This window comes from Sminthopsis crassicaudata, chromosome 2, assembly GCF_048593235.1.
Source record: "Sminthopsis crassicaudata isolate SCR6 chromosome 2, ASM4859323v1, whole genome shotgun sequence".
NCBI lineage: Eukaryota > Metazoa > Chordata > Mammalia > Dasyuromorphia > Dasyuridae > Sminthopsis > Sminthopsis crassicaudata.
This window is the reverse complement of record NC_133618.1, coordinates 390079565-390151653: the sequence shown is the minus strand read 5'-3', so window position 1 is coordinate 390151653 and position 72089 is coordinate 390079565. Positions and strand designations below refer to the sequence as shown.

Here is a 72089-nt window from a genome sequence, read left to right as displayed (position 1 = left end):
AATTCAATTAATCATCTATTGTTGATGATGCTGAATGGATATTATTAATCCCATATGATGTAGATGTATTATGAAAGTACTAAAGACACAAAAACAGGTATCTGTCAAGAGGTGATGATGTTTAAGACAGAATTTTCATGATATAAATTGACATGAAAAAAGGGACAAAAATATCTCCCCAAAATATTGCAACAAACCATAAAACCATGAAGGTTTGTTACTAACCAATCTCTTCACACCAAGAAGGTGCCAATGTGGATAAAAGTCCTTCCACATTTACCCCACAATCAGTCCCATTGGTATATAATTAGTTCTAAGGAAATTATAGAGTCATAGGATATTATTATTAGGAGTAAGGAAAGGGAGTAAAAAGAGGAGAGGTTGGAATGCTGAAAACTTCTCCAATGCCACTACATTTTTTGATTCTAAGACTAAGTATATATACACATACATACACACACACACACATAAACTCATTGGTACACTGAGTAGAGCAGCAACTCTGGAATCAGAGGTCTTGGTTCTAATCCAACCTCTGACATTTCCTACTTGTGTGAACTGAGAAAGTTCCTGGATCCTATTTTCCTTGTCTATAAAATGAGGGGTTTACTGAAATGGTTTCAAAGGTCCTTCACATACCTCCTAGATCTTATGATTATTGATTGATAATAAAAAAAAACAAAATCATGAAGCTTTCAGACAGCAACAATATTTATTGATACCTATTCTTATCACTTACAGGGAGGCTCTGAAAAGAAGTAAAGATACAATCTGTTTTCTCCTTGAAAGAGCATATAATACATACCTCTAAGATTGGTTAAAATGACAGGAAAAGATAATGATGAATGTTGGAGAGGATGTGGATAACCTGGGACACTGATACATTGTTGGTGGAACTGTGAAAGGATCCAACCATTCTGAAGAGCAATTTGGAACTATGCTCAAAAAGTTATCAAACTGTGCATACCCTTTGACCCAGCAGTGTTTCTACTGGGCTTATATCCCAAAGAGATCTTAAAGGAGGGAAAGGGACCCATATGTGCAAGAATGTTTGTGGCAGCCCTCTTTGTAGTGGCCAGAAACTGGAAACTGAGCACATCAATTGAATAAATTATGGTATATGAATGTTATGGAATACTATTGTTCTGTAAGAAATGACTACTAGGATGATTTCAGAGAGGCCTGGAGAGACTTACATGAACTGCTCTGAGTGAAATGAGCAGGACCAGGAGATCATTATACCCTGCAAGATTGTGCAACGATCAATTCTGATGGACGTGGCTCTCTTCAACAATAAGATGATGCAAATGAGTTCCAATTGTTCAGTGATGAAGAAAGCCAGCTATACCCAGAGAGAGGACTGTGGGAGCTGAGTGTGGATCACAACATAGCATTTTCACTCTTTCTGGTGTTGTTTACTTGCATTTTATTTTCTTTCTCAGTTTTTTCCCTTTCTTGATCCAATTTTTCTTGTGCAGCAAGATAACTATGTAACTATGTATACATATATTGGATTTAACATATATAAACATATTTAACATGTATTGGACTATTTGCCATCTAGGGAAAGGAGTGGGGAAAGAGGGGAAAATTTGGAACAGAAAGTTTTGCAAGGGTCAATGTTGAAAAATTACCCATGCATATGTTTTATAAATAAAAAAGCTTTAATTAAAAAAAAAAAAGAAAGAAGGTATAATCTCAGCCACAGAAGGATATACAAGGTTCAAGACCAATGTCCCAGATTTCTCTTTCTCTCCAGTCTTGTGCCCATCTATTTTTGCCTCTTTCCTTGAGAGCTGATGATACAAGAAAAGTATAGGGTACAGTCTTCAATGAGGAACCAATTCAGACATGAAACAGTTAAATAACAACATGACACAGCTGTGAATGGGGGTCAGGATGATCAATGCAGACAGTAAGTGCTGTAAAGGAGGGAGACTGCATCAATGGAAACAATGGGAGAATGTTTCAGAGAGGAGGTTGGTACTTCAGTTGGGCCTTGAAGGATGAGAAGGACATGGCTGGCTGGAGAATCGGGGAGATCCATTACAGAAACACACTCAGGCTGGTTCAATTCCTTTGCTTGACAGGGGCTAGAGAAAGGCCAATTCTAAACCTTACATTTGTAGAAGTAAATGTCATGATGCATCTGTCATCATTATCATGAAGAATCTCAGATCAGGAAAGAAGTTGTCTGAAGGGTCTGGTTTTCCTTGAGAAGAAAATTGGTTGTCTTCCAGAGTAACACTAATTCTTCATCAATCCACAGACCAGTGGACAAGTTGGTTTTAAAAAACATCAAGTACTGGCAGCTCCTTATGCTTAATTAAAGTTAGCATAACCCTAAAACCAGCTTTGGGAGTAGTAGGTGGCACAGTGCATGGACACCAGCCCTGGAATCAGGAGGACTTTAGTTCAAATTTGGCCTCAGAGACTTGACATTAGCTGTTGACCCTGGGTAAGTCACTTAACCCAATTAACTGGAAAACAAACATATGAAAACTCCAACCAACCCTGGTGGGTGTGATTGAGGGCCAGTGAAAAAGGCTCAAACATAGGTAGAAGAGAAGGAATAAAAAGGACAGAGGGAAAAAGGAAAGAAGAAAAGAATTTCCTTTGTCAACCAATTGTTGACATCAATAGATGTCCCAGAGGCTTCTCAGTGAAAGTTGCTAATATTGGGGTTAATTAGCTCTGATGGAGACAGCAAGCCCTCCATTTTGACTGGTAGGTACAAGGAAATCCTCAGTATCCCTTTTTTGGCTTGAAACCAACATGGGAAAATGACTTGTGTTTTTCTGTGGGATGTCTTGAATTGTTTCTTGAATTGAGTCTACATGGCAGTAAAGTTATCAGTCAATCTGGTGAAAGAAATCAAGAAAGCTGGAATTGTCTTATATTTTTTGTATTACGAATTTTACAACTGCTTTGGATAATACAATTTAGGACCAGAAGGGACCTGAGAGATCATATTTGCCAACCATCTCATTTTATAGGTGAGTCAACTGAGATCTCAAAAGATCATATGATTTGGCCAAACCACACAACTAGCAAATATCTGAGCTGGGATTTAAATCGGGGTCCTCTATAGATTGTAAACTTAAGAGCAATCAGAACCTGTGTCTTGTTTCCTGCTATCTACCATCATGAAGATACAGCAAAGATTTTGGTTGATATAAAGTGGGGTATTAAATCACTGAAGAAGGTGTAATGACTTTATCATCCCTAGAGGTTTAATAATGGTAGCTCATGATTACCTATCAATTAATTACTCAATCAACTGGAGAAGGAAATGACAAATTACTCCAAGTGTTTTTTCCAAGAAAACACCATGAACAGTATTGGTGTTTTTTGGTCCATGAGGTCATAAGGAACTAGACACAACTCAACAACAGCAGCAACACTCAATCAATAGTTATTAAGTACCTTCCCAATATCTGGCATTTTTCTAGGTCCTGGGGATACAAAGATAAAAATAATACTAACTACCCTCAAGGAGCTTAAGAGTTCATAAAATTATCTTATTTACAACACTCCTAAGTAGATAATATAAGTAGTATTAATCCCACTTAACAGGTAAAGACAGACTTGACCATAGTCACAGAGTTAGCAAGTTTCAAAGAAAGGACTCCAATGCAAATCTGCTAAGAACAGTGTAGGTTCCATTACTTCCCTTATACAGAGAAAGAATAAAGACCTATTAACCTGAAGGACTTAGACATTCATCTGTATGCACCAAGGGCTGGACAGGGATGTCTCTTGAGATTCCCTGTAGCTCTGGGAGCCTCTGATCTATATTGTAGCAACAGAAAGTCAGCAGAGTGACTGTATATTGCAGGTGAATAAATGTACAAATCTTTCCCTACTTCCCTTGTTTTCCCCAATGTTAAATTAGCTTTGTGTCAATATCAGCAGTAGGGTTGGGATGAATTATTGAAGTGGAAGTGCTGCAGTAATCCTCAGTTCCTCGTGCCATATGGAGTAGAGTGTGTGTGTGTGAGAGAGAGAGAGAGATTGTGTGTGTATGTGTGTGATTTGTTAGGCCAGTAGCAGCCAGTCAATTTTCAGTTTACCATTTATATGAAATCTATCTATTAGAATTGAACATACATAAGGTGTTACCCTGTTCTGAAGATAGTCATAGCCCTTGGTTTCTATAAAGGAAGTAAACCGAATATGCTTACCAAGGCTTTTAAAATGTGGTGCTCAGGGTAGTGGTAACTCATTAAGATCATCCATATGTTATCAGGGAATGCCTTTTTTCTTTTTCTTTAATGTTAAATAATATTTTATTTTTCTAGCTATATACAAAGATAGTTTTCAATATTTATTCTTGCACAACCTTCTGTTCCAAATTTTTCTTCCTCTCTCCTCCCGTCTCCTCTCCCTTAGACAGCAATCCGATTGAAAGTTCAACATGTACAGAGAACTTTTCTACAAAAAAAGATCATAATGGCTTTTAGTTGTAGCATCTTAAACTTCATTTGGTACCTTCCTAATGAATATACACAAATAATCCATGTTTGTTGTATTTATACACATATTTTCACACATAGCCACAAATATACACAGGAATGATTTTCATCAGAACTTGTGTCCTCATTCATTCACTCATTTACTCAACAATCATTTATCAAATATTTACTATAATTTTCACCTTTATTGTTGTTTGCTTGCTTTTTTCCACATTTTTTCCTTTTTGATCTGATTTTTCTTGTACAGCATGATAATTGTGGAAATATGTTTAGAAGAATTGTACATATTTAACCTATATTGGATGACTTGCTGTGGAGGGGAGGGGAGAGAGGAAAGGTAAGGAGAAAAATTTAGAACACAAGGTTTAGCAAGAGTGAATGATGAAGACTATCTTTGCATGTATTTTGAAAATAAAAAAGTTATCAAAATATTTGCTATATACATATAGGGCATGCTAGTACTGAAAAGGATAAAAAGGTGAATAAAATGTGTTTCCTGCCCTCTGACAGCTTTTGATCTATTAGTTTACATATAACTAATGCAAAATAAAAGGGCCTTCTTAATCACCCTACCATCCAAACAAAATGACTTGGTATTCCCCAAAATGGACATCCTAGTCCTATCACAATATATTTGCAAAGTGTCTGCAATTAACTCTTTCCTCACTTCTGACTCTTAGAATTCTTAACTTCTCTCAAGGAAGTTTTGTTCACCTCTTGTTGCTGTTATTCAGTTGTTGTTTTTTTTTTTTAATTTTTAAAAAAATCTTTTTTATTAAAGTTTTTTATTTTCAAAAATAGTTTTTCAACATTAACCCCTTGCAAAACTTTGTGTTCCAATTTTCCTTCCTCTTCTCCCATACCTCCCTTAGATGACAAATAATCCAATATATGTTAAACGTGATAGAAAAATATGCTAAATCCAGTACATGTATATATGTTTATATATATGCATATATCTTCCTACACAAGAAAAATTAAATCAAACAGGAAAAAATGAGAAAGAAAATAAAATGCAAGCAAACAACAACAAAATAATTAAAATGCTAAGTTGTGAACCACACTCAGTTCCTACACTTCTCTCTGGATGCAGATGCCTCTCTTCATCACAAGATCATTGGGACTGGTCTGAATCATCTCATTGCTGAAGAGAGCCGTGTCCATCAGAATTGATCATCATATAATCTTTTTTTTTTTTTTTTTTATGTGTGTAGAACCGAATTTTTTGTTGCACAGGAAGAATTGGATTCAGAAGGTAAAAATAACAGTTTACACTCATTTCCCAGTGTTCCTTTTCTGGATGTAGTTGATTCTGTCCATCATTAATCAATTGGAATTGGATTAGCTCTTCTCTATGTTGAAGATATCCACTTCCATCAGCATACATCCCCTCATACAGTATCATTGTTGAAGTGTATAATGATCTTCTGGTTCTGCTCATTTCTCTCAGCATCAGCTGATATAAGTCTCTCCAAGCCTCTCTGTATTCCTCCTGCTGGTCATTTCTTACAGAACAATAATATTCCATAACATTCATATACCATAGTTTACCCAACCATTCTCCAATTGATGGACATCCATTCATCTTCCAGCTTCTAGCCACTATGAAAAGGGCTGCCACAAACATTTTGGCACATACAGGTCCCTTTCCCTTCTTTAGTATTTCCTTGGGCTATAAGCCCAGTAGTAGCACTGCTGGATCAAAGGGTATGCACATTTTGATAATTTTTTGGGCATAATTCCAGATTACTCTCCAGAATGATTGGATTCTTTCACAACTCCACCAACAATGCATCAGTGTCCCAGTTTTCCCACAGCCCCTCCAACATTCATCGTTATTTGTTCCTGTCATCTTAGCCAATCTGACAGGTGTGTAATGATACCTCAGAGTTGTCTTAATTTGCATTTCTCTGATCAATAGTGATTTGGAATATTCAGTTGTTTTGATATTTTCTTGGCAAAGATATTGAAGTGGTTTACCACTTCCTTCTCTAACTCATTTTGCAGATGAGGAAACTGAGTCAAACAAGGTTAAATGACATTACTAGGGGTTATGCCACAGTTCCCTTTTATTGTCCTGCCTCAGTTTCCCTGAATTGTTCTGCCTGAAGTTCCCCTGCAACCTCCATTTTCTGATCATTAGAACTGAGATAATTAGGGTTGTGGAGATCTGACATTCCAGAAGATAATACTCCAGATGTCCTATCTTAGATACCTAATTGGCATTGTTTATACCTCTAAGTACAGACTTCCTGGCTCTAAGCTGGACACCTCCTTAACTCCCAGTCTGTAAAAAAACGGTCCTACCCCCAACCTGTCAGAACCGGATTGATGGTCCCTGCCTGGAAATTCCCACTCACCAGAGTATGGACTCCACCTCCTGCCTTGGTTTAGCTGCCTGAGCTAAGAGCTACAAATAGGTCATTGAGAACTCACATTTGCTGATGGATGCTTTGGACATCAGCCCTGGGGGCATCATGTCCCCAGCACATTCTCTCCCTCTCAGAAATCCAAATGAAAAATATTAAAAACTCTCTAATCTCTATCTTGCCTCAGTTTCTTTGGCAATATATGGGTCACATAGCTAGTAAGTGTCTGAGATCACAGTTGAACTGTGGTCTTCCTGATTCCAGCCCTATGCTTTATCCACTGGGCCACCTAGCTACTCAATTTACTTCTCATAAGGCCAATTCCAATCTGCTTAGTTGCTCATGCACCTTCCTGACCCTTCACATTACTTTCTGTTTAGAATCATAGAATTAGAGCTAGAAGTACCTTGTAGGTCACCCAGTCTGACAATTTCAATTTACAAATGAGGAAACTGAGGTTCAGATGAGTGTAATGTAAATATCACAAATAGTAAATAGGAGAAATAGCATTCAAACCCAGGTCCTTTGATTTCAAATCTAGTTTTCTTCCCATTGCACAAGATTATCTGCTCCATAGTTGTATTGCATTTTGTATCCAATACTTCAGGACTCCATTTATGGTTTTCTTGGAAGGAAGTAATGGAATGGGGTGTCATTTTTTCCTCCAGTTCAATATATAGATAAGGAACTGAGACAAATAGGGTTAAATGATTTGGCCAGGATCACACAGCTAATAAGTATCTGAAGCCAGATTAGATCTCAGAAAAATGAGTCTTCCTGATTTCAGACGCAGCATTCTCTCTACTGTACCACCTAGCTTCTCTTTGAGAAAACTGAGGCCCAGGTGGTGGAATGATTTGTTGAAGGTTTCATAAATAGTAAACAGGAGAAACAGCATTCAAACTCAGATCCTTTGATTGAAATCCTGTTTTCTTTCCATTTTGCACAATAATATTTGGATGCTTAAATACATTATTCCTCTCCCAGAATATAAACTCTTTGATGAGGATTTTTTTTTTGTAGTATTTCCAGTGCCTAGCACAATGCTTGTGAAATATCAGATGCTCATTGGATGCTTTAGGAGTGAATTTCAAATCAATAAATGTCACCATGCAAGATATAAATGAGACAGAAGGAAAGGACTGAGTATGAGGAAAAGTTAAAGACAGAAAATACAGAAGAAAGTAAGAAAAAAGGATAGGTTGGGAATGGGGAAGAAAGATTTCTAACAATCTAAAAAAGAATAGAAGATTAAGAGAGAGTCGAGGGTATGAGGGGGTTGGTTGGCTGAGGGGAGAAAGGGAGAAAATAAATTTAAAGTTCAAGAATATGGAGAGGCAAGGAAGATAACTACCATTCTTGGGCTATTCCAGGTGAAGCTTGGTGGCATCAATAAGTATGTAAGAGAGGACTTTATATATTCCTTTGGGAGAATTTCCCCCTTCCCTCCCCTCACACAAACTACTTGGAGAAATCCCTAGGGAAATAGCCTAAGATCCTTCCTCAGGATAACCATTCAGAAAGAAAAGGAGTTAGACAAGGATGAGTAGAGTATAGGGCAGGGAACTGAGACTAGGCCAGGGCCCCTGCAAAGGGAGGGACCATATTAAAGTCTCGTTTCCAACAACACAAAGAAAAACAATTTGAAACTTAATCATCTCCCAGAATTATGATCCCTCTTCACAGCAGGACGCACATTAGCGGAGCTGAGAAATGATAATTCAGCAGCCCCCAACCCAGCAGGGAGGGATAGAGGGAGGGAAAGGGAAATGAGTGGGGAAAGAGACATGCAGAGCTCTGGGAGAAACATATATGTGTATGTATGTGGAAGGGGAACTGAGGAGGGCGAGCAGCAAGACTGTCATAGAGAATCCCGTCCTCCATCAAACCTTCAGGGTCTGGAGTATACGAGGATAGTGGCCCTGGAGCTCCAGATCTAGTAAACTATAAATCAGGAACAGGAAGCAGCCGGCAGGGAAATAGCTCTGAGAAGAGAAAAGAACCCGAGAGGTGTCCATCACCGGTCTGATCTAAACACCAAGAAATCCAGACCAACAAATCTAGTGTCTGCTGGGGGAGAGGGAAGGAGAGGGGAGATTCCCAGTGTCGAAACCCCGACTACCAAAGGGAAGAGGACTCCTGGGCAGTGCTGTCGTAGAGAGGGTGCGGTGACGTCATGGAACCCAGGGAATCTAGCAGCTTTAGTTGAAGAACCCCAATCCATCTCTCCCGTGATGTTGGGGAGAGCAAACTCCGAAGTCCCTGCCTTCCTTTTCCTAAAGTTGGTCACTTTTTCTTTCCACTTTCCTCAGTATTCTGTGTTTCCTCCGCAGCTCTGCAACCTGTCTGAGAGCTGAGCTGCTGGACAGCTCCTCTTTCAGGGTCTCATTTCCACGCATATAATTTTGTTGACCAAGCCAGCTTCCGTGTCTGGCCCTCGGTGGCTAGTTCACTCACTGGACAATGAAATCTCGTTTATAAGGAGAAGGTCAAAGAGGGTAGAATGGTAGATGAGGTTAAAATTCCTTTAAAAAAGAGAGAAAAGTGACTGGAGGAAGGCGGGTGGATGCTGGAGCTGGGATGTGGTCGAGGAACTCTAGAAGAACCTGGCTGAGATTCCGAGCCTGGAGCCCCGAGGGCATCAGAGCCAGACACATTCCTTCCCTTTGACATCGTCTTGGACTACCCCCCCCCCCAAGCCGGGCACAATGGCGCCTTCAGCCCCCAGAGATCAATGGGCTATTGAATACAGCACGCCACGGGGTCACAGCAGGCTCTCTTTCCCTAGGGCTCCTTGTCCTCCTCCCCTCCCCGAGTCCCCTCTGCAGCCCTGTGGAAGCAAGGTTAGGGCGGTCACTGGGAGTTCCAAGGAGCTGGAATCTTCCTTTCATTTCCCCTTCTCTTTTCTTTCAGCTCTAGCTTCTTCCAGAAAAATCGATCCCATCCTCTTGCTTCAAAATCACAATGTTGGAGCATCCTTGGGGGAGATTCAGGGGGATTTAAAGAAAGAGATGGTGGGATCATTGTAAGGGAATATGCTTGATAAGTTCCCCTCCATGTTCCCTACTAGAACTATTAAATAGGTGGGTATGAGTGAGACCACCAAATCTCTGAGATAAGGAGATGGGTGGGGGGAGAGGTCAGAGTTACATTTCCCCCAGATTTCCCTTCCTCTGTCAGATGGCCAGCAAAGAGGGAGTATGAGGCCAGAACAGGTCTGAAGCAATTCTCAATAAAGCCACACTCTCAATTTTGTGTTTTCTCCATCAAAAAAAAAAAAATCAAGGCCGAAATTTCTGTCTGGATGGGGAAAGGGTACCAAGTCAACCTTCTTCCCCCATTGCCCAAAGCTCCAATGCTCTCAGGCTGCCCCCATGGCTAGATTTCTGCTTCCCCTTCTTGTCCTAGCTCCCCCTTCCCCTACTTCGCAGCCTACCCAGTTTCCATGGAAACGGGGCTGGGAAGACTCTGCCAGGAGGCAGGCCTCCACACTTGCAGGGAGGGGACAAGAGAGAAGGGGGGGTGTGCAGGAGGTGAATTTTCTACCATTCTTAGGGGGAAGGGAATGGATGTAGAAGATATATAATGAGGTTTTTACAGATCACTGGTGGGGAGAGTGGAGGTGAAAGAATGAGAGGGGCTGCAGAGATGTAGCTGAAGGAGAGCTGGCAGAAGAGAAGGGATACTTAGTGATTTTCCAACTCACTGGAATTGAAGCTAATTAGATATAGGGAGGGGATTTATGGCATCAATAAGGGAGAAAAAATATATATGAAATCCAAGAACCTTTTCTTGCCCCATCAAACTCCTTATATTATTAGCTCCCTTCAACTTGTGCATATTTGAGATGTGAGATGTAGAACCTCCAGGAATGTGGGGATCTTAGATTTGGGGAATTGTTGAGAAGGAACTTATGGTGCAAGGAGTCTAATTGTATTGCTCAGTAGATTCACCAAAGAAGCCCCCTTCAGCCGAGTTAGGAAGTAGTCTCCTGGAAAGAGGGCAGAGGTCCTCAGGAGTCAACTATACTTGGTATTGGTTCACCTTTTCCCAATTCACTTGTTGAGGAATTTGGGGGATCAAGAGATAGGAGAAAGGAGTGTGCCATAAGGGATGAAAACTGGGTATTCCATTCTTTATCTTTCAATCAGGAGCCTCTCTGTGGGTGGAACTGGGGGAGGAGAGTTGAGAGGTCAACTTGGGACCAAGGTAATGGGGTGATATAGACTGGTAAGAGAAATACATGAAGTAAGGGAGGGGGAAGCCAACTTGAGTGAGTCTGGAAAGCTCATTCCCATTCTCCTAAGAAGGAAAAACTGAGCCCTTTATAGGGATGGCAGGGACAAGGGCAACAAAGCCTTTTAATAGAGGAAATTGGGCAAAAGACTCAGTTTCTTGGGAATTTAGCCTAGGATTAGGGGAATGGGGGTTGAGACTCCTAGGAAAAGAGGGTGCTGACACTGGGAGAGGGACAGCAGGCTATCTCTAGAGGAAGAATAGAGAAAGCAAAGGAGGTTCCTAAGGATCACAGAATCTTCCTGGGCTACACTCTCCCTCCCTTTCACTCTGCATCTCTACACAACCCCTAACACAGCCATGGCGTTTGCTTATTTTGGTTATTTTTTGATCAGATATTTTGGCACTGTGCACACTGCCTCCTGTTGCCATGGCAGCCGTGACAGGGGCTGAGGCACCGTGAGAAAAATACCAAAATTAATGAGTGAGTGAAAGTGCAGCCGAGAGAAAAACAAGGTTAAAAAAAGAGTTAAAACAGTAATGAAAACAGGCTTCCCAGCTCCACAGCAAAGCAGCTGCTACGGCCTCCCTGGAGCAGCAGCCCTCACCCTGGGCTCCCTGGCATCTCTGGGCCCTGCATCATAGTACATACTTCTTACAGAATCCCAGCTATAAGCCCAGGTAACAGCAGCCTCTTAACTAAAATCTCAGATACAAGAGTAGCAGAACTACAATTCCTGGTAACAGCATGTGTGCCAAGTACCAAGATCCCAAGCATCAGCTTTTCAACTCCTAGGCAACAGCATCTCAGCTACAATCACAGAAAACTGTATCCCACCTACAATTCCAAGAAACAATATTCTCACTATCCAAACCCAACATTTCCAGCTACAATACCAGATGGCAGTATTTCAGTCATAAATCAAGGAGTAATTGTAGCTGAAGCTACAAAACACAGGTGTTAGCCACAGTCTTAGGCACAGGAGCATCCCAATTACAATCCAAACCCTCATCTATTTCTCCCCACTTCCCCTCTCCCAGCCATCCTTGTATAACCCTAAGCAATATATATATATATATATATATAAATGTATGTATGTATGTATATAGCTACAGACCCAGATACTATCAATTCCAGGACTTAGGGTAACAGTCTGCCTTGCTAAAGCAATCCTTTCCCAGCTGCTCAACTCGTTAGCCAGTGTCCCCTCCCAGTTTGGTGTAGAGCCAGGATCTGGTCTTCTGTCTCCTCAGATGCCACTTCCCTCCTCCTTCAAAATGCTGGCCCCCTTCCTCAGTTTATATATTTTCCACCTGCCCATTCCCCTAAGGCAATTCAGATCTCACCCATCCCCCTTGGGTATTCTTTGCTTCTGGGTTTTGCTTTTCCTTCCCTGAGTTTTCAGAAAAAGATTCTTTGAAGCTAGGGGTTGGGGACAGGGAGATGGAATGGGTAAGAATTAGGGCTAGTCTGGCCCGGTTCTGCTTCTTCCACTCAGTGGAAGATTTGGGTTTAATTGTGGAGGAGCAGGGACTGGAGGAGAACATCTGTGTGATTAGCATTTCCTGCCCAGCTCTGCGGCTGCTTCTCCTGTGGAGTCCTGAGTGAGCAGAAGAGAACAGAGGAGCCTTTGAATGGCTCACAGCAGACGGGAGCCGGGTTTGCTGCGTGTGGCTGGGGGGGCGGGGGTTGGGAGGTTGGGGGATTTGGAGGGCAGCTCTGCTTGCTAAAGATTATTTCCCAACTTCATTCTATTCTTCCCTAATATTGCTTTCTCTAGTCCAAATCTCACTAGAAGGGGAGAGGAGAGAAAGTGAAATCTGGATGTAGCCAAGATGATGGCAAGATGATTGGTCCTGACCCTCCATGCTACTTAAAGCAAAGAGGTAAATTAACTATTTTCCCTCAAGAATCAATTCTGGCTTCTTAGAGAACAAGGAGGTAATTTAGGGGTTGAGAGAGAAAACCTGGTCTAGAAGGGCTACCAAGAAAGGATTTCTTTGGGCAACTTCCATCTTCTCAAACACCTATCATTCATCCCAACAACAATTCAACTGTGAAGAAAACCCAGCTTCAAGGTAGAGAAAGGACATAATGAAAAAGAGAGCAATATAGGACATAATAATAGTGCTAGTGAGGTAGTGGAAGATAGGGATGAAGAGACAGAAGAATGGGAATTGGCGGAACAGAGAGACTAGATAAAAAGATGAAGGGACAGAGAAATGGGCAAGGAAACAGAGAAAGGGTTAAAGAAACAAGTGGACAACCAGAAACAGCAGTGAAGTAGTGGAATGAGGGGCACAGAGCAAGAGTGGAATACATGATGATGGTGTGGTAGGCCCCCAATCTGGAGTCAAAGGACCTGAAATAAAGGGATAAGAGTAGTCATTTAGGGACAGACAAGGACAGAGAGAAGGGGATAGGGGATTTGGGACAGAAATGAAGGGACAAGGAGAGAAAGCCGAATGGTCAGGAATGAAAGGACAAGGACAATGGTAATAATAGCACATTTTTGAAGATGTGATTAAGCAGAGTGACCAATTCTATTACTGACTCCCCTAGCCCTCTTTTTTATGCTTGTCTCAGGATCTATCTTTCCTCAGCACTCTAACCTGGGCGGGAGCAGACCCCTGAAATAGAGGCCCCATCTTTGTATCTGGTGTCATTCCATGGTCTGACTGTGCAACAAGATTTTCCCAGGCTCCTTTGCGCTAGCTACCCTCCCCCCGCCCTATGGGATGTAAAGTAATGCAAAGTAAGGGAAAGAATAAAGTGATGGGGGGACCTTCTTCTACCCCTTCAATGACTCTCTGCTCTCTCCCTATTCCAGTGTGTGTCCCCATCTCTCTAGATACCTCTCGAGGTGTGTGTCGCGTGTTTGTGCGGCTTAGAAGCCTTTAGATGGAGCCAGAGAGCCAAAGTCGGGAGAGTAGGAGCGTGAGAACCCCTGCGTGTATGAGACACTGCGTGTGACACGGTGTGTGTGTGACACCAGGCGTGTGTGGCTCTGTGTGCGTGAGGCGCTGCGCGTGTGACACTGGGATGTGTCCCCCTGCTGTGGGAGATTGTCCGAATCTCTGTGTCTGTCCCTGAAGCTCGGGTGTAACTGTGCGCGGCCCCAGCTCTGCTGCCCCTAGGGGCAGGTACTGGGGGACACGGGAATGCCCCTGGGGAAGTCAGAGTGAGGGTGAGGGGGTGGAAACGACCCGACTGGTATTACCTCAGCCTGCCCCCTGAAGCCCGATCCTCCACTTACAACCTTCGGAGGAGCCTCTGGCACAATTCCCTCCTCGATTTACCCCTCAGCTAGTGCCCCACCCCCACAGCCCAGTGCGGCCACTAGGTCTGACCACTGCGTCTTCTGGGGAGTGAGTGGCGCTTGTGGGTGGCCGGAGGTTTGTCGAGGACAGTCCTATGTCATCAGAAACCTGGTGGCACCCATAGGAGGGAGCTCTGGGGTCTGGGGCAGAAATTATTGGTTAGAAACCCAAGCAGGGTCCCGAGGGAAATGGCGCTGTACGTTGGTAGCACACTTCCTCCTCCATCTTCATTTCTACATCCCGCGGGGTGACAGGTGCTGGACCCCGGTAAGGGTCACGGGGCGGGAGCGGGGTTGGGGGAAGAAATTGGTCAATGCTTAGAATTCAGGGGGCGATGGATCTGGGATCCAGTTCATCCGGAGCCCAAGAATCTAATTCTCGGGGAATCAAGAATCTCGGAGTGGAGATGGAAATTGACTGGGGCGTTTTGGGGTGCTAGTGTAGAGATCTGAGGGGTGTTTGGGGGTCCCTTCTGGGCTCAGAGTGATCCCGGAGCTCCACCCCCCCCCCCCGTGCGGGGGGGTGGTGGGGGTGGGGTGGGGGGAGGAGTGAGGCGGGCTGGCCGGGAGGGAGGGAGGGAACGCGAGAAGGAGGGAGGGAGAGAAGGAGGGAGGGAGGGAGGGGGCGGGCCGGGCTACGAGCTCCGCTCGGTTCGTTCGGCTACCGCCGTTGCCGCCTCACACACTCCAGGAGCCGAAGCTCGGCGCGGACACGGAGCAGCCCGGGGCTGGTGCGCCTGGAGCCCGAGCCCAGTCCGCCTGAGCCGGAGCCGGAACCCGAGCCCCGCCTGGAGCCGGCTCATGGACAGCGGAGCCGGGAGCCGGCGCTGCCTCAAGGCGGGTAAGGAGCGACATACTAGAGCCTGGCGGCGTAGGCTGCGGGAACCGAGCGGAGATCGGACCCGAGCGGCCGGAGCGACTATGGCCGGCTTTGCTCGGTGGGGGAGGGGAGTGGGTGAAGGATGGAACTGGGAGAGGGATGGGTGGGGGTAAAGATTGAGTCTGATCGGGGGAAAATCGTGTTCCTGTTTCTGTTGGTGTCCCTGTCCAACCGAGACGCTTGGGTCCCCTGAGGCGGGTGACCCCCTCCCCCAGGGACCGGGAGCGAGATTTGGTGGCGGGGGCGCTCCCACCCGGTTAAGGCCCGCAGGAAGGGAGGTGCCCGGAGCGGGGGGCAGTAGGGGGCGGGAGAGGGGGCTCCCTGGGAGTACCCTTGCTACTGGCCCTCCTCTGATCCCTTAGTATTTCACAGTCTTGGGGTGTGTGTTATGCATGTGTATGTATGGTGACGGTGGTGGTGGTGTGTATGGATATGTATGTATGTTTGTGAGTGTGTTAGAGGGGGTGGGTGGGGGCGAATCCGCTTTGCATCCTTCCCTCTGGCCCGGCTGCCTGGACCGGTTCCCGCCTGGAGTCCCGGCTCTGGGAGTGGACAGGGGAATGGATGCAGAGCCTAGGAGCTGCGTCAAGGGGAAGGGTGGTGAGAGAGCCTGGGGGCCGGGGATGGAAAAGAGAAGCTCGGGGGTTGGGATGCGGTAAACGCATGATTTTTTTTGCGGGGTACGCGCACTGCCGGCGTTTGGGCGGTGGGAGGGAGGTGGCTCTCTGAGGAGAGATCTACCGAGCGAAGCTCCCCCTCCGCACACATCACCTCTTTAGCCCTCCCCCCTCAATAACACTTGTTGTGCCTCGTGTTCCCTGGAGCGCTTCTTGGTCCCCCCAGATTTTGAGATAAGGAGACAGGCCCCCCCACACACATCACACAGCCTGATGCAGAGGCACCAGCATGAAAACATCTTGAGAAACACACGAAGACACATCAGGGTGAGCACACACCCCAGCACTCCATCTCACATACACCCTAACATCCACTGCTTCTCTCTCACACACCCTACAGGCACACACACTACCATAGTGTTCACTTACACCTACCTATCAGCACACACCCCAAGACACTGTCTCTGTCTTTCACACACAGCCTCCTTTTTTCCCCAGGTGACTAAATTCAGATGGGGGAGGGCTACTTTGGCCAGCTCCTCAGGGACCCCGTTTCCCAGATTTACCCCGTAGTCTCTTCTATTTGAATCCCGACATTGTTATAAATGTCAGGCATGCCAGAGTCCTAGCTGCTGCTACTTCTCAGCTCTGCTCAAGATTCAGACCGTTGTTTCTCCCCTACACCGAGAGCTCTTCTCCATACTCCCGGTTCTTTTCTCTCCTTTTAATAGTCAGAATCTTGAATCAGTTTAGGTCATCAGTCAGTAATTCTGATTATAGTTCAGAGAGAGATAGAATAAATGAATAAACTACTTACTATATCATAAGGACTATGCCCCAAGCTGGGTTTCAAATACAAAATTGTCCTGGAGGGGCTTACATTCATTTAATGGGAGAAAAGCACGCATGAGGGAGAATGGCATAGAAAAGGTATTTGGTTTGAAAGTTACTTGGAAAGTAAGTAGAGTCATGGAGGAGTAGATTGATAATACTAGTTTAAGGAGACATAGCTGTCAAGGGAACATTTGCCCTTTCTGCCAATTGCTCAGCTAAGTCAGAGACCCACCCCAAGCTTAGGGAGCTGTGAATGGGCCTAAAGCCTTAAGAGTAGCTTTCTGTGGGGGTGAGGGTCTTAGGTATCTGGCAACTTGTTCTGCAGTGTCCCCAAGTGGTTGTGTTACCCCATCCTTGCTAGGGAATACGTCAAGTGTTGGCTCCCTCACACAGTTGTCACTACATTAGCCCAAGCGCACCTGTATCACTAGGGGACACCTAAATTTATGACCTGGGGTTTAAAAAGTCAGTGGTAACATGTAAAAGTCACTTCGGCCAAGAGAAAAGACTCCAGAGCTCAGAGAATCAGTAATGAATACATTTACATATGACCATGGCTTTCTTGGATACACATTTGAGCTCAACCGATAGACATGCAAAGTCACACCGTATAATACATGGAACACACATTCCCCTCCTGGCCCAGTTCTTTCCTGTTTTCCCAGACTCTCCTTTGCTTGACCTCCATTTTCACCCTATTCCCCATTGGAATAAGAGAAAGGGAAGACTTTCCCCCTTGCATATTGTGGAAGGTTTTACCCTTCCCCCAGTGAGAAGGTGAAGGTTGGGGATTTCTAACAGCCTTAAAATGGGGCTGGGCTAGGCCTAGAGTGGGAGGGGAATTGAGGCCCAGGAACAAATTCATCCCCTCCCCCACTTCCGGCTAGTGTCTTCTCCTTTCCTCCCCCTACCCTTTATTCCCTAGAAGAAATTGCCATTGAATGATTTCCCCCATCCCCCCTTGTCTCTTGAGCTAATACTTTTGTGATTCCTGACCCTTCCCTCCCCATCCAAGCACATCTTCCTTACATTAATTTCTTCTTAGTTTTTGATCTTTCTCTAGCATTGCTTAAATGAAATACTGAGTTAAAAACTGCACTTCTAGTGTGAGGGGGACAATTTCAGGGAGCTCTTAGGAAGATAGTGTTCACATTGGAGGATTGCATTTGAATCCTCATCATAAACTAGTCAGAAAATTCCAGTAGCTTGGCTGCCCCTAAGCCATAATCCCCTCTTATTGTTTACAGTCTTCTCTTAAGGCTCTCAGAGGAGACATCTCCTCAATCACTTAGGTTCCAGAGAGAGAGCCCCTGCTGCATTAGAAGCTCTACCCTTGTCCCCGGTTTTCCCATTCCTTTCCTTTCTCCTCCCATGCCTCCCTCCCCCACATACCCCTTCTTTAGAACCCTTCTCCCTTGAGTTCGAAATTGCTTTGTTGCACAAGAGGAAGGCAGAAGCATCTTTGATGGGTGGGACATATAACAGTTGTACAGATTCTTCTCTCACTGACTCTGGGGGAATGCCAGATGTATGTTGTGGAAAGGCCCAGTTTTTCCATTCAGCATAAAGGAAAATTACAAATACTAAGATACCTGGCCAATACAAAGAGACATGTTGTGAAAAGGGACAGTTTCAGTGGGTCCAGGAATAGACCTTCCAGAAAAAAAGGAGGCTGGTAGTATAGGCTTAAAGAAGGAACAGAGCCTAGAGTGCTAGGAGGTGATTAATAGTTGGTTGTGGTTGTTTTGTGGGCTCTATGACAGAAGTCCAATATTGTACATTGAGAACCACAGGGGATGTCTGAAGTTCCTACGTCCCTGGGACTAAGATTGGGATTTGAATTTGTGTCCAGGGGAGGGAAGAGCAGACTTATAGAAAATGCAAGTTAGATTGAGGTTATAATCGAGCCTGAAATAAAGGATATCGAAAAATAAAAGATCACCCTGGGGGATGGGGCAGTATTAAAGAGACCAGTATGAGTCTGGTTTGTGGAGAATGGCTTCTGTCTCCTGGGACCCTTGGAACATGAGGGCAGATCTAGTTCCTGTGGCAAGGAGTCATCAGTTGTCCTTTTGAAACAAGAGTTAAAGCTAAGGGACAGGGGCAGACTTTCTTCCTCCTAGAAACCTTCACATAAAAGTACCTAGTGATTCGAGTCATCCATACTTTGATTATTTTATTTATTTTTTTTTTGTCTCTTGCCTTTATGTTTTCAAATTGTATTTTATCATTTTGTACTTGTTGATACGTTGTTCCGTAATTTGTCTTAAATTGCTTTGGGTACATTTTTGCCATTTTCAAATAGACTATAACCTTCTTAAAGGAAAATAATTCTCTTCTCTCTCTCTCTCCCCTTATTTTTTTAACTACCTTTATCCCTCTGACTTGATGGGTGTAAGGTAAACTGGAGATCTGAAGGCAGCTCCTATTCCTCAAAGGAATTCCCTCTCCTTTTCCCCCAGTCTCATAAGGGAGCAGCTTTTTTTTTCTTCTGGAACACCTATTATCATTCTTCCCCATTCAAGGTTCCAGAATGATTAAAAAGCTGGTCCCCAACTCTTCCTATTTCCTCACTATCCTAGTATGTCCAGACATCTGTCTCCTAGGTTGATGAGAAGTCTCTCAGATGGATGGGAGGGGCAGAGCTCTTACTTTGAATCTGGGTGGAGAATGCGGGAGGAGAGAAGAAAATTTCCTAACTGCTTAAAAAGCTTCTGATTGGAATAGATAACTTCCAATATCTCCCTAGGACAAAGTCCAAGGTTGGGGGAGGGGGCAGGGAAGTAGCTAGCCACTTGTTTTATAGCTCCACCCATGCTAATGAAACCAGTCTCTATGCCTGTGGGCCTATCTGTATTAGAATGATTCCACTCCAGTCCAGCCAGAGTTGAGTTAGGGTTTTCATAACTTTTTCCTCCTCCCTCCCAACCCTCACCGAGTAAATCAGAATCATTCTCTTTTCTGGGATTATGTCCTTCCAGGTATCTGGGAAGCAGAGGTATATGGGCCTGAGGCTCACAGTTTCTAAGTTCTCCACTATGTTCTGATTATTCTAACCCATGTCCTCACTACTTTTCAAGAAGTAGTCTTTCTTTGTCACCAGGTTCTCTCTTCATGTTTACACCCCTTTATTTTTCAATCTAACCTTTACCTCCTGTGGCCTTGCTGGTCTTGATCCCCCTTCCTAGAATCCCTCTTTGTCTCGCTCTCATTTTGCACCCATTCCCCATACAGATCCAGCTTGCTCTGATTCTCTCATGAAATACTAGGCCATTCAATGCTTCTCCTCCAAGGATTCTAAGGTTGTAGACTTATCTCCTGTCTTGGTGTGGGAACCTAACTGATCGAAGCAGGCCCACTGGGCTAAGGAGATTTCTGATCCTAAAACCAGGGAGTTGTTTGGGATGAGAGAGGTAAGGGTAAGGTGGGCTGGAGATCACTATTTCTGGTTAGCATGAAATTTTTTCTCCCATTTCTTAGGGACCTGGCCTGTATTTCTTAGGCTGTTTCCTCAATTCAAGAGTATAACACTAAATGATTGAGATAGATAGAAATAATCTCACTCGAATCCATGCCCTATTCTATACCCTAGTTGTGCAGTAAGAGTTGAGTAGGGCCCTCTAATCAAAGTAACAAAAAATGGGGACAGATAGCCTTAAAGTAGGTGTTTGCTGATTCCCTTTCCTTTGCGTAATCCTAAGAGTTGGGAGTCTTGGGCGACGGTTCTAGGATAAGTGGATGTGGTTGTGGGTGCGGCTAATGAAGGTATGTCTCTTTGTTCTCAAATTAGTTAAGAACAAAGTTTTATTTATATAGAATACTAGAGAAATAGAGGGTACAGTCCCTGGAATTTACTGTCTGGGTAGGGAAATAACACAAGCTTTAAAGGCTAAGTAATAATAACCCAAATAATAATGGGAGAGCTCTTAGTTGATTCATTGCTTAATAGGTGGTACAAATAAGTGTTATGAGTTCAGAGGAAGAGGAGATTAGTGTGGGCTGAAGAAATGGGAGAGGTTTTTTGGAGGAGGGATTTCTTAACATGGGTCTTAAAAAAGTGCTTAATTTTTCCATGTGAAGAGGAGCAAGGAGATAGTTCACCTGTATAAGGTATTGAGCAAAAGCTGGAAGATATGAGTGTAGGGGACATGGTTAATATATTTATGACTTAAAAGAGGGTTATTCTAAGATAGGAGTTCTTAACATGTGAAATTATTTTGAAAATACATTTATAGCTTCCAATATAATCAGTTTCCTTACTATTCCTATGTATTTTGTTTATTTTATGCATTTAAAAAACATTATTCTGAAGAGTCCATAGACCTTTCCAGATTGCCAAAGTGGTCCATGATATACACAAAACAATTAAACCCTATCCTAGGAGAATAAAAATAGATAAAATTGGAAATCTGGGGATCGTAGAATTTATAACTAGAAGAAACTTTAGAAATTATGTAGCCATGTCCCTTCATTTTATATAGGAAGACATTGAGGCCCAAAGAGTTGAATGAAGTGCTTTGAGGTCCACACTTTTTCTTTAAGTTGGGAGTGGATCCTAATTGTCAGGTCTTGGAGTTTAAAGTAGGTGAAATCTAGCTCCTCTTTTTTTTGCCAAACTGGGGGGAGGGAATAGGGGAGCAGACATCAAACACATTGGTTACTGTCATGAATCCTATTGCACATTCAAGAGATAGAAGAAGAGAGATTGGGAGAAGTGTGGATTTCTTGGATCTCCAACTCTCTTTACTTTCTCTTTTCCTTCCTTCCTCCCCTTTCTTTCTTTTTTAAATAGGGTAGGGTGGACATAAAAGGAGAGTAATCACATTGTGTGGAACAGAAGCTAAGGAGTGTGTGTAAAAGTCCAAGTCAGTCGAAGGGGACTCAGGTGTTGATTAGAGGGGGTGGGTATTGAAGTGGATAGAGAGGGACCTGTTGTCTTCCAGAAGAGAGCTGGGAATGACTGGGTGTACCTGAAATAGTGATGAGGGCAGAGAGGCGAGGAGGGGTGTGTGTATGTGTGTGTTTGTGGCTGTTCGAAAAGGGCTGGCAGCTTCTCTCCTAGTCCAACCTGCTTGAGTCATTGGTCAGGACTCTTGCTAGGGAACCAAGGACAGGCTAGGGCAAGCTCCCCATTGTTTCATCCTCACTCCTAGCCCTGACCCCAATTTTGGCCTCTGCCCTTTCCAGACCATGTGAGCCCTATCTTAATCAGTCACATCCTTGGTATGTAGTCTCCACTTCCCGTCACTAAGTTGCTGTTCCCCTTTAGCCTAGAAGTCACCTGCACCTTTGGTAAATTCATATTCATTTCCTGGGCCACAAGCCAGTGTGGATGATGGTATAGTAAAGATGGTTTGTGTGTGTGTGTGTGTGTGTGTGTGTGTGTGTGTGTGTGTGTGACAGAGCCCTTTAGTAATCTGTGAAGTTTATGGATCCTTCTTAGAATAATACATTTAAAGACAGAAAATAAAAAACATAGGATTATAAAGGAAAACCAGTTTTGTTGAAATATGATCACCAAAATATTAATTTTAAAAAACAAAAAAATTACAGACCCTGGGATAAAAACCTCTACATAATAGAAGAATATTATGTGTTTAACATATAGTTGCCCTTTAGGGAAGGGGGAGGGGAAGGGGAAATTTGGAATACAAGGTTTTTTGCAAGGGTGAATGTTGAAAATTATCCATGCATATATTTTTAAAATAAAAAGCTTTAATAAAAAAATATTTTTAAAGAAGCTCTACATAGTGGGGGGATAAAACCCCTCCTCTCAAGTCTTTAACCTTTAAGGGCTACCCAACAAAATGACATGAAGATACATGTCCCTCAGAGTCCTAGTATCAGAAGCAGTGTGTGGGGGGTCTAGGGATATATTTGGCAGTACCAGACACACCAGAACGGGGGACCTTTTGGACAGAGGCTCCAGGCATTGTCTTCTTTCTCTATCTTAGTATCAGGGTAATTACAATGAGTAACTAAGTGGAGGTGCCAGTGAGAGGGAGGTGCAAAATCAGAGAGGGAAGAAAGGAAGCTGAACTGGGGAGCTCTTGTCAGTTGGCTCAGGGCGTTTCTCCCGTGGGAGCTGCTTTGCAGCTCTGTTCTAGGGCCTCTTACCTGGATTTCCAGCTGCCTTCTTCTGTTCCCAAGCCACCTGCAAGCTGAAGTCTGGATTTTAAGCTGGGGCTTCTTGCTAAGACTTAGCCAGGCTCAGGATGGGGGGCCTGGTTCTCCAAAAAAAGGGATTGCTTGTAGCTGACATTCTGCCTTTGTATCTCTGCTCTATCCTAGCCCTCCCGACCCCGCTGCCTGCCAGGATGGGGCCCCCAAGGTCTAGCCTTGGCTCCTGGTGGAGGCTGTTGCTACCCCCCATGCTGCTGGCCCTACTGCTTGCACCCTCCCCAGGAGCTGCCACCAGGGTGGTGTACAAGGTGCAGGAGGAGCAGCCACCTAATACGCTCATTGGCAGCTTGGCTGCCGACTACGGCTTCCCGGATGTGGGACACCTGTATAAGTTGGAAGTGGGTGCTCCATACCTTCGAGTGGACGGCAAAACAGGTGACATCTTCACCACAGAGACCTCCATTGACCGTGAAGGACTGCGTGAGTGCCAGAACCAGCTGCCGGGGGAGCCCTGCATCCTGGAGTTTGAGGTGTCAATCACGGATTTGGTTCAAAATGGCAGTCCCCGACTCCTGGAGGGCCAGATTGAAGTGCAAGACATCAACGACAACACGCCTAACTTTGCCTCCCCGGTCATCACACTGATGATTCCAGAAAACACCAACGTGGGCACCCTCTTTCCCATCCCTTTGGCTTCTGACCGCGATGCCGGCCCCAATGGTGTGGCCTCTTACGAGCTACAGGCTGGACCTGAGGCCCAAGAGCTCTTTGGGCTTCAAGTGGCTGAGGACCAGGAGGAGAAGCAGCCGCAGCTCATCGTCATGGGCCACCTGGACCGGGAGCGCTGGGACTCTTACGATCTGACTATCAAGGTCCAAGATGGGGGAAGTCCACCGAGGGCCAGCAGTGCCCTGCTCCGGGTCACTGTTCTGGATACCAATGATAACGCGCCCAAGTTTGAGCAGCCTTCTTATGAGGCAGAGCTGTCTGAGAACAGTCCTGTGGGCCACTCTGTCATCCAGGTGAGACCTCAAGCCAGGTGAGATTCTCACACACATTCTGATGGCTTCCTTCCCATGAGGCTGCTCAGTGCAGAGGAAGCCTTTGCTTCCCAACCCCCAGTCTGTTCTGTCCTTTTGGACGGTTTCCCCCACTAGCTTTCCCAGGTTGGGACCCATGAGGTGGAAGGCTGGATACCTGAAGGAGGAAGGGATATGCTGGTACATTGACTAAAGGCTCCCCATTAGCAAAATCATGGGAACAGCCCCAGGGGCCAATTGGGCTTTTGGGGCCATTGTCTGGGACCAGAGGAGCCATCTTCCCAGACAAGTAGGTGTATCTCCTGCTGTCATCTTGGACTCTGGCCTCATGCCAGCCTTCGCTCCTCTCTAATTCCCCATGAGCTGTACCTTTGAAGTTAGGGTGCAGGAGAAGAAGTCAGCCCTGTGGTCATTCTTCACCGTTATCTGCCCTAAGATATATATATGCCTTCTCTTGAGATCCAAAGTGCAAGGAGATGACCCCAGTAGAGTCTTAGCATCAGCATCATAGGGTGGTCTACAACCTTACAGAGAGACTTGGAAAGAGGAATAGGGATTAAAGAGAAAAAGGATGGGAGTCAGAAATGGGAAAAAAATAACACTGGAAAAGGCAGGAATACAGATAGAAACTGAAGAGAGACTGAGATGGGGCTTGAGGGATAGGGAAGAGACAGAAGGGATGGGAGACGGAAATGGGAAAGAAACAGGAAGAGAGGCAGCTATGGTGGAGACACCGAGATGAGAAAAAGACAAAAATAGAGGAGACCAAGAAGGAGAAGTACAACAGAGAGAAAGGGAAACCTATACACAGAAACCAGGAAAGATACACAGATGGAGACAGGGTAAGGCAGTGACTGTGAGAAAACCAGATAGAAACTCAGATTGCTAGAGATAAAGGCAGTGAAAAGCAGAGTTAGACAAAGACATTCAGCCAGATAATAGGAAGGAGAAGGAGAACTTTTTAGTATTTTTGGAATTAGGGGAGTGAGACTTAGGCAACAAAAAGTCTGGATCACGTCCTTGAATCTGGAAAAAGAATGGACAAGGGAAATGTCTGATGTGGTCAGCAACTTGGGAAGGGGTCGGAGCTGGTCTCAGAATAGTCTCCAGATCTATGACTCTGCCAGGCCTGAAGTTCATCCACCCCATCTCAAACCCTCGCCTCATCTTTAATCATAGGTGTGAGGTTGGGAAATGACAGACAAGGATAGAGGGGAAAATGTGGGAGAAGGATACAGATATGAAAGACAAACAGATAAGAAAGAGGTCAAGAAAGGGAGCTGAAAGGAAGAAACAAGGATGGATAGATACAGAGAAACAGAAATGGGAGAATTATAGACAGAAATGAGGAGAGATCGACAGATGGAGATGGGTAAAGGCAAAGATTGAGAAAACCAGATAAGAAACTCAGAGACAGATGCCAGAGACAGATAGTGAAAAACAGAGTTAGTTTTGGGATGTACAGTCAGGAGAGGAATCAACTAACAGAGGGAGAGGAAAGAAAGGATGAATTAGAGAGAAGAATGAGGGCCTTCTAGGTTAGTGTTCTTCTGGGGCTGGGGAAACAGCAGGGGTTCCTGGCTAAGCCCACACACACCTGCGCTGGGAAAGGTACCCAAGAAAGAAGTATTTAACGCTCCCTGGGAAAGCCAGTTTGGGCCCCAAGAATACTACCCAGGCCTGAACCCCCGCCATAGTGCTTCCATCTTCCCGGTGCCTCAGACCTTCCTCTGCCTCCGCCTCTGGCTGGGTGGTGCCGGGCCCTGTGGCCGTCGTGCCCGCCTAGTGCCCTGATGGCACCCATGTTTGGGTTGAGTGGGGCTCAGTTCGCGTTGGTGTTGGCGTGGGAGGGCGTGCCCACCGTACAGGGACAGACAACCCATTGTTTGGTGTTGGGAGCCTAGCCTGTCAGGCAGGAGCTGCCAGCCGGCTTCATGGCCCTCTGCCAGCCCCTCCTCCCTCCTGATAGAGGGAGCCCCCAGTGGCAGCGCAGGCCAAGGCCCGGTTTCCTCACGTTGCTGTGCTCCTTGGCAGCTGCCACAACCGGTTCCCCCAGTTTGACAGAGTGGTATTGGCTGGGCCTCCGGAGCTGACTGCTTCCCTCTGACCCACATCCCCACCTGATTGCTTTAGAAGGAGACCCCATGCTCGGGACCTGTACAAGCACAAACACACACCTTCCCCGCCACTGACAGATTTTTTTGCTTTTCAGGCCTTTTTCTCTGTCCAGACTGGATGTGATAAAAATCAGGGGATCCCTCAATGATAGGGCCTCCTTACCTTTGTATTCTACTTTTTGGTTTTTAAAATACTTTCACATATAACTTCATATTTAACCCTTTCAAAAGCCCTGTAAATTTGGCAGGTAGATGTAGCAATGATTCTGTTTCACATGGGAGAAAATGAGGCTCCCAAAGGTTGAATGGTTTGCCTTGTTCTGGACAGTGCTGAGACTAGGCTTCAGCTTTCTTCTCACGGGCATTGCTCCTGAAGCCCCCATATGTCTCCCCTCCTCCCTCAGTTCCTGGCCCCCCCCGGGGGGGGGGGAGAACAGAATGGCATGCTGCCAGGTCTCACATGTCCTCATCGATGTTTCCTCGCTCACAGGTGAAGGCCAATGACTCCGACCAGGGCGTGAATGCAGAGATAGACTACACGTTCCACCAGGCTCCCGAAGTGGTGCGCCGGCTGCTCCGGCTGGACCGAGCCACGGGGCTGATCACTGTGCAGGGCCCGATAGACCGAGAGGACGTGAGCGTCCTTCGCTTCTTCGTGTTGGCCAAGGACCGGGGGATTAACCCCAAGAGCGCGCGCGCCCAGGTGGTGGTGACGGTGAAGGACATGAACGACAACGCGCCCTCCATCGAGATCCGGGGCATCGGGCTGGTGACGCACCAGGACGGCATGGCCAACATCTCGGAGGACGTGGCGGAGGAGACGGCCGTGGCCCTGGTGCAGGTGTCCGACCGGGACGAGGGGGAGAACGCTGTGGTCATGTGCGTGGTGGCGGGGGACGTCCCATTCCAGCTGCGCCAGGCCAGCGAGACCGGCAGCGACAGCAAGAAGAAGTACTTCCTGCAGACCACCACGCCGCTCGACTACGAGAAGGTCAAAGACTACACCATCCAGATTGTGGCTGTGGACTCGGGCAACCCGCCGCTTTCCAGCACCAACTCTCTCAAGGTGCAGGTGATGGACGTGAACGACAACGCGCCCGTCTTCACCCAGAGCCTCACGGAGGTCGCCTTCCCCGAGAACAACGAGCCCGGCGCCCTCGTCACGGAGGTCAGCGCCAGCGACGCCGACTCCGGCGCCAACGCCCAGCTGGTCTACTCCCTGGAGCCCGAGCCGGCTGCCAAGGGCCTCTTCACCATCTCGCCCGAGACCGGCGAGATCTGGGTGAAGACGTCGCTCGACCGGGAGCAGAGGGACAGCTACGAGCTGAAGGTGGTGGCGGCCGACCAGGGCAACCCCAGCCTTCAGGGCACGGCCACGGTGCTCGTTAACGTGCTGGACTGCAACGACAACGACCCCAAGTTCATGCTGAGCGGCTACAACTTCTCGGTGATGGAGAACATGCCGGCCCTGAGCCCCGTGGGCATGGTGACTGTCATCGACGCCGACAAGGGGGAGAACGCCCGCGTGCAGCTCACGGTAGAGCAGGACAATGGCGACTTCGTCATCCAGAACGGCACCGGCACCATCCTCTCCAGCCTGAGCTTCGACAGGGAGCAGCAGAGCACCTACACCTTCCAGCTGAAGGCCGTGGACGGCGGCGTGCCGCCCCGCTCCGCCTACGTCGGGGTCACCATCAACGTGCTGGACGAGAACGACAACGCGCCCTTCGTCACGGCCCCCTCCAACACCTCGCACCGGCTGCTGACGCCCCAGACGCGGCCCGGGGAGACGGTGAGCCAGGTCATGGCCGAGGACATCGACTCGGGCATCAACGCAGAGCTGGCCTACGTCATCGCGGGCGGCAACCCCTATGGGCTCTTCCAGATCGGCCAGCAGTCCGGGGCCATCACCCTGGAGAAGGAGATCGAGCGGCGGCACCACGGCCTGCACCGGCTGGTGGTCAGGGTCAGCGACCGCGGGAAGCCCTCCCGCCACGGCACGGCCCTGGTCCACCTCTACGTCAACGACACACTGGCCAACCGCACCTTCCTGGAGAACCTGGTGGGCCACAGCCTGGACACGCCCCTGGACATCGACATCGCCGGCGACCCCGAGTACGAGCGCTCCAAGCAGCGCGGCAACATCCTCTTCGGGGTGGTGGCAGGGGTGGTGGCCGTGGCCCTGCTCATCGCCCTGGCCGTGCTGGTGCGCTACTGCCGCCAGCGGGAGGCCAAGAGCGGCTACCAGGCCGGCAAGAAGGAGACCAAGGACCTGTACGCTCCCAAGCCGGGCGGCAAGGGTCCCAAGGGCCCCAAGGGCAAGGGCAGAAAGAGCAAGTCCCCCAAGCCCGCGAAGCCCGTGGAGGACGAGGATGACACCGGATTGCAGAAGTCCCTCAAGTTCAACCTGATGAGCGACGCCCCCGGCGACAGCCCCCGCATCCATCTGCCCCTCAACTACCCCCCGGGCAGCCCGGACTTGGGGCGGCACTACCGCTCCAACTCGCCGCTGCCCTCCATCCAGCTGCAGCCGCAGTCGCCGTCGGCTTCCAAGAAGCACCAGGTGGTGCAGGACCTGCCTCCTGCCAACACGTTCGTGGGCACCGGGGACACCACGTCCACGGGCTCGGAGCAGTATTCGGACTACAGCTACCGCACCAACCCCCCCAAATACCCCAGCAAGCAGGTAGGCCAGTCGCTGAGGCTCAGCACCCCTCAGCCCCCTCCGCACCCCTACCGAGGGGCCATCTGGACTGAGGTGTGGGAGTAGGGCGGACTCCTGCGCCTAGGTGCCGCAGTTACCTCTCAGCACTCACACCCTCACCCCCACCCATGCACTGATGTTGTAGGGCCCCTAGTCCTGGTTTGGGGAGGGCATCCGTGGAAGGGAGGGAAGGGGGTGGCTGGAGTCTGGTTTTGGGGGGACAGCCTTAAGGCTTCCCTGCTTGACATGGGGGTGGGCGCTTCACAGGTGCACAAGCCATCATAACCAAGCAAGGCCGGTGGTTTCCTGGGGAAGGGGGTGGGGGACAGCAAAAAAACAGTTTGCTCTTGGCCTGCGGGTCTGCTTCCAGCCCCACCCCAGGGAGGAGGCTCTGCCTGGCCTGACCTGTTCCTGTCCGAGGCGGATGTATGAAGAGGTCAGGGGGGAACGCGGGTGAGGGGGGCTCAAGGGTTTCCCCAAATTTAGGATCTCTAACTGAGGGTAGGGTCACGGGAAGGCGAGTGACAAGACCTGACAGTGAGATTCGGGGGGGGGTCTTTGTTAGGGTGGATTTTCTTACACCCTACCAACTCCATTTGTGTCTTTTATGTGTGCTGTATGTTAACCTATTCCTCTTCCCAGGGCCATGTCCAACCAGCCTGGGGCTTCTCAGGGGCTGGGCCCCAGCATTCTTATATCCGTCACTGAAAATAAAGTTTTCTATTTTTGGAGTTTTTGTTTCTTATTTGCACCTGGAAATGAGAGAAGGAGTGAGAGAGACTGGAAGCAGCCCCCTTGTTCCCTTCCTTCCTTCCCATCCCATATCCCATCACCCATCATTTCCCACTCTCCCATTCCCACACCACATGCTCCCCTGGCCTTTTTGTCTTCCTTACCTAGGCCCTCCCCTACTTGATTGTACCCTACTTCCTCCCAGGCCCCAAATCTTACAAAGTTGGAGACTAAATCCCCCCCTCAATGATACCCATTTTACCCCACCTCCCAATAGAACTCCCTGTCCTCTAACTTGTCTGAGTTCATCCAATCCTTTTGTGGAATAGGGCTTTCTCTAACCTTCTTCACCCAGAAAGGAGGACCAGTCCCCTAAGATTCCAACTTCCAGGCCTACCCCCTCCCCTCCAGAGAACTAATCAAGGCCTTGGATAGTTTGATCCCTAAACTTCCTGGTCTGATCCTCCCCCCACACCCGCATCCCACCTCAATCTGAGAAGATCCAAGTCCCAGATGAAGTACCCAGGCCAGCTGCCCCAGGTGAGGGCTTTGAGGTTGGTTGGTTTAAAGCTTGGGAGCCTCCTGGACTCCAAGGTGGGCAGAATATCCTTGGAGAAATGCCCTGCTAGCTTGGCTGCTTTTCCTTATGTTCCCTGAGGATCTTGCTCCTTCCTTTCCCTTATTACCCTCCCCAGAAAGTATTCATTTGACCTTTTATTTTCCACTATCACTGAGGCTGCAAGGAGGCTGAATATGAAGGAAATACTGGAGGAGATGGGATGGGGATGGTCACAAAAAGAAGACAGGAATTACTCCCAGAGGCTCCAGCCTTGTGCACCAGAGTGTGGTGGGGAAGGCTCTGCCTCTGGGTGGGGGTTAAGGGGTTCTCTAGCTCCTCCCTGCAGCCTTTTTCCTTATTCTTTCCAGCTTTTTTTTTCTCTAGCCTCCCAGCACTGCTCACGCTCACTCTCTCTCCATCTCTCACTTCTTGCCCCCTTGGGTATGCCTTCACTTGCTCAAGATGTGTGCAGAGAGCAGGGGGGAGGGGGATGCTTTACCCAAGGCCTGGGTGAGGGACCCCAGGTCCTAAGGGAGACTACAAGGTGAGAGAAGGCCATATCTCCATGGTGACAGGGAGGCTAGAGTAACTCCCAGGAGCCATAGACCAGCAGCTCCAGCCTCTGAATTCTGTCCACAAACTATCCTGATTCTTCTATGTCCTCAAATTGTTCAATCCCATTCTCCAGGTTGGGATGGGTGAGGCAGAAGGGATCTTAATTCCATTTTACTTAGTGTAAAAACTGGCAGGAATTCCACAGCTGCTCTTGCCAGCCCTTTTCTCCCGCTTGTTCTTTCCTCTCTTCTCCCTTTTCTGACTCCATTTTTTCCCTTTTTTCCCATTCTCTTCTCTCTTTCCCTTTTTCCTTTTCTTGAGATTTTTTCAGATCTAATTCACTGTATTATCTTGTTTCTCCATTCCCTACCCTAAAGATCTAAATTCATCTTTATTAATTACTCTTTGAAATATCCAAACTCATCTCAACACCTAGTACCCATCATTGTCATCAAAACACATTTATTATATAGCTACTGTATGCAAAAAAAAAAAAAAAAAAAAAAAAAAAGACCCTTACCTAGATTTCAGAGATAGGGGAGGCAGGGGAAGTATAAGATGAGCTTATGCAATTTGTAGTCTAGTTGGGGAGACAAGTCTCAGAAGACATGTCTGGGTAAGTGCCACATGAGTAGTGCAGCTAATGATTGCTACTGGAATTGAAAGGAATTACTAAGGGCTGAGGAGATCATGAAAGACTTCCCTGAGGAGTTGAGGCTTGAGCTGGTCCTTTAAAGAAGGATAGAATTTCAATATGTGGGAGGGCCTGGGAAGGCCACTCTCAGCAAGGAGAAAGGGATGAATAGAAGGGATGGGGTGGGGAGTTGGGGATGTGTATGATATGTGAGGAGGAGGCTAAATATGTCAGTTAGCTGCAGGAGAGGGTTGGCACAGAGGAATGGGGGGAGAAGAGCTTCAGAGGTAGGCTGGGGCCATGCCAGAGGACCTTGAATGATGGAATACAATGATTAGAATTGGAGCTGGATGCAGGACATGAAGAGGCATGAGTGGTTTTTTAAAAAGGGAAGTGACATCAGAACTATGCTTTAGGAAGATTAATCTTCTTGCCTTATGTTAAATGAGTTAGAAACAGGAAGAGTCAATTATAATGATCTAGGACCAAGGTGGTAAAGACTTGGACTTGGGGTAATGGTTTTTGAGGAAGGATAGAATGAAATCAAGGGAACCTACAAGGAAAATGGACAGGACTCCTTGACTGGAGACAAAGAGTGAGGGAAGAGAGAGAAATCAGCCTGAGGTTCTGAACCTATGTAACTGAGAATATTGGTCATTGATGAGCAGGTTCTGAAGAAGGGAAAGCTGGCTTGAGAAGCAGAAATGATGTTTTGTTATAATCAAGTATGAAATTATGGTTGTTTGTTTACATTATGACATTGTAGAATTTAAATTTTGCAGATGAAAGAACTTAGGTCCAGAGGAGAAGTAATTTATACCAGATTGCACACATTGTAAATAGTAGAGGACTAGATTTGAAGCCAACTCCTTTGATTTGATATCCAATGCCTTATTAACAACATCATGATGATATTTGATACCTGGTTGGAGATATGAGATTGAAGCTCACCAGTATTGATGCTAATTTGGGAGTCATCTAAATAGAAGTGATAGTTAAAATTATAAGAATGAATGAAATTCTCAAGGAGGGATAATGCAGAAAACAGAACGAGCAGAGGGGCTATTGGTGAATCTTGGAAAATACCCACATTTAGATCCTTAACGCTGCCACCATTCTGATTCCAGTTCACTCTCATCACCCAGATCTACAGTAGGCCCAGAATCCATGACTCATTCCTTCCCTTGATATCAAGACCCATATACCTAGGGAACTTTGGGTGGGTATTGCATTCCCAAAAATGGAGTAATCTTGGGTTGGACTTCTTGCCTGTCTCATATTTCCTATCCAGTAAATCACCTTAAATTCATCACTTTGTTTTTAAGCTTCATTGATAATTATATTTAAGTTCCCTTGGATAAGAACTGGGATTTTGAGAAAGACAGAACTGGGGAGAGAACACTGAGTTGAGAATATTAGAATCTATTCCTAAGCGACGTCCCCTTGCTCTTGTCTATCTTCCCCTGGCTCAGGATGAAGTTCTGTTGGGGAACTATGGGGTGATGATAGTGTGGGAATGACCCCAAACCTTCTTTTAACTTCTTGGTACCTCATGTCCCCCATCTTTGTACCTTTCCCTCTCTCTCTTGAGTTTCCCCTCATACTTCTTCAGCTCCTCATTCCTGGTTGGAATTAGTGGCAGTCCCAAGGGAGTGCTTGGACAGCTCGTTGGTGTTGCCAAACGCCAGATAGCAAACTCTCAGGCTTCTTGGTTGATCATTAATCCCACAGGGTTTGTTTCCACTCTGAACAACTCCCCACAATACCCAACCTTTGCCCCTGGCCTCACCCCTAATCTCTGCTTTCTCTCAAGCTTTCATTTCTCCCAGCTCAGTATCTGGGTCACACTATTTTCTCTTCCCAGTGCCTTCCTGCTGGGATTTCAACCCACTCCCATTTGCTGTAGGGATAAATGAAGTTCTCATTACCTGAACTTTTGGAGCTGTTTCTTAGTGATGGGTGGGGAGCATGATGCCTTCTAGCTTGACCCCTTCCCCCACCTCCATAGGAAATGTAGTATTGCCATTGGTCTAGAAAGCCAACCTCTGCAATATTAGCCAGAATGCCTTCGTCCCATTGCTTTCTTTCACTTAGAATGTCGGCTTTTTCTTCCTTCCTATCACCTTCTCTTCCCTACTTCCTTTCCTTTCTGAAGTCTAGGTTAAAGGGTGGGCAATTGGATGGGAGGGTGAGAGGATTGTAACTTTTGGGTGAGCTTCCAAAACATGACATGGGGTGACAGGGTCAGAGTGCAGAATGGGAAGAGCAACATGAGAAGGGGAAAGTAGTGTGGACTTTGCTGGGATTGGTGGCTTTGCTGGGACCTGGACTTTGGGGAAGGGGGCTTTGCTAGCATCTAAGGAGGCTGGGGCAAAGGGTGAGGGAGCATGGCCACTGTGGGGTTCTGTACAAGTTGTGGGCAAGACCAACTGTAACCCTCACTCTTTCCACAGTTACCTCACCGCCGTGTCACCTTTTCGGCGACTAGCCAGGCCCAGGAGCTGCAGGATCCATCCCAGCACAGTTACTATGACAGTGGGCTGGAGGAGTCGGAGACACCCTCCAGCAAGTCATCCTCTGGCCCCCGGCTTGGGCCCCTGGCACTGCCCGAGGACCACTATGAACGAACCACCCCTGATGGCAGCATAGGAGAGATGGAGCATCCTGAGAATGGTGAGGACACCTCAGAAGTGTGGGGGGGGGCTGCCTGAAAGTGGGCTGAGATAAGTAAAAGGAGAGGACTTTTCCCCATTTTACTTCAGGAGGGCTTTCTGTGGTGGCTACTTTGAGAATAGTGAAGTTCCTTAATAAAATGTTTTGCATGATTTCATACTTATAATTGATATATATTGCTTGCCTTTTTAGAGGATGGGTGGGGAGGAGGGAGGGAGAGAATTTAGAATTTAAAATAAATGATTTGAAAAAAAAAAGAAAAAAGTTCCCTAGTAGTAAGGCTGAGAAAATCCTAAAACTGATGAGGAATATGAGAAAAATGAGATTAGAAGTAGAGATCGTCTACCCAACTCTCCCATTTTACAGATGAGAAAAATTAAACCCAAAGAAATGAAGTGTTTTTTGTGTGTGCTGAATACTGAAGGGAACTTGAGAGTGATGTAGGAATGTGAAGAAGGGGAAGACATCTTGAAAATGATCAAGGGGGTCCTAGTAATAATGGGTGCTGTGAAGATAGAAAGGATACCCCAAAAACTATGAAAGGGTGTCGGACCCAGAGAATATCAAAGAGTACTGAAGAAATGAAGGGAATTATGAAGATGCCATGAAGAATCAGAACTGTGAGAACATCCAAAGGATAAGATATCCCAAGAACTGTGAAGGGGCCCCAAGAGTAGTCAGTCAGTCTTGCCCACAACCTGTACAGAATCCCAAAGTGGTCATGCTCCCTCACCCTTTGCTCCAGCTTCCTGAGATGCCAGCAAAGCCCCCAAGTGTTGACCAGTTCCCCTGGGAGTTCCTATCTTAGGGACTATATAGTGTAAATGAAACAGAAGGAAGAAGCTCTGGGACAGGAGAAATAAAGTCATGAAGAGGCTGAAAGCAGCCAGTGGGATGAAAGGGCAACAGGGAGAGAACATCAGGGAGAAGTTGTGGAGGTAGACTCATCAGGCTTTGTGTGTGTTGGTATGACTGTGGAATGGCTGTACATTACTAGGGACTTGGCCTTTGGGACTTGGATTTTCCAGTTTGGAGCCAGCCTTGGTTTCTTGACCACCAGTTTCCTGGGTCTTTACCATTTGAATTTCAGTTCTCACTCCCTGCAGAGTTTTATATCTCTGGGCTCCCACTCACTGATTAGTCCCTTGGATCAAAGCTTTGAGCACTTGCTACCCTCCCCATCTCACACTCTTCCCTGTCCCATTACTGTATCTTACTCTTCATTCCTTCCTTATTCCCAGTCCACGCAGGCACAGGCACACACACACGCGCACACACATACACACACACACACGCGCGCACACACACACAGACACACACTAGTTCTCACAGCATCTCATCCTTTTTGTGTCCAAGCAGAGCCACCTGGCCACCAGGTATGTGGCGGCAGCTCTGGGGTCCCAGCCCTGTGGGTTCAAGCTCTGCTCTCCCCTAACACCAGCCCAATTTTGCAGGCCATCCCCCTCTGTCACACTGGGATCCTTAACCTTCCCTTCCCAGGCTTCCCCCTTGTCCTCCTGTGCTTCAGGGCCCTAGCACTTCAAGAGGTGAATAATGAGCGCTGTACAGCAGGCACCTCTCTGGGCAAGTGGCCAAGCCAGAGTAAGGTGGTGCCAGAGGAGCTCCTTTCTTGGGCACCGGCCACCTTTCCAGCTCTGTCCCTGAGGCCGACCCAGAAGGGAGCTGGGGGGAAGGGGTTCATTGCCTGCTGCCATCCCCAGGTGAGGGCAGGCAGGGGGCAGCTGCTTCAGGAACTTCTCACTCAGTGCCAGCCATTTCCGTGGAGACTTGCTGCCCAGCAACCACATTGGCTACTGGTGATGTCAGGCGGCCAATTCCTGTCCCCTGGGGTGTTTGGGATGGGGAGCCAGGGCAGAGGTGGTGATGAAAGGGAGGGTGTCTGTGTGTCTGCCTTGAGCTGAATGAAGTGCATCCCCACCCCAACTTTACCAACAGGTACACTCAGTGCGGAAGGTGGGAGTCAGGAGAGCCTGGTTCTGTGGGCATACATAGATACATTCACATACCCTAAGGATGGGTAGGGGGGTGTCCTTCCTTCTAAAAGAATTCTGTTCTCTCCCCTCAGACCTTCGACCCTTGCCCGATGTAGCCATGACGGGCACATGCACGCGGGAGTGCAGTGAATTTGGCCACTCGGACACATGCTGGATGCCTGGCCAGTCCTCCCCCAGCCGACGGTCCAAGAGCAGCGCCCTCAAACTCTCCACCTTCGTGCCTTACCAGGACCGAGGCGGGCAGGAGCCCGCAGGCGCCGGCAGCCCTAGCCCCCCGGAAGAACGCAACACCAAAATGGCCCCCGTCCGCCTGCTGCCCTCGTACAGTGCCTTCTCCAACAGTAGCCATGATTCCTGCAAGGACTCTACCTTGGAGGAGATCCCTCTCACCCAGACCTCGGACTTCCCGCCGGCGGCCACACCCTCTGCCCAGACGGCCAAGCGCGAAATCTACCTGTGAGCCCCAAGTGAGCCCCAACCCACCTCCAGCCCCAGCTGGCTGGCCTAGCCCCACCTGCCAAGGGAGTACCCAGGTATCCCTGTCCCCATCAACTGGACCCTTGGGTGAGCCAGCCCAGGGTCCCATACTTCCTATATGTCATTTCTCTTCCCTCCCTGCTCCCTGGGAGCAGACTCCAACTCCAGTCATCCTCATACAGGTCCAGTCCCCTCCTCTGGGAGACACATTGCCCCACAAGGGGACCAGGCGTTGGATCCTTCAGCACCCCTCCTGGGTCCGGCTCCCCATGCCTGCCCACCTTGGGGAGCAGAAGCCACTGCAGAGCTGGGGTCCCAGGTGGGCCCCCTTCCAATGACTAAATTCCCTCCCCCCAAAACTTCCAGGGGGCAACCCCATCCTTCTTGGAGGGAGGGAAGGGAGGCCAAGGGCCATGACACCTTTAACTAACCCATTATCTCCATGGTGGCTGGAGGGGTGGAGGAAGATCAGGGCATCACCCTCAGAGCTCTGATATCAGGGGGTACCCCTCTCTGGAGATTTCCACAAGGGGGTACTTTAGGGGCCAGGGTCTGGGAAGTGGGGGGGCCTCAAAGGGCTTTAGTTACCAAAGGTGGGGTTGGGGGGGTGGGCAATGGAAAAGGTGGGAGGGCTCCCTCACTCATGCAGCCCTGAGGCTACCTGCCTGCCCCACTCCCTCCTCCCAGCCCCACCCCCCACTTCCTTCCCTGCTGGTCATTCAGCATCTGTACATATGGACCTTGGACCTTGGAATGATGTTCCCATTTCTGCCTGATTTGCAACTTTTCTTGTTGTTGTTGTCTTTGGTCTAGGGACCCTCTGGGGGTGGGGGGCCTGCCTGTTGCCCCCCCCTCCCCAGCCGAAGTGCCCCTCCTCACCTTGGCCCTATTGTTCCATGTTGTAAATACTCTTGGGGCCATGGGGATGAGGGTGGAGCTGGAAAGAGAGGGGAAAGGGGAGGGGGGAGGGGGGACACTGGCCTATCAGCAGAGCTGGGCTTTTATTTAATTTTTTTTAATACAAATCTCTATTTTTTTGGAACTGTTGCGCTGTGCCCTGGAAGGGGGGGTTGGGGGGGCGGAGGCAGCAGAGGTTGCCCCCCCTCCTGCTTCCAGATAGGTGTCATTTGAAGGGTCCCCCGGCCTGGGGGTGGGGTGGGGACAGCTGAAAGGTGAGAGGTGGGGGGTGGTGTGCCTCTAATCTGGTTGGCAGTTTGAAGTAAGAAAGTTTGCTCAGGGGTGGGGGAAGGGCTGATCCTGGGCTGCCCACTGTCCCCAGCTTGGAGGGAAGGGTTCTGTGTCCTATTTCTATCCCCATCCAACCTCCTCCCTCACCCCCAAATAAACAAACAAAAAGCCCCTGCCATGACTCTAACCCTTCAGCCTGTAAAACCATCATTGCCTTTGATCTCTGGGGGCTGGAAGGGCTGCCTGAGCCCCGGGGCTCCCCTTTCTCCCCTGGCTGGGCTCTCTGGGCTCCCTCTTGCCATGGACAGCCTTGGAAAATAGGGTAGGGGCAGAGCAACTTGACCAGCTATGGCAGCCCCTCTGCCATTGTAGGTGGGGGGGGGCTCTCTCCAGAACCCCTGTTTTTCCACTGTCAACATACAGAGACCCTTGGCTGTTCTTCCCTCCACAGAACCTTCTCCTCCTTTCCTCTTCATCCCCCCCCTACTTTAGCCCAGCCTGCCATACCCCTATTCCCCAGGGGCCTAGGTTGGGGGGTGTGATGAAATCTCAGGGTGGGGGCCCTGGACTAGCTTGGCCATGGGCATGGGGCTCCAGGGATGCAAAGTGTGGAAGAGGTATGGGCTGCAGGGTGGTCCTGTGCCTTTGGGGGCTGTGCTCCCAGGGCTGGGACTGAAGTCCTACTGCACGCCTCGCCCTTAACTTTTTTCCACAGATGCTCACCCTAGTAAAAGCCCAAAGGCTGAGGATCTGCCCTGCTCTCTGCTCTCCCTGCCCTCTCCCCCAGTCTCTGCCACTCTTTTGAGTAATGGTGCTGGGGAAAAAAGGACTCTCCTTGTCCTCTAAGGACTGCAGGAAGGGTTGCCCCTTGCAAACATACTTTACAGGAGGGTAGGATAAAGGGTTGAAAGTGGGTAGAAATAAAGCTGAATGGCTGGCCAAGGTCATTCCTTCAGGCTTATGACTTAGGGCCCAGTGGGTGGGATAGGGATGAGGGAGGGAAAAATTGAGGGGTCTCCTCCTTCCCCTCTCCTTGCACAGCCGGGCAGGTGCAATAGTGGAGGTCAGAATGGAGGGTAGGTGTTCATAGCCTGAGGGGAGAGGATTCCTCTGGGGACAGGACCTTGAAGGCTATCTTCAGGAATTTGGACTAGTGGGAAGGAATATTATAGTTTTAATCAGAATGAGCACCTTGGTGAGGGGTGAGAAGGAATAATACTTTGGGAGACATTCAGGCCTCCCAGGTGGGGGGAGACCTCAACTCTATCCCGGGGACTCTGTTTCCTTTATACTGGAGTCTCTGCCTGAATCTTAGGGAACCCCTCTATACTGGTAACTTTGCTTGTGTCCTAGGGAACCCCTCATATTGGGAACCCTGCTTAGGTTTTAGGGAATCCCTCTGTATCAGGGATTGCCTTGATCTTAGGGAATCCTTCTGTCCTGGGAACTCTGCCTGTCTTAGGGAGGGAATCCCTCTGTATTAGGGACTCTGCCTTGATCTGAGGGAGTCTCTTGGTATTGAGAACCCCACAATGGTTCTGGGGGTTTCCCTTCTTTGGGTACTTTCTACAGTCATTAGGGCACTGGAACCCCTGTCTGGGGCCAGAGTATCCTCTGGGCATTGAGGAGAAGAGGAGCATTTTGCACAATTGTTAAGCCAGAAAGAAAGGGGTTGGTCCCCCCACCAGGGCAGATAAGCACAGAGTAGGAGCCATCCTCCATTGCAGGGAAGAGGCCAAAGCCTCTAGCTCTCTGGTAGGGGATGGGGCACTGGGTCTGCCACTGCTCTGGGGCAACCTGAGAGGTAAAACCAAAGGTGGGTGGGGTGGGGAGGGGGGTGGGGGCTGAGGGTAGTGCCCTGTGCAGACCTTCGGTGTTGGTCCTTATTCCATGGAGCCTCCCCAATGCCTTGTCTTGTGTACAGATTTATGTAGGAACAGGTGGAGCTTGCTCAGAGGATCAGAGACGGAGAACCCACCCAATCTGCCATGACTTCTCTCCAGACAAAGAAGGGGAGCCGATATCTCTTGAGGCATGACCTGGGAATGGGGGCAGAAAAAGAAGGGCCTTTGGGAGCTCTTCCTCAGGCATTGTCTCTGGGACATGTCTCCCCTCAAGAACTTTTGAGCATGCTTCTCCCTAGAGTGGTGTCTGGAGGGGATACTTCTCCCCCTCGCCGGTCCCTGGGGGCAGGTGTCTTCTCTGGATGGGATGGGACTCTCTGGCATGTCTCTCCTCTGGAGAAGGGAGAACCCTATGGCATGCGTCTCCCCCAGGAATCCTTGGGTTCCTCTCTCTCCTGGGAGGGACCCATCTCTCCTCCCTAGGTGATGTGAGGGTCTCCGTGGCCTGCCTCTTCTCTGGGGAGTCTCTCTAGCATGTCTCTGTCCTTGAGTGTGTATGTGGAGCACGCCTCTCCCCGGTGGAGGGGTGTCTGGAGAATGGCTCTTTCTCTCAGAGACACCTTTCTACCGAGGGGTAGAGGCATGTCTTTCCCTAAGAGTCTTTAGGGGGCTGTATTTCTCTCCTCCGGGGTGGGTGGGCTGGCGGGCCTACATAGCCCCCTCTCTCTTCTGAGTAATCCTGTCTCCCCATTAAGGAATCTCTGAGGAGTGTTTCCTCTTGGGATTGGGGGAAATGCCTCTGAATGTTGGGGGGAGGGCAAAAGTAGACCGAGTTTCTGGCCACGAGAAGTTTTCTAAGGGTGGGGGGAGTGTCTCCACATGGGGTTTCTTTGGGAAAAGGACTGTGTCTCTCCTAGTGGGAGATCCTGGAAGGCTGGGGGGAGGGGGTCTTGTCTCTGCCCATGGGAGGGGGGGTTGAGAGGGGAAGGGGAGGCTGTGTCTCCCCCTGGGGGTTCTGAGTGGGGGGTGGGGCATGTCTCTTAACTGAGGCATCAGGGGAGGGGGTGAACTCGGGCGTGTCAGGGCGCCTATACTGGGGTCGTGTTTTATTGGTCTGTGCCGCTTCCCATCGCCTCGCTTCCCCCGGGAAGGGCCCCCTCCCCAATTCCCAGCCCCAACCCCGGCGCTGCGAGCACAATCCCGTTGATTTGTAATGATTTCTCTCTCCGTCTCTGTCTTTCTTTCTCTGCCCCCTTTGCACCACGCACCTCACCCCTCAACCCCGCGCCTCGAGCATGCGCAGGCACCACCCTCTCCTTCCCATACCCACTCCGGTTCGGTTCGTTTCCGGTTTGTTTGCTGAACTGTCAATGAAGAGACCTGTGTAATTATTCCTAAGCTTTACAATAAAAGTGTGAAAACCGGACCCGCATTCATTTCTTCCAGACCGGTGCTCGGATACAAACTAGACCAGCAGTCCCACGTGCTGGGCTGAGGGTGGAAAGGCTTCTCCTGTTCCTGCTCTGGAAGGGGTGGGAGTGGGGGACAGACCCAGCTCTAGGGTCCGACCTTCCAGGAAATGTGTGCAAAGATGCCTTTGCTGCAAGCCATCCACCCTCGAGCCAAGCGGAACAGGGTGTGAGGCCAGGTGGGCGAACTGGTCGTTCTCTTTAACGTACCCAAAAAAGCTCACTCCAGTCCCTGCCCTTCCCCACTCTCCTCCCCTAACGCCAATTCTGGGGCTCACTCCGGGTTAAGGATGGAAGCATTTTTATATTAGTGGCGCTGACATCCCTCGATCGACCTTGTCCCCATTCCCAACGCTTTTTACGAGGAAATCCTAGAGGTATCTAGCTTTGGAGACTGTCCAATCTGAATCCTCGGGACTGGGATCGAGAGAGTGGGAGAGGAAATAACCAGGCTGATCCCCCTGAGGTTAAGAAATGTTTGCATTTCTTCCTCACAGCCTCCCACTTCTTCCCAGCTCCCATTCATCCGTTTAGTATACCGGCTTTGCTCCGTAGCCTTAGCCATAAAGCTCCCTAGTCATCCATAGTCAGCCCTAACTGCGCAGATAGGAAAGCCTTTCTCTCGTTCTCTCCATGATCTCACGCTGAAGGATGAGGGGCCGAGTCGCACTTGGGAGCTTTGAAGTACAGGCCGGAGTGGTTTTAGAAGGGATTATGTCATAGTGAAGGAGTAGGGGTTCACCTTCCTGGGAGAGCCCGGAGATGGCCGAGACCTAGAAGGAAACTCCAGGGGCGGGGCGGGGGAATCGGAACCTGAGGCAGTTACCTCACTGTTTTCTGGTTGCACACTTTGAAAGAGGGCAGCGATTTACTAAAAGATGGACTCAATCCCGGAGGAATGGGGTAGGGAGAGAGGCTCCGTTTGGTTGGGGAAGAACCAAGCTCCCCTCCCCCTCGCTCGGGTCTCTCGCAGTCTTTCTCTCCCTACTCATTCCTGGGTAAACAGACTTGCTCTCAGGGAGGCAGAAAGACAAACCGGATCAGCCGGTTTTCCGATCCAGCCCCGCCTTCAGGGCGTTCCTCCCAGAGATTTTTTTCTGATCTGCTGCCCCATTCTTAATTTAAGACCCTTCTCTGCCCCACACCCATCCCCTTCGCGAAATTCTGTCTTCCCCCACTCCCGCCCCGTCCTTCACCTTTCTCTCCTCCCGCCTTCGCTGGATCCCTCCAAACCCTTGTTCCCTTGGGTGACCCTTCCACTTGCGAGGACAGGCCTTTACGATGCTTAGCCCCCAGCTCTCTATCGCTGTGTGTGGCGCCAGTCGTTTGTTCCGAGTGCCCCACATGGTTCTCCTGGGATCCTAGTGTCCAGCAGCCACGGCAGCCTACAAGATTAAACTGAACGCAGAGACTAATCTGGGATGAGCTCTCTTGTAAACCCAGATCTGCTGCTGAGCTGGGGTGCAGGGGCCAGAAAAGTCGGCAGGGGAGGGGGTGTCCGCGCCGTAATCCATGTAACCCAACTCCATTCCTGGTCTTTTGGAGTTCCCCTGGGCCTGGGGTTTGAGATTGGGCCAGGACCCAGTGTCCCCTTGCAGTCGGAACCCTGGCTCTCTTGGGTCTCTAGTTTCATGATAATCCAAATAGCTCAATACTTAGGGAGAGGGTGTGTGAAGACGGGGTATCTAGTTCACATCACCGAATTTTATACTTCTCCTTTGGCCCCACTGCAACAGAGTCTTTCCCTGTTCTCCTGGTTTGGGATACGGTGGATTCTCACACTGAATTTCTTTACCCTCCCCCCCATCAAAAAAAAAAAAAAAAAAAAAAAAACATTCTCTTTCATTCTCCAGTTACTGAAATCCAATCCTTAAGGCAGGAGGCAGGAGGAGGGACACCAGTCACTATAAGGGCAGAAAGGACTAGGTCAATGCTCTCACCTCCCCACTACACCTGTTGGAGTCAGATGACCCAAAGGACAAAAGGTGGAGGGATGCACCTCCAGTCCAATCTGGAACTGAACAGTAGGCACCCTAGAAAGGGTTTGAGTGAAGAACCAAAAAAATGTCCTTTATCTGTAATATTCCCATTTGGAGGCCTGGGGAAAGGCTAAAGGTAGGAAATAGGACTGGCCTTCAGTCCTATTCTTCAGGAATAGGTTAGGAGAGAGTAACATCTATTTTCTGGATCCAGATTTCCATGAGTTTTTTTCTGTCCCTAACCACCAGAGCAAACTCTTTGTATTGTACACTGATGCTCAGGTTCAGGAAGAGGTGGAAAGGAAAATAGAAATTGGGGAAGGGGTAATGTCAGGGGACAGTTTAAGATAACTATTGTCCTCATCCTTGGCCTCCAAAAAAGTCTGTCCAGAGCCCAGGCCTCTAATTGACTGGGAGTCTGGGGGAGGGGAGTTTCCAGGCCTGCTGCTCTGACCTCTAGCTTGGGCTATTGTCTTCTTCGATTCCCTACTTCCTCTGGAAGGAGGTGATGGTGGTTTCTTATCAAATGGCCATCTGACCAGGTTAATTCTCTTGCCAGCTGCTCTACTCGACCAGCTTCCTACACACTTCTTAGGGTGGGGCTCTAACTGAAGTAAGAAACACCTCCTCCAAAACACCCAGCTCCACCATTCCTCCTATCCTTCCTATGGCTCTGCAGCCTCATTGATGAGGTAGGCAAAGGGCTTCTAAATCTCTTTCAGTAGAGCTATGAAGGGCTGGTGCAGAGGCTGCTTTTGCTAGCTCTGCTGTCCTACCCTGTATATAGGGACCCTTCACTCAACTCTAACTGGAGCATGGAGATCCAAACTCAGTTTGGTTCTGAGTAGGATTTCAGACACAGAGTGAGATGGATAAGAAATTAGGCAGCATTTTGCTCCGAGGGATTCACAGAACATTGGAGCCATGTTAATGTGTGTATCGCCTCTCTCAACTCTTGATCTCTGTATTTTTATTCCTGATGGGTCCTGAGTGTCAGTGAATAAGGTCAGATCAAGTCACACAAACATAGGCACATATGTCCAGTCTCCTACAGGTCAGTTAGTCACTCAGATACAAATATGCATTTCCCACACAGTCATTGAACACTCACAGCTCCTTTCTCTCACTAACACATACTCACACTCCAGCTGCACTGAGTCTCCATGGCAACCACAAGGCCTGGTCCATGGATGTTAGAAATGAGAGAGAGAGAGCCAGGGAAAGACTGAAAAACAGAAAGGGACAGAGCCCAAGACAGATACAGGGAGATCTAGGAAGATATTTAGATACTCTATTTTTTAAAACCATTTTTTCAAAGGCAGTACTTGAGGGAAGTGGGAGATATTTTTCCATTCTTCCCTCCCTATTTTAATGCTTGTATTATGAGCAGCCAAGACCCCAAGAAAGTATTAGCCTGGTTCTTGTAGACATGATTGGGGGTAGGACCAATGAGGGGGATGGGGAGGGGATCAGAGAAGATAGGAGATCCAAGTTTAGGAGGATTTGAACTTGAAGATGATGAGAGTGAAGATAGAACTTGGAAAGATAGGCTAGCAGAATCAGGGAGAGTCTGGTACTATGGGTGATGTGAGAGGTCATGGGATGAGGGGCAGATAAGAAAGGAAATGGTGAGTTATAGCTTCTAAACTGTTCTAGACTAATTGATGTAGAGACTGAAACCACCTTTTAGTTACTTTGACTAGTTAGGATATTTCCATAGGAGACAATGGGGTGGATGGAGATGAGAAGTGAAAGGAAAGTGAGAAAACAAATCCATCAAATAGGGTGTGAATAAGTGTAAGTGGAGACTGGAAAGGAATAGATTTTGGCTGGTGGGAATTCTTTGACTTTAAAGGGATACCAGGGTAAGGGGTGAACTTTGCTTCCTAAAATTGATGAACAAATTCTCTTACTACCTTCCCTACCTCAATCCTCAATGCATTTCCCCACCCTCCATTGCTCTCTGGCTCAGCCCCTCTCTGTTTCTGTTTCTTTGCCTTTCTCCTTGTATTTCCCACACACACATTTTTTTTCCCCCCACCCTGGCCTCTGAACAGTTTCCCTTGTAGATAGGCTCTATTCCTTCTTTTGAGATCCTTAGTCATGGCTGGGCTAGCCCAGCATAATGACTATCTGAACATTCTGGATCAGCTTTTCCCTTTTCTCAACTCTTATCCTACCACCCTATGTTCTCCAAACACAGAGAAGACATAGGGGCAGGATGTGAATTATATAGGGGGCAGTAAATGATGAGCAAAATTGAGGAGACTGAATATTTCATGGGTTTGGAGGGCAAGTAGGTGTGGAGTTACTGAGACTGCTTCTGAACGTGTATATATGTATATATATATGAACGTGTATATATATATGAACGTGTGGCTATGTGTTTGGGTAGTACCTGTGCAGGTTTTTCCTGATACACAAGAAAACCTGATGTTTTTCATGATTGGAATTTTTCTACTCTTTACTTCAAAAGATTCACAATTCAGTCCCTCTGGAAAGAAAGCCTTTCCTGATTAAATTCTGTCTAACATCACTCTGAAACACCTACATATTAAATTCCTGCCTGCTATCCTAGTTTGTGTTTGTTTGATTATGTGTCTGGTTGCCCTCATTGGACTGGAAGCTTCTTGAGAGCAGTAAACCTGTCTTCTCTGTCATTGTTTAGCATTCACTCTGCTCTAGGCTGTTGACCAACTTTGGTAATATAAAATTGGATGTGTCAGTGAGCCCCCCCACTCCTCCATGCTCACATCAGATACTTTCCCTCTCACCCCATGATATCCTGAAAATGGGGGCATCTTTTTAGAGCATGTTTGGTGGTAAAAGTAAGGAAGCTGACTGATGGGGTGGAAAGGGAGACTGAGTCCACTGGGAAATTGGCAAAGTACAACCTTGATAGGAGAAGAGGGAAAAGGAAAAGAAGTTGATGTTTATATTGGGTCAAGGATTCAATACTCTACTGAGGAATTTGGATCCTTTTATAGATTCAGAAAAAGTGAAAAGAGTTGGGAATATTCTTTACCTGGGGGAACTTCTAGAGAGGTGAATACATTGGACTTACCCCAATAGCAATACTAAAGAAATGACTCCTGCAGAGAGGAAGGAAATCTGCTTAGACTCAATAACAAGAAAACCTGATGTTTTTCATGATTGGAATTTTTCTACTCTTTACTTCAAAAGATTCACAATTCAGTCCCTCTGGAAAGAAAGCCTTTCCTGATTAAATTCTGTCTAACATCACTCTGAAACATCTACACCTACCTTAGACTCAATAATCTGATTTGGGGAAGGGGTACTGTGGTGGTAATGGAGCTATAGCCATAAATGGGAGCAGAAAAGGGGAGGGATGAATTCTGGAGGAAAAAAGAGCTCCTTTGAAAGTAGAACTGTGCCAGCAGGTGCAAGGAAATTCCTGCTTCAGGTGGAACTTGGACTAGAACTCTGAGGTTCCTTTAGCTCTGGGATGTTATGGCTCCAAGGCTGAGGAGGAAACAGGAAAAATGGGGCCAGGGAAAAGGCTAAAGTAGGTTAAGAGAGACTAAAAGGTCAGAGGGACTAAGCTGGAAGATGACGTCTGGGGCCTGGGGCTGGTGTTCGATGATGTCTGGCAGACACAGTGGGCAATAGGCTTCCTGTGACTACTTAGAGTCCTTTGGCGCCATCTCTCCTGGGCATCATGCCCAGTCCCATGTCTCCCCTCTAGCATCTATCCTGGGGAACAACCCTATAAACAGGAAGTGCCCAAAGCTAGACTGGGCTGCTACTGATTACGGAGACCCTTATTGGTCAGAGTGGCATTCTCTGCCAGATGGTCAAGATAGGGGAGGGGGGGAGTGTGAGGGGTAAGAGGTTTCCTGAACCTTTAATTATTTACTCATTTCCTACCTACCTAAGGCCCTTCCAGAGTCTCTTCTGCTCCAAATCAAAGGTGACAGGAATATTAACTCATTAACACAAAAGCCCCAGGAGATGAAATAAGAAGATGGCCAGGAAGACCCCATGTCAGAGCCAATCTCCTACTGTTCTGTGTGTGTGCCTTCCCAAATTTCTTCATTTTCTCTATCCCTATGTAGTTTTTATAGTGATCCCCTGAACCCCAGAGAGGCTATTTAACAAGGTTTGTATGGGGGAAGTTTGGATTAGGGTTCTTTCCATCTCTTTTCCTTCTGAAGTTCCTGGTTCCAAGATATAAGGTATCTCTTCCAATGAATTGGCTAAAAGTGTGTGTGTGTGAGTGTGTGTGTGTGTGTGTGTGTGTGTGTGTGTGTGTGTAAGAGAGAGAGAGCAATCATTTGGGGAAGGTCAGAATTTCATACCTGCAATGGTTGTTATGGCAACTGGACAATGCTCCCAAGGGATAGAACCTACCCCCTTCCAACATTGTGTAGCTTCAGAGACATAACTGTAATCACACATTTATCAACATGAACAGAGAGAGGCAACTGATCTAGGTGTAATTTGGACAGTTCTTTGAAGTACAGGGTCAGCTGCAAGGGAGATCCTTTCTTCTCCCTCTCCATATCTTTTCTGATGAGCAACAAGGAGAGGATTGAGGTGGGGGGGGGGAGTCAGAAGGGAAAGTGTGAGGCAATTTTAGTTGTACTCATACAATTAAATGGGCATAATCACAGATATAGCCTCTTTGAGTATCATGCATCCATGAATCTATGGGCAAGTAAATATTGGCTTCTGTGAATGTGTCTGTGTATATGGCTGCATGTGTGATGTGTGACTACACTCTCAAAGACTAGAAGCAGTCAATAGATCAAGAACTCTCAGCTTTATCCAGAAAAAGTAGGAAAACTGAGACTGGGAAAAGGAATACAAATAAGACAGGAGGGAAGAAAGGAAAGCACAGTAGGACCAAAACTGACTCCTCAAATTTCCTCACCAGTCTTTAGTGGTTAGCCATAACCCTGCTGCCGCTGTGCCCCTTGGCAGGCCTGGTATTGAGCTAGGCAGAGAGGGTGAGCACAGTGGACTGTTGGCCCAGCCATGCCCTGTTTGGCTGGGACCTTGGGCTTGGACAGCTGAGTCCACAGGGGTGTGGAGAATGGGTGAGCAGCGGGCAGTGTGATTGGCATGAGCCAGGGGAGCGGCTGGCAGACTTGTTCCTGGTAAACACGAGGAGAGGTTACTTCACAAGGAAACAGTAATTAACTTTAATTAGCACCTTGCATCTTGGAATATTATTAACATCTCAATTTCTCTAATCAAGGCAGCAGGAGAGGGGAGGCATCTGCAGTGCTGACTCCTTCCTGGCCAAGATCCCTGGCTTGGCACAACTCCTGCCCACCGCCCCAGCCCACTGAACCTGCCCCACTAAATGATATATCCTCAGGGTTCTGGAGTCAATGCTTGCTGCAAGAAGACATGAGGACAGAAGGACAATGGAGCTAGAGAGAATCATTAGGCATCAGAAGATTTCAGAAATTGTCTAGTCAGACTGATTTTACAGAGGGGAAAAACGGGCTCAAAGAAATGATTTGCCCAAGATTATACAATTTATTGGGGGCAAAGCTGGGGCAAGAGTAGAAGTCTTCTGAGCCCTAGACAGACAATATGGGAAAAGAGGAACATTGGGAGTGGCAATATTTAGGTTCAATAGGAAACTGGAGACAAAGAGAATGTGAAGATGGAGAGTCTCAGGAAAAACCTTTGATGTCTGCTGTCTTCTTTTCCCAATCAGTTTATACATTCCTTGAAGGCAAAGAAGGACCAGAGACACCATCCTTTCCTCCTCCCCCCCTCAAAAAAAAAAAAAACACAACAAAAGGAAAAACTCCTTAAGATTAGGGGCTGTTTCATTTTTGCAACTCTAGTGCTCTGCACATATAAGTGATTCATATTTAATAAATTTAATCTTATGCTTTTTTGTTTTTTGTTATTTAGTTGTTTCAGTCATGTCTTACTCTTTGTGACCCCATTTAGAGTTTTCTTAGCAAAAATACTGGAATGGTTTGCCATTTTCTTCTTATTTGAGAGATGAGGACTTGTTCAGGGTCACACAGCGAGGAAGTATCTGAGGCCATATTTGAATTTGGGTCTTCCAGACTCCAGGCTTGTCACTCTGTCAACCATGCCACCTAGCTTTCCCAGCACAACACTGAACACATAATATAGAGATTTTATAAATGCTTCTTGAATAGAAGTGCAGACCGAAAGCCAGAGAAAATATAGACACTGAAAGGACAGAGAGAAAGAGGGTAGATGAACTTCCTGAGATATGGCCTCCTTGCACTTAGAAGTTCTCTGGGGAGGCTATGGGATGAAACCAGGCCTTTTGGCATTTCCTATTATCCAATGACACTCTACTAAGGCTCCTATTCAGGATTAAAACTTGACTGTCCTATTGCTTACACTAGTGGCAATGGCCTTAGGCTTTCACTCACTTTCCATTTATTTGTTTGTGTCCCAGCAGCTGTCGTTCATTTTAGTTCGATTTGATTCTATTCAATCCAATCCAATTCAACAAGTATTTATTGAGCACTTACAGTGAGGCCTCGTTCTGTGTGAGGCACAGAGTGTCAGCTAAGGAATGGAGATGCTCTTTCTGAAGAAAGGCTTAGACTGGCCTGGAGGTAGAGTTGCAAACAGAAATAGTTACTTTGGGTAATGGCTGCAGGCACTAATCAAAGAACAATTTTCCAAGGCATTTACTATGGGAAGGGCACCGAGTTGACATTGGCCTTTTCAGCAGCACTCTGAACACAGACTGGAATCATCAATAGTTTAATCTCAGAGCCCAAGGGCTGTCTATCAGTTGCTGCTATTTTGATATTCTTCCTAAGACCATACACATACACATGTTCAAGGGTTTTCTGTCCTTTGTGACCCCATTTGGAGTTTTCTTGACAAAGATACTGGAGTGATTTGCCATTTCCTTTTCCTGCTTATTTTACAGATGAAGAAATTGAGGCAAAAAGTTTAAATGACTTCAGCAGCTAGGAAGTGTCAGAGACTGAATTTGAACGCAGAGGGATACGTTTTCCTGACTTCAAGCCTAGCACTCTAGTCACTGTGTCACCTAGCTACTCCCAGGGCATACACAATGCACATTGCACAATTTGTAGTAACAATCCATTTATATGGATCTTTGTGACTTACAAAACACTTTCCTTATTTTCATCTAAAGTAGGTAAACAGCATTATCCTCACCGATGAACAAACGGAGACTCAGAGAGGTGAAGTGATTAATCAAATTAGAAGTTGTCAAACTTTTGGCCTTACACTTAAAAATATATGTATATTTATACACATATATTTTACCATATTAGAAATTAAAATGCCTTAGTATTATTATGAAAGTATCTTTCACTTAAGGACCCTCTTAAAGAACTTGGAAACCCCTGGAGGTCCCCAGACCCACTGAGAACTCCTACTACAAATAAATTGGGGAACTGAGTCTCTAATTTAGGCCTTCTGACTTAACTTCAGGTGGTTTTTCAACTACACCTGCTAATGTTTGACTTGAGGTTAATGTCTATTGTTAGCCAGAGGATTAGCTAATATTCCTGGTCAACCAAAATACCCCAAATAACCATGGTCTAGACACATTGTTGGTTTTGTGATTGTTTTCCTATTTAACCAGGCTGTTCACGTTTCTAAGGCTCAATGTGGCAGAGGAGAGAGAGAGTTAATTTTCAAGTGTTGAGGATCACATTGAATATTAAAACAATGGGGAATGAAAATGCTTAGTGTTAGTGTAGATGGCAGAAAGGAAGCTCCCAGAAGGCAGGGGCTGTGCCAGCTTGCTTGAATAATTCGGATCATTGTTTGGCTATACACAATAAAGGATCCACAGAGATTTTTTGATTGTAGTGATAATGATATTAGTTGTAGTGATGCTTTCGTTGTGTCTCAATATTTGTGTCTCTTTCTCTTCTTACTTTGCAGACTTTTCTGAGGGAGTAAATTTACTAGCACCCCCTCTCCAACCCATCAAAAAAAAATAAGGGGTCTGGCTGAGCTATGAGTGAACCTGAGAAGCATCCAAGTCCCTTTTTTCCTTCCATTCTCAGGAGGACATTTGCATGTTCATTAGCATAATATTTGCATGAAAAACAGTTGAAGAGATTGGAGTAATGCCTCTGAGCAAACAGCTGGGGATTGTGGTCCCTGAATTCCTTGCTCTTTGCTATTTTGTTTCCCTGATATGATTAATGCACTATCCCCCTTACTCAATGTCTCTTCCCAAGCAGGACAGTGACCCACATGTGGTCTGAGGACTGTAGCCTCAGGTTCCAGGAGTTCTCCAGGGGGTGAAACACAGTGGTCTGCTTTCTCCAAGAAAGCCCTTTATAGTTGCTGGAGGAGAGATCACAGCCATTGCGCCTCCTTTCCCCCTCCTCCCTCCCTTTCTTTCTGCCATCCAGGTCCCCAGAGGCAGAGATGCAGGATTGGTTTGGCCCATAACCAGGTTAGGTGAGATCCAATTAACTAGTTAGCGCCGCCAGAGCCGGGGCAGGCGAGCTAAGCCAGGTAGTGGGAAGGATGGGTCGGATAATGCGCAGAGACAGCAGCTCAGCCATAACCTGATAAGCAGCTCCTGATATTGATGCAGCCGAGTCCCAGTCTCCTGGGTGGTGGGGGCTACGAGGAAATATGATACACAGGTGCCTTCCACTGATGGGCCTACGGCACCTTTTCATGGCAGGTCCTTCCACCTTCTCAAAATTTAACTCTGATTTTCTTCTTACAGGGCTCCTTCCCTCCCTTTCCTCTTCCCAGTCCAAGTCTCCCCTTCACCTCAAAAACTTGGCTTTTGATCAAGTCTTTGTGAAAGGTGGGTACCCCAGAGCCTCTGGCAGGCATTCCCTTTTACTGCTCTCCCCCCAACCCTGATTCTTGGCAGGCAACTTCAAGAGATACATTTTTACCCAAATTAGGCCACATTATAGCGACAAGACAGGAGTTTGAGCCTTTTAAGTATAGAGGTAGGTAGATATGGGAAGAGCCTGAACTAAGCATAATAATAGTAACAATAATAATAAAAGTAACTACAAAGGAAAAACAGTAACTCACATTTATATAATGCTTTCAGGTTTATAAAGTGTTTTCTTCTTAACGATCCTGTGAGGTAGGAATTGCAAGTTTTATTAGCCCAATTTTGCAGGTGAGGAAACTGGGTTCTGAGAAACTATAGCTACTCTAGCTGCCTCTGTGACTTCAGTCTAATCATTTAATCTCCTTGGGCTTCAGTTTACTCAACTATCAAATGAAGGAGTTGGACTAGGTGGCCTCCATTCCTATGAAATAATGGATTTCCTTATAAGTGTCAGAGATCTCATCTTAGTAGGCACTATCAGAGTTCCTGGGGAGGTGAGGGGAGGGGTCCCAGCTGAATTTGAGATAGGGAGACAAAAGGAGAAGGACCTTCTCTGAATAGCTACATGACTGTTAAGTTCCAAGATAGAGCCATATTGGAAGAAATAGATGGTTAGGTCATAAATTTTGTCATGGAAACTGAGAGGGGGGAAGAATCAAAGAGTCAGAAAGAATCCAGGCCTTCACTAGCACCTCCACTTCCCCCAAGTATAGAAAAATGGAATGTGACAGCTGGAAGGAACCTTAGAGTTGATCTAGTTGAATGTGCTAATATTAAAGATAATGTTTTAAAATTCAAAAACCCTATGATTTTATGAGAAGGGAGAACTCTAAGTCTGGAACATTTTAAGAATGAAAGTTGGTACCTCTGCAGCACCCTTTAAAATAATATCTTATTTTTTCCAATTACTTATAAAGACAATTAAATTTTTTTTCAATAATATTTTATTTTCCAAATATATATATAGTTTTTGACTCATTTTTGGAAGAATTTATGTTCCAGATTTTTCTCCCTCTCTCCCTCCTCCCCAAGATAGCAAGTAATCTGATATAGGTTAAATATGTACAATTCCATAAAGACAATTTTTAACATTCTTTTTTTTTTGTTTTATTTTTGTAAAACCTTGTGTTCCAATTCCCCCCCCTTCCTCCACTCCCTCTCCTAGATGGAAAGTAGTTTAATGTATAACATTCATTTTTAAATAAAATTTTGAATTCCAAATTTCCCTCTTCCTTCTTCTCCTTCTTCCCTAACACAATAAGCAATTAAAAAGTTATACATGGGCAATCATGTAAAACATATTTCCATATTAGTCATGTTATATAAGAAGAAACAGAACAAAAGGAAAAAAAACTAGGGAAAAAAGTAAGTGAAAAATAGTATGCTTTCCTCTTTACTCATACTCTTTAGTTCCTTATTAGTTCTTTCTCTGGATTTGATTACCATTTTCCATTATGAGTCTTTTGGAATTATCTTGAATCATTGTATTGCTGAGAAGAGCTAAGTTAATCATAGTAAATCATCTTACAATATTGATGTTACTATGTATAATATTCTCCTGGTTCTGCTTATTTCACTTTGCATCAGTTCATGTAAATCCAGATTTTTCTGATAACATTCTGTTCATCATTTCTTATAGCATAATAGTATCCCATTATATTCATATACAGCAACTTGTTCAGCCATTCCTCAATTGATTATTTTTGCATGTATCTATTTTAAATTCTTTGCTACAAAAAAAAAAAATCTTTGCTACACAAAAAGGGCACAATTTACAGTCTTGGAGAGATGATAAGAGTACTGATTTGCCTTAGGTTAGATAATCTGTTTGTGGCAGAGGTGGGGTTCCGAACTTATCTCTTCTTAGTCTGACACCAGCTTTCTGTCCCCTATATTTCTCATGCTAATTTTATAGATGAGGAAATGGAAGTCCACCAAAGTAAGTTAACTGTCCCATACTTACACCAGGGCACTAATACTTAAACCTAGACTTTGTCACTCCCAGGTGAGCATTCTTTCCACCAGATTCTGTGTCTCACAGTTGTTGGATGATAGGTACATCTCCAGATAAAGAAATTCAAATTCTAGCAGATGCTCCCTTATCAGCTGCCTTTATAGGATCCCAGGACCACATATGACATTCAATTCCATTTAATTCAATTCAATAAGCATTCATTAAATGCCAGCTAAATTAGTAGGCATTGTGAAAGGTGATGGGGATGCAATGAATCAATCCAAAAACATATATTAAGAGTTTATGTTTTAACATGTATTAGATTACCTGGCAAATAGGGGAGGAATAGGGAAAGGAGGGGAAAATTTGGAACACAAGGTTTTCCAAGGATCAGTGTTGAAAAATTACCCATGCATATGTTTTGTAAGTAAAAAGTTTTAATTAAAAAAATAAAGAAAATTTTTAAAGAGAGTTTATATTCCAGGCATTGTGTTGTGTTGGAGAAAAATTAACAGCAACCCCTGCCCTCAGTGAGTTTATTTTCTAATGAGGAAAATAGCATGTATATAAATACATGAGAGATACATACACATATATATGGTGACTTTGGAGATAAAGGCAAAAACTAGTATCTCTTGCAGGAGATGGAATAATATGTTTTCTATGGAAAAGGTGACCTGAAGAAGGCAAACTTTGGGCTAAATTAAAAATTTTTAAAAATAATAGATACATGCAAAAATAGTTCTCAACATGTACCCTTGCAAAATCTTGTATTCCAAAATTTTCTCCCTCCCTTCACCCCCCTCATCTATACAGAAAGTAATCCAATATAAGTTAACCATGTGAATTACTTTTTTTTATTATAGCTTTTTATTTACCAGATATATGCAGGATTAATTTTACAGCATTGACCTTTGCCAAGCCTTTTGCTCCAATTTTTCCCCTCCTTCCCCCCACCCCCTCCCCCAGATAGCAGGTTGACCAATACATGCTACATATGTTAAAGTATAAATTAAATACAATATGTGTATACATGTCCAAACAGTTATTTTTCTATACAAAAAGAATAGGACTTGAAATAGTGTACCATTAGCCTATGAAGGAAATCTGAAATGCAGGTGGACAAAAATAGAGGGATTGGGAATTCTATGTAGTGGTTCATAGTCATCTCCCAGAGTTCTTTCCCTGGGTGTAGCTAGTTCAGTTCATGACTGCTCTATTGGAACTGATTTGGTTCATCTCATTGTTGAAAATGGCCACATCCATCAGAATTGATCATCATATAGTCTTGTTGTTGCCATGTATAATGGTCTCCTGGTTCTGCTCATTTCACTTAGCTTCAGTTCATATAAGTTTCCCCAGGCCTTTCTGAAATCATTCTCCTGATCATTTCTTACAGAACAATAATATTCCATAACATTCATATACCATAACTTGTTAATTCAGCCGATTTCTAACTGATGGCCATCCACGCAGTTTCCAGTTCTTGACACCACAAAAAGGGCTCCCAGAAACATTTTTGCACATGAGAGGCATTTTTTTTATCATCTCTTTGGGATGTACACCCAGTAGAAACACTGCTGGATCAAAGGGTATGCACACTTTGATAGCCCTTTGGGCATAGTTCCAAATTGTTCTTTAGAATGGTGAGATCAGTTCACAACTCCACCAAAAATGTATTAGTATCCCAGTTTTTCCATATCCCCTGAAACATTTTTCATCATCTTTTCCTTCCATCTTAGCCAATCTGAGAGATGTGTAGTGGTATCTCAGAGTTGTCTTACTTTGTATTTCTCTAATCAGTAGTGATTTGGAGCATTTTTCCATATGACTATACATGAATTTGGGTTAAATTTTGACCAAAGTGGAGATTGAGTTCGAGTAGGCCTGAAGGACTCTGAAGTTCGAGCAAAGGGCATTGCCTTCCCCTCCTATGATATCATCTCCCCTATTTCATCCAAATATGGGCAACTATGTACTTATTGGTCAAGTTCAATTTCATGGGTAAATCTCTCTTTTAGAATGTAAGACTCTCAGCCAATGAGGATGAGAGTCAGTGGTGGGAGGGGGCGTTTTGCGTTAGGGATTAAAGGTGCTGTCCTGCCCACAGAAGTGCTTCCTCTCTTTGATTGTCTGCTCGAAGGGTGGGATGCCATGATGTACAATAAACTTTGCTTTTCTCTAGAGTTCTCTCCAGCTTTTTTATTAAATGGTGACCCCTCACCATTTCCGTACCACACAGCAAGGACACCCAATTCCCTAACTTGCTAAACCATTCTTTTCCATTTGAGAACTTGAAGCAGTTCTCATAGTTCTGACTTTATGCAGCCAAACCCAGCTTGTAAATGCACTTATCTCAGTTATGCATATGTATAGAGAGGGAGATGTAGTAGATATGCTTGTGTGGCTATGTGAGTAGATGAGACTGAGGATACATGTATATAAGAGTCACATGTCCTGACATACCAGAGCCCTGACCTGATGTAGCCAAACCAGCTCTTTTTAATGTTACCCAAAGGGTTAAGTTAAGCCCAGTCCTGGGCAAGGGGGAGCTGTCCAGGCAGGAAGCTTCTCTCCCAGTCACCAAAAGCCTTAAGGGAGGGGTGTGTGTGAGTTTTCCAGCTTTTTTCCCAGGCTCCTTAGTCTCCCCAGGGAACCAGCTACATGCCAGAGTGGTGACCCCTGACCTGTTCTCCTTCTCCCTTCCCCCTCTTAGCAAGAGAAAGACTCAGATCCAGACTTAAGACTCAGAACACTGGGAGCCTGGGACTCCCTTCCAAACTCTCATTTTCCCACAGTCTCAATGATTTCCCCTATAGCCCCCAGCCCCATTAGTTCCAGGCCTAATACTTCTGAACTACTTCACTAGTTCTCTTTACCTTCTCCCCTCCCCCTCCCAACCCCTACCCCCTTCCTGTGTATTTGCAATTGTCTAAAAATAAGAGCTTGTGATTCAAACAGATGATTCCGGAAATATACAATTTAACTTAGGCATCCAATAGGGGAATGCAGATGGACCTACACATGGAGACAACAGATACATAGATAGATTGCCCTCAGGTAAACATTGTAATGCTCAAAGGTAAACAGACAGATAAACAGCCATCCACCCAGGAACTGAGCAGGACTGGACAGGAATGAGATGTCACTGGTATAATATGGAAGAAGACCTTTCAGATTTCAATAATGGAACAATTATGGTCTGGGGACAACTCTGGGGTCTCCTTGAATTTTCACTGTTATGATTCAATGAAAGTCTCAGTCTATTCTTTCTCCTAAATAAAAATGTCCTAACTTCCAGGGAGAGTTACAGAGGAACTTCATAATCTTGAAGGGAAAGAAGTGAGAAAAGGATTTGAAGTATACTCTGTATCTTTTTCCCATTTCATCGGGGGAGAAGCCTATGAATGAGGTATTAATTATTATCTGACTTTCCCAGGAAATGGTTGAAATAAGTTCCTCTCTCTACCCTATTGACTCATATAGGGTTTAAAGGACTCATACATTTACCTCAGTCAAACTCATAGTTGTTTTATTTCCCCATTGACAATCCAACTTAATAATTCAATAAGAATTTAGTTTTTTCTATTTTTAAATTTTTCAAGAGTATTTTATTTTCCAAATTCATGTAAAGATAGTTTCCAACATTTATTTTTATAAGACTGTGTTCCATAGTTTTCTCCCTCCTTTTCTTACTTCCCTCCTCCCCAAGACAGCAAACAATCTGATTTAGGTTAAATATGTGCAATTCTTTTTATTTTTTTATTTTTATTTTTTTCTTCCTTGATTCTTTTTTAATTATGGCTTTTTATTTACCAGATATATGCATGGGTAATTTTACAGCATTGACCTTTGCCAAGCCTTTTGTTCCAATTTTTCCCCTCCTTCCCCTCATCCCCTCCCTCAGATGGCAGGTTGACCAATACATGTTAAATTATAAATTAAATACACTATATGTATACATGTCCAAACAGTTATTTTGCTGTACAAAAAGAATCAGACTTTGAAATAGTATATAATTAGCCTGCGAAGGAAATCAAAAATGCAAGCAGACAAAAATAGAGGGATTGGGAATTCTATGTAGCGGTTCATAGTCATCTCGCAGAGTTCTTTCGCTGGGTGTAGCTGGTTCAGTTCATTACTGCTCTATTGGAACTGATTTGGTTCATCTCATTGTTGAAGAGGGCCACGTCCGTCAGAATTGATCATCATATAGTATTGTTGTTGAAGTATATAATGATCTCCTGGTTCTGCTCATTTTACTCAGCATCAGTTCATGTAAGTCTCTACAGGCCTTTCTGAAATCATCCTGTTGATCATTTCTTACAGGACAATAATATTCTATAATATTCATATGCCACAATTTACTCAGCCATTCTCCAGTTGATGGGCATCCACTCAGTTTCCAGTTTCTGGCCATTACAAAGAGGGCTGACACATTCTTGCACATACAGGTCCCTTTCCCTTCTTTAAAATTTCTTTGGGATATTGTGCAATTCTTTTAAATATATTTTCATATTTGTCATGTTGTGCAAGAAAAATCCAACCAAAAGGGAAAAAAATACGAGACAGAAAAAAAAAAAAGAAAAGAAAAGAAAAAACAAAGGTGAAAATACTATGCTTCAATCCACATGCAGACTCCATAGTTCTCTCTCTCTGTATGTAGATGGCATTTTCCATCCTGAGCTTATTGGAAATGTTCAACAAGCATTTGTTAAGAGCCTACTGTGTGCTCTGGAAGTATAATGATTACATCAAATAATCTCTGCCCTGAAGGTACTTATATTCTACAAGGGTTAATAAAAATTAATAGTGAAGATAGAGGAAATTTAATTCAGTTAAATTAATTAATTCCACTTTCCATCAGTGAACTAGGATTGAATCCATGACTCTAGATTTTATTTTCATTCTTCCAGGTCCAAAGGCTAACTTCTATTAGGCATTGTCCTATCCTCCTCCCTTCTCCCCCAAGTTTTAATACTTCTTAGTAGGGAAGATGATGATTTCATATCACTTGAACATTAATGATCATAGCTGATGACACAGTGGCTACTCTACCAAACTCATGTCATGGTTTGTGACCAGATTAATTGCATAAGTTTCACAACTTTGTTTCTGACTCATTCTTTAAAACTTACTAAAATTCCTTCTTCAGAAAGATGGTATTTAGTTGGATGGTATCTGATCTTTCATAACATTTTATTTTGCATCACATTAATCCACTAATCATGTTATGTACATATATAAATAAACGTGGTTATCTGAATTCTATTAGTCCATAATTTTTTCCCCTGAGGCGATTGGGGTTAAGTGACTAACCCAGGGTCACACAGCTAGGGAGTGTTAAGTGTCTGAGACCCAGGGTCACTGAGGCCAGATTTGAACTTAGGTTAACTATTATTATTATTATTGTATTATGTTGTGTGGAATTGTGTCTTACCTAATTTTTGTGTACCATAGTGCTTTAATCACATGATAAATGCTATAAGCATATGGTAATTGTTTTTAAAATATTTAGGGGTGGGGGAAAAGTAGGATCAATCTATTATGTGTGTATGTGTGTGTAGTTGGGGAATGCGTTACTGAAGTAGAAGATGATATAAATCTGTTGAGCAATACTCCTGGATGGATTTTCAGCCCTATGAAAGAAGTGAGAGTCTCCTTATGTGTCATATATCTCTTCAGTGTTTTTAACTGATGCTCTTCTCCTTAATGGCCTAGAATGAGACCCCAGGTTCTTAGCTAATGGTTAATTTGAGAAGTCTTCTGTTTGGAAATATAAATCAAGGAGAGAGCCATCAATGGTTGGATAAGTTGTAGTATATGATTATAATGGAATACTATTATGCAATAATACTATTATGCAATATATATCATATATAAGTGGGATGGCTTCAGAAAAACCTGGGAAGACTTATATGCAAAGTGAAGTGAGCAAAACCAAGAGAACATTGTATACAGTAACAGCAATATTGTATGATGATCTCCTATAAATAGCTTAGTTATTCTTATAAATACAATGATCAAAGATAATACTGAAGGACTTATAATGAAACATGGTATCCATCTTCAAAGAAAGAACTAGTGGAGCTTGAATGCAGATTGAAGATACTTTTCTTTTCTTTTTCTTGTTATTTTTGTCTTTTTTCCCCACATGGAAATATATTTTGTATGACTATATATGGATAACCTACATCAAATTTCTTGCTTTCTCAATGAGAGGAGGGCAAGGAGGGAGGGAGAGAATTTGGAATTCAAAATTTGAAAAAAGAATGTTAAAATTGTTTTCATGTGTAATTGGGGGAAAAATAAAATTATAAACAATAAAAGATTTATAAAGCATCTCCCCACAATAGTCTTATGAAGTAGATGGCATAAGTATTACTATCCCCACTTTATAGATGAGGAAATTGTGTTTCAGAAAGGATAAGTGACTTGGCCAAGGTCACAGGTAGTAGTAGATGTTCAATAATCATTGAATTACTGATCTCTTCCATCTGTCTAGCTTCACATTATCCTCCAAGCTTTACATCATTTGTCCTTAACCTCTTTAATTTCTCACCTCTTTGAATGATTCAAATATGGAGGGAAACAGAAATTTCCCCACAGCTACAGGTGGAGAGCTTAGCTAGAGAAAAAGAACTGAAGAGAAGGAAAGTTCATAGGGGAAACATTGTGATAACAGGAGGGAGAAGGATGATTATGGCACAGAATAAAGGATCTTGAAAGAATGTGGCAATTAGGAGGAGCAGCAAGTCAAACATAAGGGAAGTGTTTAGACATCTGAATGTGGCGTTGGCCTGTGGGCAAGATACAGAAGAAAGAGAATCAGAGAATAACCTGGTGATGAGAAATGATAATGGGAATAATGATATGCTGACAACGCATCTGGAGGACTGAGAAGGGAGAACAAGGGGGAGAGTCATAACCCAAAATCAACCCAAACATTCTCCTAGAAAAGACAAAACCAGGTAAACTAAATAACCTGGTGAATTAGGAAGAACTTGGGGGAAACCTGAGACAGGATCAAAGTACTCTTAGAAATTTTGTCTTTTACCTCCTCTCTCTCTCCATATCTCTCTCCCTCCATCCCTTTCTTCTTTCTTCCCTCCCCCCTAATCTCATCCCCCCCCAATATCTTTATATTTGTGACAATCTATGTCAGTCCAATGGGAGAGGGCAAAAGTTTATATACATTTGGGTGTCTAGAATATCAGTACCTTGGAGAGCCATCAGCTTTAAGAAGGAATGGGGAGCAGAGGTGGAGGAGGGGTGTACCTACATTCCCAATGGATAGAAATTAGCCAGAAATAGATCAAGCATGCAGACCAGTGTTAGTCACCTTCTAAAGACCTAAGAAAAGAAATTGAACTTCAAGTGAAGTACCAGTACTTATCCCCTAGAGCACAAGAGATGAGGCCAACTCATTCTCTATTATTCTCAGTATTCTCTGCCTTGTTACAGTTCATCATTATGAGTAACACAAGAGTGGACATAGAAAAATAAAATCAGGTGAGTACTGAAATGTGTGTGTGAGAGAGAGAGAGGAGGAGGAGGAGAAGGAGGAGGAGGAGGAGGAGGAGGAGGAGGAGAGAGAGAGAGAGAGAGAGAGAGAGAGAGAGAGAGAGAGAGAGAGAGAGAGAGAGAGAGAGAGATCACAAATGTAGATGCCATTAATAGTACAGAATTAGAGTTACTGGAGGGTAAGGGTTAATGTGAAGAGGTAGATCGAGTAAGGAGAAGGGAAGCCTGCCAAGTTCCAGTAAGAATCTCTTAACCTTTACCCCTAAACACATCAAGATTTTTTTTAAGCTATGGGGATACTGAGGTTTGTAAGTAAAGACACACCCTGAGGGAATTAGGGGACCCTGATAGACAGGTGTTTTTGTTTTTGTTTTTAAGAAAAAGAATCTGCTCATTTTAGATTGGTGAACTTGACTGCAATTCCAGGCAAAATTTTAGAATGTATTATTAAAGATTTGACTTGTGAACATGTAGAAAGGGAAGTAGTGGAGATCCTTAAGAACCAGCACGTCCACTATCACCATTACTATTCAATATTGTATTAGAAATGCTAGCCTGGGCAATAAGAGTTGAGAAAGAGATTAAAGGAATAAGAGTAGGTAATGAGGAAATCAAAATGTCACTCTTTGCAGATGATATGATGGTATACTTAGAAAACCCCAGAGATTCTAATAAAAAGTTATTAGAAATAATTTACAACTTTAGCAAAGTTGCTGGGTACAAAATAAATCACATAAATCCTCAGCATTTTTATACATCACCAACAAATTGCAACAGCAAGAGATACAAAAAGAAATTCCATTCCAAACAAATGTCGAGAGCATAAAATATTTGGGAATCCATCTACCAAAGAAAAGCCAGGAATTATATAAGCAAAATTACAAGGCGCTTGCCACAAAAATAAAGTCAGATTTAAATAATTGGAAAGATATCCAGTGCTTGTGGATAGGCCGAACGAATATAATAAAGATGACAATACTCCCCAAACTAATCTATTTATTTAGTGCTATACCAATCAGACTCCCAAGAAACTATTTTAGTGACCTAGAAAAAAATAACAACAAAGTTCATATGGAAAAATAAAAGGTCGAGAATCTCAAGGGAATTAATGAAAAAAAAGTCAGATGAAGGTGGTCTAGGTATACCTGATCTAAAGCTAATTAGATAGCAGTAGTCACCAAAACCATTTGGTATTGGCTAAGAAATAGACCAATCAGTGGAACAGATTAGGTACAAAGGACAAAAAAGGGTACAACTATAGCAATCTAGTGTTTGATAAACCCAAAGATATCAACATTAGGGATAAAAATTCATTATTTGAAAAAAACTGTTGGGAAAACTGGAAATTAGTATGGCAGAAACTAGATATGGATCCACACTTAACACCATATACCAAGATAAGATCAAAATGGGTCCATGATTTAGGCATAAAGAGGGAGATAATAAATAGATTAGAGGAACAGAGGATAGTCTACCTCTCAGACCTGTGGAGAAGGAAGGAATTTATGACTAGAGAAGAACTAGAGATCATTATTGATCACAAAATAGAAGATTTTTATTACATCAAACTAAAAAGTTTCTGTACAAACAATACTAATGCAAACAAGATTAGAAGGGAAATAACAAATTGGGAAAATATTTTTAAAAGTAAAGGTTCTGACAAAGGTCTCATTTCCAAAATATATAGAGAACTGACCCTAATTTATAAGAAATCAAACCATTCTCCAATTGATAAATGGTCAAAGGATATGAACAGACAATTCTCAGATGATGAAATTGAAACTATTTCCACTCATATGAAAGAGTGTTCCAAATCACTACTGATCAGAGAAATGCAAATTAAGACAACTCTGAGATATCACTACACACCTGTCAGATTGGCTAAGATGACAGGAACAAATAATGATGAATGTTGGAGGGGATGTGGGAAAACTGGGACACTAATACATTGTTGGTGAAGTTGTGAAAGAATCCAGCCATTCTGGAGAGCAATTTGGAACTATGCTCAAAAAGTTATCAAACTGTGCATACCCTTTGACCCAACATTGCTACTACTGGGCTTATATCCCAAAGAAATACTGAGGAGGGGAAAGGGACCTGTATGTGTCAAAATGTTTGTGGCAGCTCTTTTCATAGTGGCTAGAAACTGGAAGATGAATGGATGTCCTTCAATTGGAGAATGGTTGGGTAAATTATGGTATATGAAGGTTATGGAATATTATTGCTCTGTAAGAAATGATCAGCAGGAGGAATTCAGAAAGGCTTGGAGAGAGTTGCATGAACTGATGCTGAGTGAAATGAGCAGAACCAGAAGATCACTCTACACTTCAACAACAATACTGTATGAGGACGTATTCTGATGGAAGTGGATATCTTCAACATAAAGAAGATCCAACTCACTTCCAGCTGATCAATGATGGACAGAAACAACTATACCCAGAGAAGGAACACTGGGAAGTGAATGTAAAATATTAGCACTACTGTCTATCTACCCAGGTTATTTATAGCTTCAGAATCTAATACTTGACGTGCAATAAGAAAATTGGATTTACATACATATATTGTATCTAGGTTATACTGTAACACATGCAAAATGTATGGGATTGCCTGTCATGTAGGGGAGGGAGTAGAGGGAGGGAGGGGAAAATTTGGAAAAATGATACAAGGGATAATGTTATTAAAAAAAATTACTCATGCATATATACCGTCAGAAAAAAATTTATAATTATAAAATTAATTTAAAAAAAAGAAAGAAAAATAAAAATACTAATTAAAAAAAAAAGGAATAGTTCATGCCAGATTATCCTTGTTTCTTTTTTGGACAAGGTTATTTGTAGGTCAGATAAATGTTATAAATAGTTTATTTAGGTTTCAACAAAGTGTTTGGAAAAGTCTCCTGTTATGTTTTTTGGAAGGTTGGAGAGATATGGATGAGATGAAAGAATAGATGGGCAAATTCAGAACTGAGTGCACACAAAAGTCAAATATAATGGCTCAATATTGGCTTCTAGTGAAGTCTTGACTGTCTGACTCTTGGCCATGGCACATGGGATGCAAGTTTATGCCTTTTCAGTGGTTCTTCCCCCCCTTTCCATTACCTGTCAGTTGAAGGGGATTATCATCAGTTGGCTATTTAGAAGTGCTTTCTGGGTCTTAGGTGAGGGTGAAAGAGGTCTTAAGGAACTAGTATTTATGTTTTATGAGAGGACAATATTGCATAAGGTAATGAGAAGGTAAAATCCTCTATAAATATCATCACTGGAGGCAGATTCTGAGGTTCTCCTCCTAAAGGTTACATAGTGCTAGAAGATGATAGTGGCTTTAGGCAAAATTTAAGCATGTGACTACAGAATTAGAGAGAGATCAAGGAATAATAGAAAGTCCTGTGGCTTCTTCTAGGATAGGATCATACCAAACAAGTCCTTATTTCTGATAGAAGCCACTTTTTTCACTGTCAAAATGAGAAATACATAAAACTTGTAGAAATTACTCTTCGCCCTCCCCCCATCCCATTAGACTATGGTCCCTCTAAAGGAAAGAACTGTGCCATTTTTCATCTTTGTAGCCCAAGTCTCTAGCACAATTCCCTGCATTGATACATTAGTTGAATTTGAATTGAGAAAGTATGTTTCTGAAGCTGTATTTTCCTCACTGGGGAAATCGGGTATAGAAGGCTGTTTCATTCTTTGTGGAGGGCCAAGCAGGATGAAATACAATGGGAGGAATTGAGGTTCAATAGCAGGAAGAAATTCTTGACTGATACAGGACATAAGAAATGGAGGAGGCAGGATTCAGCTCAAGTCAACAAGCATTTATTAAATACCTACTATATTCCAGACATTGTGCTAAGTATTTGTTTTACAATGAAAGGCAAAAGAGAATCCTGGACCTCAAAAGGTTATTGTCTAATGGAAGAGACTACATGCAGTAACTATGTACAAACAAGATATATGCAAAATAAATTGCAGACAGTAAGGAAAGACTTTTTGGTAGAAGGTGGGATTTTAGTTGAGACTTGAAGGAAGCCAGAGAACCTAGGAGATAGAGATGAAAAAAGAGAATTTTGGGGGGGTGGGCAACAGTGAGTCAGAAGATAAGAGTTACTAAAGAGATTGTTGTTGTTGTTCTTTGTTCTTTGTTCTCAAAGATGTCCTTGATATCCGGGAGGTGATACCAAGACTTGCAAGTGAATTAGATTTGAGTGAGGGAGGGCTATGCAAAGTCACCAACCTCGTTTTCTCCTCTGAAGTCATCTGTATGTAGTGAGTGGCAAGATATAAATCTGGACAACTGGAAATGGTCCTGGATCCAGTGGAAGATTGCACGGGTGGGATAGGGTGGGGGGGCAGAACACAAAAAGACTGAAAAGGTAGGAAGGGCTCAGGTTAGGAAGGACTTTAAAAGCCCAAAATGGGATTTTATTTTTGATCTTGGAGCTACTAGAGTTTATCAGACAGAAAGGCGACATGATTAGATCCATGATTTAGGAAGAATACTGACAGTAGAGTGAAGAATGGACTGGAGTTGGGAAAGATAAACTAGGGAGGCCAACTAAAAGATTACTGCAATATTCATGTGGAAGGTGATAAGGACTTCCAAGATGATACAGCTTCAGAGGAGAGATGAGGAAATATAGGAAAACTGTTGCAAAAGTAGAACTAATAGGATTCTTACAGATTGGATGTGGAAGAGATATGTGTGAGAGTGAGGAGTTGAGGATGACATCTAGCTTGGGAACTGGGTGACTGCGAGGACATTTGTAGTTAGGAAGAGAAGAAGACTTAAAGGAAAAGATAATGATTAGGTTTTAGACATGTTTGATTTAAAATGTCTACAAGTTATCTAGTTTGAGGACAGAATTCCCTATGTTTTTAGAGTTCCCAGTTCAGATGAAATCTCTGAGTGCCTACCTCCTGAAAAGAGTTTCCTGTGAGAAATAGTAGCCTGAGAAAGCCTGGTTAGGTCAATGCCCTGTAATAACAGGTAAAGTAAACTGCTCACACTATGACCTAGGGAATCTCAGTTGACTGATGACCTCCAGATGATATTGGTAGTGCCTTTTATTTCAGGAACAAAGTCCCAGGGCCCTTCCTCTGCTTTTCCTATCTCCCTTTGCTTGTCGGATATCCCATACAAACCTAAAACCTCCATTCAAGTTCTTGCTTTCTTGTGGTGATAGGTGGTAGGAATGGGATCTATAGACAGTGGAAGAAGGTGATCAGAACACACAACTGTGTATGCAAAATAAGATGATGGAAACTATAATAATGAGTATGATGGTGGCAATCCTGGTGCTTATGATAGTGATGATAGTGGAAATAGTTACAATGATGGGAATAATGATGGGGATTATAAAGGCAGTGATTGTGATGGTAATCTGCCCTGACCTTGAGGAAACTTTAACAATTTAATCATCATAATTATGGGATGGTGATGATATTGAATGTAATTTGATAATAGTTACTGGGAAAGGATGATTTCTATCTCCTCTTTCTATATCTCTTTAAAAATACTTCCCATTCCTTCACATCATAGTTTACATTATAATTACTTGTATACATATTATTTGTTCTCTAAGCTATAATCTCCTTGAAGGAAGTGAGGATTTTTTTTTTTAGCTTTTTATTTTTATTTTTCAAGTAACAATGTTTTTAAAAATACTTTTTAAAAATATTAATGTTGTATTGGACTACCTGCCATCTAGGGGAAAGAGTGGGAGGAAGGAGGGGAACATTTGAAATGGAAAGTTTTGCAAGGGTCAATGTTGAAAAATTACCCATGCATATATCTTTTGTTTGTTTGTTTGTTTGTTTATTTACAAAGCACATTCATGGGTAATATTCATGCTCATTTCATTCAGCATCAGTTCATGCAAGTCTCTCCAGGCCTTTCTGAAATCATCCTGTTGGTCATTTCTTACAGAACAATAATATTCCAATATTCATATACAGCCATTCTCCAATTGATGGCCACTACAAAGAGGGCTGCCACAAACATTCTTGCACATACAGGTCCCTTTCCCTTCTTTAAGATCTCTTTGGGATATAAGCCCAGTAGTAGCACTGCTGGATCAAAGGGTATGCATACTTTGATAACTTTTTGAGCATAGTTCCAAATCATTCTCCAAAATGGCTGGATGTATTCACAGTTCCACCAATAATGTATCAGTGTCCCTGTTTTCCCACATCCCCTCCAACATTCTGCATTATCTTTCCCTGTAATTCTAGCCAATCTGACAGGTGTCTAGTGGTATCTCAGAGTTGTCTTAATTTGTATTTCTCTGATTAATAATGAGTTGGAGCATCTTTTCATATGGCTAGAAATAGTTTCAATTTCTTTGTTTGAGAATTGTCTGTTCATATCCTCTGACCATTTATCAATTGGAAAATAGCTTGGTTTCTTATAAATTAGGGTCAATTCTCTATGTATACATATTTATGTAGTTATCTTGCTGCAAAAGAAAAATCAGATCAAGAAGGAAGGAAAAGAAAAACTGAGAAAGAAAACAAAATGCAAGCAAATGATAACAGAGAGAGTGAGAATCCTATGTTGTGTTCTACTCTCTGTTCCCACAGGTCTCTCTCTGGGTGTAGATGGCTCTCTTCATCATTGAACAAGTGAAATTGGTTTGAATCCTCTCATTGTTGAAGAGAGCCATGTCCATCAGAATTGATCATTGTATAGTCTTCTTGTTATTGTGTGTAATGATCTCCTGGTTCTGCTCATTTCACTTAGCATCAGTTCACGTAGGCCTCTCCAAGTCTCTCTGAAATCATCCTGCTGGTCATTTCTTACAGAACAATAGTGTTCCATGGCATCCATATACCATAATTTATTAAGCCATTCTCCAATTGATGGGCATCCACTTAGTTTCCAGTTTCTTGCCACTATAAAGAGGGATGCTACACACATTTTTGCACATGTGGGTCCTTTCTCCTCCTTTCAGATCTCTTTAAGCCCAGTAGAAACACTGCTGGATCAAAGGGTATGTACACTTTGATAATTTTTTGAGCATAGTCCCAAATTGCCCTCCAGAATGATTGGATCCTTTCACAGTTCCACCAACAATGTATCAGTGTCCCAGTTTTCCCACATTCTCTCCAACATTTGTTGTTATCTTTTCCTGTCATTTTAGCCAATCTGACAGATGTGTAGTGGTATCTCAGAATTGTCTTAATTTGCATTTCTCTGATCAATAGTGATTTGGAGCACCTTTTCATGTGACTACATATAGTTTCAATTTCTTCATCTGAAAATTGTCTGTTCATATCCTTTGACCATTTATCAGTTGGAGAATGGCTTGAACTATAATAAATTTGAGTCAATTCTCTAAATGTTGTAGAAATAAGGTCTTTATCAAATCCTTTGGATGTTAAAAATGTTTTCCCAGTTTATTGCTTTTCTTCTAATCTTGTCCACATTAGTTTTGTTTGTACAAATATAATCTAAATTATTTATTTCGTGATCAATAATGATCTCTAGTTCTTCTTTGGTCACAAATTTCTTCCTCTTCCACAAATCTGAGAGGTAAGCTATCCTATATTCTTCTAATTTGTTTATAATATCATTCTTTATGTCTACATCATGAACCCATTTCTACCTTATCTTGGTATACAGTGGTAGGTGTGGGTTTAAGCTTACTTTCTGCCATACTAGTTTCCAATTTTCCCAGCAGTTTTTGTCAAATAGTGAATTCTAATCCCAAAAGCTAGGGCCTTTAGGTTTGTCAAATACTAGATTGCTATAGTCATTGACTATTTTGTCCTGTGAACCCAACTTATTCCACTGATTAACTTCTCTATTTCTTAGCCAGTACCAAATGGTTTTGGTGACTGATGCTTTATAATATAATTTTAGATCTGGTACAGCCAATGAGATCATAAATAGATTAGAGGAACAGAGGATAATCTACCTCTCAGACCTGTGGAGGAGAAAGGAATTTATGACCAGAGGAGAACTAGAGATCATTATTGATCACAAAATAGAAGATTTTGATTACATCAAACTAAAAAGTTTCTGTACAAACAATACTAATGCAAACAAGATTAGAAGGGAAGTAACAAATTGGGAAAATATTTTTAGAGTTAAAGGTTCTGATAAAGGTCTCATTTCCAAAATATATAGAGAACTGACCCTAATTTATAAGAAATCAAACCATTCTCCAATTGATAAATGGTCAAAGGATATGAACAGACAATTCTCAGATGATGAAATTGAAACTATATCCACTCATATGAAAGGGTGTTCCAAATCACTACTGATCAGAGAAATGCAAATTAAGACAACTCTGAGATACCACTATACACCTGTCAGATTGGCTAAGATGACAGGAACAAATAATGATGAATGTTGGAGGGGATGTGGGAAAACTAGGACACTAATACATTGTTGGTGAAGTTGTGAAAGAATCCAGCCATTCTGGAGAGCAATTTGGAACTATGCTCAAAAAGTTATCAAACTGTGCATACCCTTTGACCCAACATTGCTACTACTGGGCTTATATCCCAAAGAAATACTGAGGAGGGGAAAGGGACCTGTATGTGTCAAAATGTTTGTGGCAGCTCTTTTCATAGTGGCTAGAAACTGGAAGATGAATGGATGTCCTTCAATTGGAGAATGGTTGGGTAAATTATGGTATATGAAGGTTATGGAATATTATTGCTCTGTAAGAAATGACCAGCAGGAGGAATTCAGAAAGGCTTGGAGAGAGTTGCATGAACTGATGCTGAGTGAAATGAGCAGAACCAGAAGATCACTCTACACTTCAACAAAATAACAATACTGTATGAGGACGTATTCTGATGGAAGTGGATATCTTCAACATAAGATCCAACTCACTTCCAGCTGATCAATGATGGACAACAACTACACCCAGAGAAGGAACACTGGGAAGTGAATGTAAACTGTTAGCATTACTGTCTATCTACCCAGGTTACTTATACCTTCGGAATCTAATACTTAATGTGCAACAAGAAAATGGTATTTATACACATATATTGTATCTAGGTTATATTGTAACACATGTAAAATTGCCTGTCATCTAGGGGAGGGAGTAAAGGGAGGGAGAGGAAAATTTGGAAAAATGAATACAAGGGATAATGTTATAAAAAAAATTACTCATGCATATATACTGTCAAAAAAAATTTATAAATAAAATTAAAAAAAAAAATCTGGTACAGCCAGACCATCTTCATTTGCTTTTCTCTTCATTAATTCCTTTGAAATTCTTGATCTTTTGTTCTTCCAGATGAATTTTGTTGTTATTTTTTTCTAGGTCAGTAAAATAGTTTCTTGGGAGTTTGATTGGTATAGCACTAAATAAATAGATGAGTTTATATAGTATTGTCATCTTTATTATATTTGCTTGATATCCAAGAACACTTGATATTTTTCCAATTGTTTAGATCTGATTTTATTTGTATGGAAAGTGTTTTGTAGTTTTGCTCATATATTTCCTGACTTTCCCTTGACAGATAGATTCCCAAATATTTTATACTATCAATAGTTATTTTAAATGGAATTTCTCTTTGTATCTCTTGCTGTTGGATTTTTTAGTGATATATATAAAAATACTGATGATTAATGTGGATTTATTTTGTATCCTGAAATTTTGCTAAAGTTATGGATTATTTCTAATAGTTTTTAATTGATTCTCTAAGACCATGTATATGTTTTGTAAATAAAAAATAAAAATAATATTAATGTCTTTATTAACTCCCTTCTTCATTGAGCAGTTTTTTTTAAAGAAGGAAAACAAATCCTTCAATATATATCAGCACAGTCTAGCAAAACAAAGCCCTACATTGACTATGCCTAAAAATGTCTTTTTCAGTATTTTCAGTTTATCATCTCTCTGTCAGAAGATGAATAGAATGTTTTCTCTTCATTCTTTTGGACTCATTGTTTATCATTGTATTGATTAGACTTCTAAGATCTTTCAAGATTGCTTTTCTCTATACTGTTGTTATCAATATATAAATTATATTCCTAGTCCTGTATCAAATCATAAAAGTCTTCCGAGTTTGCTCTGAAACTATCCATTTTGGGATCGTTTTATTTTATCTCTGTGACCCTAACATCCTAATGCTTAGAATAATGTTATGGTCACAGTGGGTAAACAAAATATATTGAGTGAATGGGAAAATGGGGCAAAGTAATATTGTATATTAAGAATGTATAATCATGTGAGGAAATCCAGGAGTGAAAGAAGAGAGGCATAACAGAAAGGATTTGGGCATAGGTCAATGGAGGGAGAAACAGAAATAATTTGGTCATTGGAGCATATACTAAAGTTTATCCGAACAGAAAGAAGAAATAGATGAGGAGTAAGGGAAATATATCAGAAATTTGGTACAGGGGCATGATATAGTAGTGATGGGGAACCTCAATTATCCAGACAGCTGCTCCTGCTTTCTCTCTCTGCCAAAAGCAGAATAATTAATAACTTTCTGACTTGCCTTAATGATAATTTCATCCTTTTTAAAGTGAAAAAAACAATAAGATAGAAATTCTATTCTGGACCTTATTCTCAACAACAGTATAAACTGGGGAAAATGGCAATTCCCAGCTAAAATTGGTGATAGAAAAGAGGGGAAAATCAAGACATAATATTTATATAATTTATATACATAAACTTTTATATATTATTATATATTATATATATATACTTTATATATAATATATGCTATATATATTATATAATATATAAAAATTTAAATAACAAGACAACCACATATTTTGGGAATTAATAAATAAATGAAAAAAGTTATTAAGCATAAAAATAGAGGCAAAGATAGTTTTTGCTCTAAAATCATCTAGGCAATAGTGACTGGGGAAAAGGGGTTATTTTGGTTTACAAAGTTACAAGAATTGTGAATTGAGCCATAAGCTCAACATAGATAAACACATTCTCAACATAAATCAACACAGGCTTTCTTGTAG

The 72089-nt window shown here is 44.2% G+C and overlaps 1 protein-coding gene across 1 annotated transcript; it reads left to right on the top strand.

Annotated features, from left to right (window-relative positions):
* The first annotated feature begins 15014 nt into the window (after positions 1 to 15014).
* On the top strand, positions 15015 to 40816 carry PCDH1 (protocadherin 1). The gene is made up of 5 exons (XM_074291674.1): positions 15015 to 15241; positions 23023 to 23876; positions 26502 to 28697; positions 33649 to 33868; positions 35955 to 40816. Exons 1-5 carry the CDS (start codon positions 15202 to 15204, stop codon positions 36341 to 36343), a joined length of 3699 nt encoding a protein of 1232 aa, XP_074147775.1. The 5' UTR covers positions 15015 to 15201; the 3' UTR covers positions 36344 to 40816.
* The last annotated feature ends 31273 nt before the right edge of the window (positions 40817 to 72089 follow it).

What these genes read in the sequence shown, in the direction of transcription:
- PCDH1 (XM_074291674.1), top strand. Translation starts at nt 15,202, where the DNA reads ATGGACAGCGGAGCCGGGAGCCGGCGCTGCCTCAAGGCGG. An exon ending in CCAAATACCCCAGCAAGCAG is followed by an intron (nt 28,698 to 33,648) that starts GTAGGCCAGTCG and finishes CTCTTTCCACAG; the next exon opens with TTACCTCACCGCCGTGTCAC. An exon ending in GATGGAGCATCCTGAGAATG is followed by an intron (nt 33,869 to 35,954) that starts GTGAGGACACCT and finishes CTCTCCCCTCAG; the next exon opens with ACCTTCGACCCTTGCCCGAT.